At 41.8% G+C, this 72,089-nt stretch overlaps 1 protein-coding gene across 2 annotated transcripts; it reads right to left on the bottom strand.

The window, feature by feature from the left end:
- Window positions 1-12,969: 12,969 nt before the first annotated feature.
- LOC134540455 (uncharacterized) lies at window positions 12,970-61,303 on the bottom strand. Of its 2 annotated transcripts, XR_010076443.1 has the most exons (7): window positions 58,123-61,303; window positions 50,908-51,087; window positions 43,693-43,783; window positions 38,817-39,086; window positions 31,526-31,817; window positions 20,653-20,928; window positions 12,970-14,271 (listed from the first exon to the last, which is right to left on the bottom strand). XR_010076443.1 is itself a non-coding variant. In XM_063383217.1 (6 exons), exons 1-6 carry the CDS (start codon window positions 60,890-60,892, stop codon window positions 20,722-20,724), a joined length of 3,810 nt encoding a protein of 1,269 aa, XP_063239287.1. In that variant the 5' UTR covers window positions 60,893-61,303; the 3' UTR covers window positions 12,970-20,721. The 2 variants fall into 2 exon arrangements, 1 of the variants encoding a protein (XP_063239287.1); XM_063383217.1 differs by having other exon boundaries at window positions 12,970-20,928.
- Window positions 61,304-72,089: the final 10,786 nt, after the last annotated feature.

The following is a 72,089-nucleotide window of genomic DNA, read 5'->3' as shown; positions in this document are numbered from 1 at the left end:
GCCATGATCTGACCCAGGAAGTAGTCCCCTAAGTGTGTTGGTACTTGTGTAACCCGGTGTGAGACTCTGATAGGAAGTAACATTGGTGTTGCCTGTTCCTGTGGCCCCCCTTGGTGGGCGCTAGTCACCCCTTGGACACTTGCGTTTCCCTGTTTCTGGATGTTTCTGGTGATTGAATCCTGCAGATGGACCGGAGGGCGTCGCGCCCGCCTGGAAGGGACGGCGTTTTCACTAACATTAATATCTAAAATTGTCTGGCTCTTTCCCCCTCATCTCTGATCCTGTTAACAGCTGTGCGCCCTTTCCCAGAGCTTCTCGAGCCTCCAACTGTCGGTTGCGGTTGTGAGCAGCACGTGCGGGTCATTAACCGCCGCCGCCTCTGCGGATACCGCCTCTGCACAATCTCCCCCTCCCCCACTGACGTAGGCTCCTCAATGGACATGGTAAACGCGGACTCGCTCAAGCTGACGTCCAGCGGCCACCAGGGCTCGTCGACTTCGTCCTCCCCATCGTTCACGTCCCCATCGTCCGGTTGCCAGACAAGGGGAGTCGTCTCCTCCCCCTCCAGAGAGGTCGGGTCTAGGCTGGTATTGTCTGCCGCAAGAGGAAGGAGGTTGGGTGGAAGGCAGTTGGGGACCGGAGAGTCCATGATGTTTGTGGATTCGGCTAGAGTCCTTGGGGCGGAACTCCGCGCAAGAGGAAGGAGGTTGGGTGGAAGGCAGTTGGGGACCGGAGAGTCCATGATGTTTGTGGACTCGGCTGGAGTCCCTGGTGCGGAAATTCCCGCATCTGACATTTGTGTAGGTGCAGTGGAGGTTGCATGGACGTCGCGGTGTCTGTGTGGGCTAGCCACGTCCGGTTCGGGCGAGCCCGGAATCGGGCTCGGAGGTGTGTCTGGTGGCCTATCATTCGGGGGTCCCACCCCGGTTGGGGCCGGGTCGTGTACTGCGAGATGCAGGTCGTCTCGGTGCACTTTGGCTGGTCGCCCGCTGGGGGTGCGCACTGTGTATGTTGACGGCCCGGTTCGCCACAGAATTTGGCGGGGTTCTGACCACTTGGGGGCCAGCCCCGTGCAGAAGTTATTTTTTCCGGAGGACAAATGGTGTTGCCGCACATACACCCACTGACCGGGTTCAAGCTGAGTCGGAGGGCGGGTGGACTGCGGTGTCTTTTGGGCCAGGAACTGTGTCTGTTTTACGCGTGCCTGCTCCCTCATGGCTGCGATCTCCTCCCCCCATAGATCCTCGGTAGCTGCCGCGGCCACCCGACACTCCCCAGGGAGGGCCAGGTTCTGCCCCAGGAGTAGTTCGGCTGGAGAGTGGCCCGTGACCACATTGGTACGTCGGCGCAGACAATACAGCAGTTTTGGAAGGTGTATGTCCCACTTTGAGTGATCCTCCCCGAGGCGGAGGCAGAGCTTAACCTTTATCTCCTGGTTCCTCCGCTCGGTGGGATTCGCCTGAGGGTGGTATGTAGGAGTGGTATGGTGAAAAATCCCCCACCGGCGGCATTCGGCTCGCCAGCGGCCCCCGGTGAACTGGTACCCATTGTCTGTCAGAAGTACCTTCGGGAAGCCGAATCGTGGGTAAACCTCCGTTTCAAGGAGGGACAAGATGGTGCCCGACCTGACGTTGGAGACCGGGAAGGCTTCTACCCAGCGGGTGAAAAGATCGGTAATGACGACCAAAAATCTTTTCCCACGTGATGTGCGGGGGTATGGTCCCATGATGTCTAAGGCTAGTGTGTGAAAGGGTTCAGTCGGTCTGCGGGGCTGCTGCTGCTCTACCCCGTCGGCTCGCCGCGACTTGCGCTGTTGACACAGCTGGCACCTTCGCACGTAGTCGCGGATGTCCCCGGCAACACCGGACCAGTGGAATTCCCGACTTAGCGCCCCTCGCGTTTGCTCCGCGCCCGGGTGGCCGGCCAGGTCGTGATCGTGGTAGAAGTTGATGACAGCTGAACGAGCCGCTGCGGGTACGTACGTTCTCCAGGCCTCAGTGTTCCCTGGTACCCGTGTCAGCAGTGTCCCGTCCACACATCTGTGGTACGGCTGCACCTGTTCCCCGCACCTGGCCACCCACTTCCTTGTTGACTCGTCGTCGTGCTGTGCCTCCAGCACGACACGATGTAGGGCCGTGAGCGTGTCCGGGAGAGACGTGTCTGGATCTGTGTTGGAAACGGTGGCATACAGAACTGCAGGTTCGCCTGTCCCTGGGGTGTGCGCGGGTTGTCCCACGGGCGGTAGCAGCTCCTCCCAGCTACCCTCGTCGTGATACTCGGTGTTTGGATCGGGATGTCATGATAGCTCGTCCGCCAATTGGTTTTCGCGCCCTGGGACGTGTTTGACGTGGAAGTCAAAGTTTTGGAGTGTCAGGGCCCACCGCGTGAACTTTGACTTCCGGCCCTGTGCCGAGTCGAGCCACTTGAGACACTGGCTATCAGTACGCAGGGTGAATGGCCTACCCTCCAGGTGGTGTCGGTAGCGCCCTACCGCCCACACGCCCGCGAGGCACTCCTCATTGACGTGATAGCGGCGTGCCGCTGGGCTGAACATGGCGCTCGCGTATTCCACAACGCGCCGTTCCCCCTCCGGACCTACTTGGTACAGCACTGCCCCCATCCCCTCCTGACTAGCGTCCGTTTGCAGGAACACGTGCTCCTCGGGGTGGAGGCGGGCGAGGGTGTGGCACTCCCGGAACAAGCGCTTCAAGTCAGCCAGCGCGCGGTCCGCTTCGTCTGTCCACCTGAACCTGTTCTTGGGGGAGAGAAGGGCTGTCATTGGCGCTGTGACAGTGGCGAAGTGGGGGATGAAGCCCCTCAGCCAATTGAGTAGGCCAATGAGTTGCTGCAATTGTTTGCGGGTACGTGGTGCGGTCTTGGACTCAATTAGGTCGAGTTGCGCTGGCAGGGGTCGGCATCCGTCCGCGCTCACAATGTGGCCCAGGTACTCTAGTTCCATAGCGCCGACGTGACACTTGTGGGGCGCGCAGGTCAGCCCATGTCTGGCCAGCCGTTCGAGGACCATGGCAAGGTGCTGCGCATGCTCCTCCCACGTCCGCGACCAGACAATCACGTCGTCCAGGTAGGCCGCGGCAAACTTGCCCACGTACCCATCCAGGACGCGGACCATCATGGTCTGGAAGGTCGCGGGGGCGTCCATCAGCCCGAACGGCATGGCGCAGAACTGAAATCTGCGGCCATCGGGGGCGGTGAATGCTGTTTTGGGTCTGTCCTCCGGGCATACTGGGACTTGCCAATATCCCGACTTGAGGTCTAGAGAGGTGAAAACGCGGGCGTCCCCCAGTCCTGCCAGAGCATCCGTTATGTTAATGAGAGGTGGGGGTGCTGGTATGGTGACGGAATTGACGGGTTTGAAGTTAACACAAAACCTGAGCGAGCCATCCTTCTTTTTCGCCATCACCACTAGACAGTTGTAGGGCGACTCGCTCGGCTCAATTACCCCGTCACGTAGCATTTCTGCTATTTGTACCTGAATGGCCTCTCGTTCTTTGGGTCCGAAACTGAAAGGTTTTACAAATTTAGGTTCATGAGGACGTGTAGGAATCGTGTGCTGCGTCACCGTGGTGCGGCGTAACATGTCCGCGGCCGCGAACACCTGGGGGTGCTGTGCTAGGACCTCGTTGAACCGGTCCACGTGTTCCGCAGGTACATCATTGCGCAACTCCCCCACGGTGATGGCTGGCGCGGTCACGGGTGGCCTGTCCCCGCCGATACTGTACACCGTCCTGCGACTCGCACGTCCCACGTGCACCTTACCGTCTCTTACGTCGATGGACGCGTCCTCCTGGACGAGCCACGGGAGCCCCAGGATGAGGTCGTCCCTCAACTCACGTAGCACCAGGGCGGTGGTCTGACTGCTCATATCTCTTATGGTGATCGTTACCTGAGCGCACTAGACGTGAGCGCGCGGGTCCCACGAGTGACCAGGAGGATGTCCTCCTTCCCCGGCACCAGCTCCACCTCAGGTACCAGGTGGGCGGCGATGTAGGAGTGGCTCGCCGCAGTGTCCACCAGGGCGAGGACAGGTCGTCCGTTAACCATGACCGGCACACGGATCAGGCCCTCCGCGTTGTCGCCTGCTCGCCGCAGCCGGTTTGGTGTCGCCGTCCACGCTGCCAGGTGCGCTGACGAGTCAGCGTGGCGCGGCGGCGACCCGGGGCGGGGCGGCGACACGTGGTAAGTGGCACCACCGCCTGATGTGACAGGTGGCGGTGGTGCGTGGCCACGCCCCGCAGGTGGTGCCGGAGTCGCCGAGTGCGCTGACGAGTCAGTGTGGCGTGGCGGTGTCCCGGGGTGGGGCGGCGACACGTGGTGCGTGGCACCACCGCCTGGCGTGACAGGTGGCGGTGGTGCGTGGCCGCGCCCCGCAGGTGGTGCCGGAGTCGCCGAGTGCACTGACGAGTTAGCGTGGCGCGGCGGCGACCCGGAGCGGGGCGGCGACACGTGGTGCGTGGCACCACCGCCCGACTTGACAGGTGGCGGTGGTGCGTGGCCGCGCCCCGCAGGTGGTGCCGGAGTCGCCGAGTGCGCTGACGATTCAGCGTGGCGCGGCGGCGACCCGGAGCGGGGCGGCGACACGTGGTGCGTGGCACCACCGCCCGACGTGACAGGTGGCGGTGGTGCGTGGCCGCGCCCCGCAGGTGGTGCCGGAGTCGCCGAGTGCGCTGACGATTCAGCGTGGCGCGGCGGCGACCCGGGGCGGGGCGGCGACATGTGATATACCACCCCTTGGCAGTATCTGCACCTAGGTGGCTGTGTTTGCTGCTCGTCTGGGGGTCGGTTCTGTCGTGCTGCTTGCTTGGGCTGGCGTGCGGCCGTCGGAGGGGCGCGGCCCCACCTCTCGCCCGCCAGTGTGGTGTTTGAAAGTGCCGGGGTTCTGTAGGGCACTACTGCCAGTCGATCTTCCGGCGCTACGGGCTGTGGCCGCGCCGTCTCCTGTTGACCGGTCCTTGTCGTGAGTGCCTGTACATCCCGCTCGATCTCTCGGTCAGCTGCACGAAGTCCTCCAGGTCACGTCCGGTGGCCCCCCTCAGGTGGGGCCGCAGCTCCCGCCTCATCAGCTCGACCACTAGTCCTAGGGCCTCGCTCAAATAACCTCCCGTGGCTAGGCGGCGATGGAGCCGCACCTTGGCCCTTATGAACGCCTCCACGTCCTCGTCGTCGCCTTGCAGGGTGCAGAACAGGGAGCGTCGGCACTGTGCTCGTGCCCGCGCGTCGTCGAATCGGCTTTCCAGCCGAGAAATGAAGTCGTCCCAGGCCATTTCGCCTTCCCCGACCATGGTCCACCAGTCCCGGGCGGCTCCTCTAAGCTGGTCACTCACCCGCTCTGTCCACTCATTGAGTGGAACGCCGTAACGGGCCAGACGGTCTCGGCAGGTGCGGCCGAATGCTCCTGGGTCTTCGTGTTCCTGCCCGGCGAACTCGGAAAGCCTAATCCAGGCGCTTGCGCGGGCTGGGCCGGCCATGACCGCTACTTGCGTCGGCGCGGTCGCCTTACATTCGCACGCCTGGCACATGAATAGTCCGTCCCGGAAAACTAGGAATTCTCGCGCGACTGTACATGTTCGGTGGCGCAGCGTGCTGCACTGGTAACAAGTGGCTAACTCGTCTGACTGTCCGCGGCACTGTGCGGCCCCGCACTCGCCCCCTCGTATGTCCGGTTTCTGCGGCTCCTGTTTCGCGGGCTGGTCACTCTCGTCCCTGGGACATCCCGCGTCCTCTGTCTCCGCGGTGTGCTTTACCGCCCGCAAGCACGTCTCCCATGGGTCGCCCCCGTTCATGATGACATGTGACACGCGTTCGCGGCAGACTGTCCGGTCGACGGATCAGGACGCCGATGACAGGGCGCGAGCAGGTAGGGAGGGCCGCCTCCCCTCACCCCCGAGTCGGTGTCCCGTGCTCGCACGCCTCCTGTCCCGCGGAATCCCGGTGATGCGTGCGCAGCTGTGCACAGCTGTCCCTCTGTGACGTCACTCTGCGCCGCGCAGGTGTCCCGCAGTTGCGGCGCGCTGTTCCCGCGGTTCCGAGTCGTAACCTATCGCGGTGAGACGCCGTGTAACCGATCCCGGCCGTATCCCGCGGTGCCGGCGTTATCGCGTCGCGGCGAAACCGATCTTCTTGTCTCCCGTTACTATCTCGCCGCGCCGTCTCCCGTCGCTATCTCGCGGTGCCGTCTCCCGTGTCCTGGTGCGCCGGCTTCCGCTGTCGCCCTGGCGTGAGACCGTCGCGTCGGAGTAGTGAAAATAAAATTAAAAAATTTTTTAAATTACATATGTTCCTTATTGAATAGTCCCGAAATGATAAAATGTCACACAAACTGAATGTCACTTGCCGGCCTTAAACTCACTCTTGCTGAATTAATTTTTATGTACTTTATAAATTTTGAAAAATTTTCGAAAGTTCGTTTTTCGAAAGCCACACTAGTTGCGCGCCAAATGACGCCACTCCCGCTGCCTGTTTTTAGCTTTTAATTAATTATTAGCGTTGTAAAATATCTCAGGGGTTTTAACGGGAGTTAGGCCTCGTGGCTGCAGGCAGGAGTGCGTCTCGGAGTTTGAAAATCGTTCAGAAATTACCTGGGCTGTTTAGGCCACCCAGGACGCCTTGTAAATGAATGGTAAACGATTTACTGGACACTGCACTTTATTCAGTATCGATACACTCATTCGTCCCCGAGACTGGCCGCGTCCGTTGTCGGACCGCTATGACACGCGTATCTCTATACGTGACGGTTTGCGCGACCAAGATAGATTGTAAAGTTATATCGACAAGCTGAAACAGTGGCTTCTCGTCCCTATAAAAGGTTTAGCAGATAAACACTAAACTGTTATTGCCACAACTTAGGCTGGCATGTAATTACGTAGAAGAGATCCTATGTTCAGGATGGTTTGCAGTCTAGCCTGCTACTAAATGTTAACGTCTCTGAAATTACGTGGGCACGCCGGCTGGAGACGTACACGTAAAAGTCCCTTACGAATAAAAGTTAGTCACTTAAAATACACGTTACACTTTGCACTATAAAAACGGAGAAAGTTACAAGACTAAAGTTAGTCAGTGTTATTCTCAACACTTATTACGGAGGATCTACGACGATAACGATTAATTGGCTAATCAGCCGAAAATTGTGTACCACTACTACGCGGTCCTTAAACTGGACATGGATTTACGTATGAAAATAAAGTTCCCTTGTGGGAAGAATTTAATAGATTAAGAGTCGCACGAAATAACGTGCGACTGGGTTGGGGTCGGCGCCGAGTTGATTAAAAGATTTACAAAACTTACACTATTGCTGAAATGTTGAAGAGATGCTAAAGTTGATGACCCGACGTTCGCGGAGCGCCCGACCCCTTCGAGCTCCAAACGGTAACTGAGCGCGAGACCGCCCTGCGGCCTCGCGCCTAACCACGTGAAACGCGGGAAAACCGACCCGGCCAGTTTTGGACTTAAAGACAAGTTACAAAATATATGCTTATAAAACAATTAGACTTAATTTCCCTTACATGAATCCTCTTTTAAATTGTTATTAATTTAGTTGTTTTAATTTGACAAATAATCATATATAATTAGTTAGGCGCATTGCCACACCCAGCCGGGCGCTGACGTCGCTTCGGTGTTCGTCGCGGCGCACTTTCACACACTCACGCTCGGGCGTGTTCGATGCAGTTAGGGGCAAGTGTTGTTGTGGCATAACGACCTTTGCGGACCAGTGGGAGCACCGGTGGTTGGCGTCAACTTATGTCCAATACTGGTAGGAGCTGTTTTCCCGCGCTTCTCGTGTCTTGGCGCGAGGTCGCGTGGCGCCAGTTGCCGTCGGGAGCTCACAGGGGTCAGTCGCTCCGTGAACGCAGAGCCTACAGTTTTCGCACCATGTCCAGTTCACCGCAATAGTTGTAAGTTTATGAAATCTTTTTCATTTAGCTCTGCGCCTGACCCCACTCAGTCGTACATCTTTACGTGCGGCTCTTAGAATAATTCATTTTAATCCCAACAGGGATATTTCAACATTCTACGTAATTTTCACGTCTTAAGCATTAGGTCGGTGGACTTGGTTCATAGGCAGTTTCCAGGCTTCGACGCCAGTGAACTGTTATTTGTTTAGGGCTTCTAGCAGCCTCGATTGTCATGTACTAACTCTTTAATATACGTGTCTTTAATCTAGCTGATTTTAACTGTCATATTCGTATTTGCAATCTAACCAAATTATAACTTTGTTAATCGGTAAGAAGTGACTGTGACACTCATGTTTTCATCTAGTAGGGCTTACGCACATTTCGAAGCATTCACATTTGTAGTGGGTTAGATTGCAATCACCTCTAGTAACTTTAATTTTATATTACCGTTATTCTACGTTTACAGTCATTTACCACATATACAGTTGCAGTATATCAGTTCCGCATTAGTTTGCCGCAGCATTCATCTTAACCACGGTAACAGGATAAATCATTAGACACGAGTTTGCAACCTATCCTGTTTGCGCGCAACGTCAAGGTATCGAGCCTATCATGAAGCGACGGTCTGACAACAGACGCGGCCAGGCATTGGATAAGCAAGTGTAACAATCTTAATAAAGTGCAGTATCTTTCCAGTCGTTTTTCTCCGTTTATTTTCTAGGCGTCCCTGGTAGCCTGAACAGCCCAGGTAGTTTTAAAACCGCGACACACTCCTGCCTGCAGCCACTTGGTCGAATCCCCGTTTTGCCCCCGAGATCATTTTCAACTTAAAATTCACTCAAGACTTAATCAGGCAGCGGGAGTGGCGTCTACATAATGTGACAAGTGACTCACAAAATATACGGAAAAAAATTACAATATTTATATATAAATATTTCAGTCTAATGACCATTTAATCATGATAATTTTTACATATATTTAAAATACTTTTCCTAATCAGTAGGCATTCAACGTACGGCTTAATTTCTCATTAACTTTTTATTTTTGACTTCCTTGCATTAATTAATAAGTTTGATACGTTATTCTAAAATATAATATTAATTATTAATGACAACTTTAATACCACAAACCAAACATTATTGCTTCATGATGAGGTGTGCAAAAATTAATTTATTAATGTAATTGTATATGTAATGTGTAACTATGTGTATTGCATGTTATATTTGTGTGTCATTGTGTAAAATGCCAAAGGTTGTTGAATGTAATGAAAAACATATAAATAAATATCATTTTTTATCGCATAATGGTCGCACGCACGTAATCGTCGCAACCATATTTTAGGCTGTCAAAATTGGGATAAAAAAAACTTCTCGCGTAAACGTCGCATGATGTTTTTGGTCCCGCTAGCAGATGCCGAGCGCTTTGTGTAGGTATCTTTTCAGTATAAAACGATGTATTTTAAAGTAGAAATCTAATATTTATTCGGTCATTACCACTTACTTAATAAATTAACGTAAAAATACGAAGTATTTTGACGTGTAAATTTTTTTATAAAGACGTTTTTAAACGTTATTTCCTTCATCCGATTGTCTGCGTCACCGCGGTGTAGGTATAATCTAAAATTTAATTTTGGTCATTACCACTTACGTATTTATTTAATTAACGGAAATACAAAGATGTCTGACGTAAATTTTCTTTTAACGAAGTTTTTAAACGGTATTACCTTTATCTGATTACGTTGCCGCGGCGTATCACTTATAAAAATGTAGCCAGCGCATCATTCATGTTTGGTTATGTTGTTTCCCGCATACAGCGCGCACGTAGTCGAATATCAGTATCTCGCCTAGTGCATACAACGTGCACTCTCTGTCAGGTGCCGAGTTAACTACATTTGATAGCCCACATTCGCATTAGAATTTTGGTTTTTCTATTTAAAGTTGAAGAAAGGTTTTTGTTTAAGGAATTATTAGTATAGATTGTTTGGAGTGCTCTTGTATACTCCACCTTTTTTTAAATAAACGTACTTTCCATGAATAACTTAACCTAACAAATTTTTTTCCCCCGCATAATCGTCACACCCCTACTTTTAAAACTTGATTTTAGAATAAAATGTGAGATGATTATACGAGAAAACATGGTAAATAAATTTTACAAAAGAGTGGTGGACAGATGCGACGGATCGTTGCGAGTCCAGCTATAACCTTCGGTTTTCCATTAAATGAAACTTGTTTACAAACAACATGTATAGTTACTATATAATCAACCTGAATAAGTAGGGTTCTTAGTTGCTAAAGTATGTGTGAACTGTACACTAGTGAGGAATGAATAATCGCTGTGCATGCCCTCACAGCAGGAGTCACCAACTCTGCATGTATACAGTAGCCATGAAATGAAGTGTACTATCAGGTCACAGTTGGCAACACTGAACCAGGTAGCGCCTAACTCTCTTGGCAATGGCCGACATGCTAACATCTATTTATCGTACATGGTGGCAGCGGTAAACAGCGTTAATGTTTCCGTTGTGTTTCGAGGCGCTCGGGGTTTATTCATTGTACCTGTTACTACATAATAAATCAGTATGGATAGCGACGCGTCAGAGGCGGCCTCACCGCCTGGGCGAGTAAACAATCTTCAACCACCACAGCCAATGGACTTCACTCAGCCGGCAGCATGGCCAGCTTGGGAAAGAAGATTTTTGCGGTATATGTCCGTGTCGGGGCATGGTTCTAAACCGGGTAAAGATAAGGTTGATCTATTGCTGTACGTGTTGGGAGAACGTGCGGAGGAAATATGGACACAGTTTCACCCGACGCCGAACACATTGGAAAAAGCGTTGAAAGAGTTTCGTGAGTACTTCACACCCAGAACAAATACAATTTTTTAAAGATACAAATTTAATTCTCGAGTTCAGATTCAAGGTGAATCGGTTGGTGAATTCGTAACGGCGTTGCACACCTTGGCTGCAAGCTGTGATTATGGCGACCTTAAAAATGAACTTATTCGGGACAGGTTAGTGGTTGGCATGGCGGACAAGAAGACTAGCGAGCAGTTACAACTACGTTCAAAACTGACATTAGAAGAGTTTGCTAGCAAGAATGATCCAGAACTAACCCGGGAGGTTGAAGCCTTTGTGCATCAAACCCTAACATATCCTATTACAGATAAATTTCTTTCTCTCATACAGACCGAACAAGAGCAAGACCCTATTTGTAAAAAATTGAAAGAATTTTCCTTGGGGACTTGGCCTAAAAAGTGCGAGATTCCAGAAAACTTGCAGCCATATTATCAGTTCAGGTATGAAATTTCTTTTGGAGAGGGCCTTTTACTGAAAGGAACAAGAATTGTCATTCCACCCAGCCTACAACTGAAATGCATAAATTTCATTCACATGGGGCATCAAGGGATTGTGAAGTGTCGAGCAAGGGCCAAGCTTTCAGTCTGGTGGATAGGTTTGTCATCTCAGCTTGAAAACTTGATCCGCAATTGTCCACGCTGTGTTGAAGAAAGAGTAAATCACAAAGAGCCATTACTGAAAGAAAAATTTCCAAGGCGCCCTTGGGAAAAAGTAGGGGTAGATTTTTTCAAATATCAAACTTGGTATATTATCATAACGGATTACTACTCACGATTTTTTGAGGTCTTTCCCATAACATCTTTATCAGAGGAAGTGGTAATAAGAAAACTCAAAGAAGTCTTTGCGCGCTTCGGTACTCCTGAACAGTTGAGGGCAGACAGTGGCTCTCAATTTCTGTCACATCGCTTTAAGCAGTTTGCAGATGAAAATAACTTTCAAACAGTGACCTCCTCACCGCACTACCACCAGTCAAATGGAGGGGTTGAAGCAGCGGTCAAGGTAGCGAAACAACTCATTAAAAAAAACGAGGCTATATTTTCTGCACTCCTAGCTTATCGAAGTACTCCCTTGGAGAATGGGTTTAGTCCGGCAGAACTGCTCATGAATCGAAGGCTTCGATCCAACCTTCCTTTGCTACCATCCCAACTTTCTCAGCAGGTTAGTCCCCGGGAGGTTCAGAGAAGGGAGGAGCGAAGAGCAGACAAGCAGGCTAAGCAGTATGACAAAAGACATAATGTCAAAAACCTAGAAAATTTGAAGAAGGGTGATTCGGTATGGATAACTGATTTACGTAGATATGGTAGAATCCAACAGGTTGGGCCAGAGCCTAGATCATACATAATCGACACAGACAGGGGATGTTACAGGAGGAATCTGTGGTTCCTTATACCTCCAAAGATTTTAGATAAACCAGGTAATAACATTCAGCCTACAGAAAAAGTCTTGGAAAGTATCAGTGATGCAGAGGATAGTGAGAGTACAGAAGGGTTTAGGGGTTTTGATAACCAGGAAACAGAAATAGCCACTAATTCTAAGGGAGGGTCCAAAGAACTAGAGAGGCAGAGCTTAAAAAGGAACATTAACAGACCAAGGTGGTTGAAAGACTACATAGAGTAACCGTAGAGAATCTTGTATATCTGACTTTGTGTAAAATGTATGTTTATTGGGTAACGTAGTAATGTAATGCAAATGCAAAATCAGACAATATTCACTGCATTTGGGTCGCTGTATTTCTAACTTTAAGTTAAACCTGTGTTTCATGTAATAGTTATTTATGGTTCAAGACTGTTTCAATCAATTAACTTTAGATAACTGTTTGTAGTAATGAAAACTATGAAGTTCTTTGTAATCTGTGTTCGTTGCTTTGGTGGATTAACTAAGAAACGTCTCAACAGTATCAACTGTATGTAAATGTAGGAAGCTTCTTAAATGGATGTAAATTGATGTATACATTGATCAATAAATAAGGGAAGGAGGATGTACTATCAGGTCACAGTTGGCAACACTGAACCAGGTAGCGCCTAACTCTCTTGGCAATGGCCAACATGCTAACATCTATTTATCGTACATGAAGAGCATGAGGAATGAGCAGGCACTGGTTATTACATCCGCAACTGGAAAACATTCATCACCAACTAACTTTGTGTCATAAATATATTAAAAAAAAGATCTGTAAGGGAATGCAAAATAAATAAAAACGAGACATACGACTACATGACAATATTTATATACATAGTACATTTTCAAAGGACAGAACACATCTTAAAACCAACAAAACTCATTAACAGTATGAGAATTGCTTCTCTTTAGACAGATATGCAGAGGAAGAGATGCAACCCTCAGCTGGGGAAAAAAAAGGCACTAAATATGAAACAATTTTTCTTTACTATAAAAATACTTTGCATGAACACACACATATTACTTACATTGATTTCAAATACCCTCCAATTTACAGCTGTAACTGTGACCTTGGAGTGCAGTATTGACATTGCTACTGTCTTATTGCTGTTCCCTGAGATATAGCATTATCACACACACATTCTTTGGTCGATGCTGCTTAGTTCAGGACAATGCACTGCAGTGTAGCAGTGTTGTCAAGGTGATAAGATGGGACACACGAGACAAGTGGAAGGAACAAGGTCATCGTGACAGTGAAGACCTGGACAAACGAAGCTATGACGTGGATATTTGTGTAAAACTGCAAACAACTTTCAAAAGATGACATTACAGTGCAAATAACATCTTTAATGGCTCCAATACTTCCTATAATGTTTGTTCCCTAAATTTTAACTATAACATAATTATTTACATACTTCCTGCTAGACAAGCATGAGTTGACAGGAAATGGAACACAAAAAAACAATAACCTTAATCACTCTTTTGTTCTTGGACAAAAAATAAGTTTTAAAGAAAATATCTAATACCAAGGATGGAGTATAATTAATATATGTTATAAAGCTAAGTATGCAACCAAGTGAAATGATGTCCTAAGAAGATAAATTATGAAAGTACTAAACCACAAAGCAAATTTTAAATTACGATTTTACGAATGACTAGCTAATTCAATAGTATTAATAAAAATAAGAGCATTAGAACAATAAAATTGTTAAGAGAACAACATAATTAGGTAGGTTGTAAAAACAATATTCACACAAAATTATTTACTTATACATTACTATCTACACACAGTACTTACAATATAGTATCAACACTTTACATCTGAATGGTATCTAAGGATGTTTACTAAAACAGAGGTATTTCTTATAGAGTGCACTCAAGCCTCACAGTTCTATTCTTCGTCATGTTTGCCAGTGTCTCCGAACAGCGCACGGCCAAGATTATCTCAGCCATGCACCGTAAATTATAAATAAGTACCATAGCTACAGTGAATTACAACTAACCTGAAACCTTTGGAATCAATTTCCGGGAGTTGTATCTGTTGTAATCGCACACAGTTGAATCAGACTAGCATGCAGCTGATTGATGACATAACAGGCCACGCACTGGCTGAAATAAAATATGCTCCGATCAGCTGCAATTCACCATAGCTGATATGCCTGGCTTTACAGGAACCGAGGCTGGCTTTGATGAGTTTTACTGGCCCACCATGCCACGGTTTTACAGAGAATAACATGATACATACTAGTTGCTACCAACTACCTGCTAATGCACATATTAGATTATTAAAGCACTTCGGAAAATGATCGAGCACTGTAAAATGTAAAGGCAAACAAAAGGCAAATGGATAATATGCCTCCAATACACATCTCACTCTTCAGACAACAGTGAGCACCACACATTTATTGCAGTTGGCACAGTCCTTGTTTTGAAATTAAAGTTTTGGGCATATGAGTTTTTTATAAGTGAAACTTATTTACAGTCGGTAGGGTAAGTCAAGGTGATGATGTCAGAGTGCAACAAAAGTGTATGTTCAGAGGGCAACGAAAAGTGCAATGATTTGGAGTGGGGACCTTGATGGAGGGGAAGGGGGCTCAGGAGTGGGGCACTAGATGACATGTTTGCATTGTAGCAGACTTGCACACACTCACACTTGCATACTTCATGGTATTCACAAAAAAAAAAAAAAATCCCAGACTTTTCCAGTTGAAAATAAAAAGATCCAAAGAACTATGGATGAAAAAGAAGAAAGACTTTGGACATTTTCCTATACTGTACAGTATAACATATTACAAAAATTAAACTCACCACCAGATAATTAAGGTAAAGATGACAAATGTTTGAAGATATTTTAAAGTTATTTAATGCATTGTTCTTCGAGCTTAAGAGCTACTGTAGGCCAATATGCATGAATGACTAACAAGGTATTTCAAATTAGTAAATTACTATACTGTATAAATACATGATTAGTAATGATTGATTCATCATTGAATAAAAAATTGATTTTCTGGGGTTTTCACCCCTTATCAATGGATCCACTTTGATTCCTAAACAAGACACGCATACAAAAATGTTTAGATCGCATACAAAAATGTTTAGATCTCCTACAAAAAAACTTGATTCAAAATCTTCTGTAAATCAGGATGTTCCTAAAAATGATACTTTAATATTTAAACCAATCAACATGGATGATTTAATCTCTGTGACAAAAGTCGATGAATTAAAAAATGAGAATGAGGTTTTGAAGACATTGCGCTTAGTTTCGTGATCTGAAAATGCTGAAACTAAACAGAAACTTATTCATATAAAGCAATTTCTGTTAAGTAAAACTTTAAATGTTCAATCTTATAGTCAAGCTCTCAGCTCTGCATCCAGCGGCAAGAAGACCGAAGGTGTTGCAATTCCAGGGTCTCGAGTAATGGATTTCTGACATTATAGGTTATAAGGGGGCAGAAGTGTTTACTTAACGCATAACAAAATCATTTGAAAACATTTTTGTCTCTAACATAATTTATGTAAGTATTGTAGCTAAAATTTAAAAGAAACTTTCATTAGTTGATAGACATATATATTGATTTGATACAGTCCTAAAAATTAGAGATACTTAACTTAGAAATGTCAAAGACCCAAGGAATGGTTATTAATAATATTAAAATTGATCAGGAATGACACGGCCCGCTAGGTTGCAGCGATGAGGAAACACTGCCGCCAATAGAAACATACAAGGTCTCACAGGCGGGGGGCCGGGTAGTAATGTTTGCTCACGTAAGCAAAACACAGCCGCGATGACAACAAATATATTTGTCTTGTGCACCTCGCAGCGGGAGACCTTCAGAATCACTGAAGAGATGCTTTTTAAGCAGGGCAGATAAGCAGAGTGAGAGGAGGGAGTATTGTCATATGAGATACAAGACAGCTGTTAATGAGAAGGGGAAATGGGACAACGAATCTGTGAAAAATATTCGAAACCAAGGCACGGGAAGGATTCGTGCTGTTATGATAAACAATCCTCAACTCAGCCAGGTACGGCTTCTTAAGCCACAGAAATCGGTCTGAAGTCATCAGTCGCAGCCATACTAAATATCATTTGAAAGATGTGACAGTTGATATCGTGGACATGGGCCATCAGCTAGGATTTCACAAACGCCAGTCTCACAATTGAGGACCGCAGGAAGAAATAACTGAGACGAGAACAGTGATTTGTGTCGGATGAAGAAAATGCCAAACCCAAGAGAGAACTGAGTAACGAAGATGTTTCCAAATTTTTTGGTTTATTAACAAAGTATTCTCTGTCCTAGATGAAAATGAGCCACACGAAGAATGCAAAAGTGTTGCGATTAAAGGAATCAAACATGGACGTGACGTTTACAGTATATATATACTTTCATGTTATGTTTGTGCTGTGGAGGAAATCAAAATCTGCTTACTTGATACTAATTTGTTTAGCACACTATTATAACAGTTACAAGCTAGATGTTTACAGTGACCGTATGTTCTAAAGTTAGATAAAACTGGTTTTATTTTTTGAGTTTTGTGACAACGAGCAGGTGCACAGCTGTGCTGGAGGTCACGACGAGCTCTCAGCTATCTCCCGCCGCACGGTGTCGTACTTGTCATATAAAATATTCAACGATGGGCTTAAAAAGATAAAAGGTGTAATGCATTCACAGTTAAGTGCTATTCTACACATTTATATCATGTAAAGAATATTTCCCTACACATTTTGGAACACATTAAATAAATTAGCATTATATGCATTGAAAGTAATGCTTCAGAATAAATGATTTCGAATAACACAGATGTTTTTAGGACTGCAGTAGTCATGCTAAGTGAGGGATTGGTGTACTTGATTTAATCTTCATTGCACAGGTCAAATATGCATAGAGTTAAAAATTAAAAACTGTTGATCTCATCTGGTTGAGTAAAATGAACTCTACTTACTAGCTTTAACTAAGTTCCAGTTTTGGAGTCTCAGCCCATATATATATACTGTATTTACCAGCATATGGGTAGCACATTTTTATGCAGATTTTTAGTTTAAAAGTGTGTGAATTTATAACTTGGGATAAATTTTTTTTTTTATAATTGCGGTGTGTCTTGAGTATGTGTGTAAATAACTCTCCTATGTTGGTTTGTACTTAAGTATAAATTGTTTAGTTGAAATATCTGAGCAGTTTGTGAATGGCGCTGCAAGTGCTGGCTGGCACTCAGCCAGTTTGTGTGAGTGCATGTGGCCATGGAGCGGTGGTGATGATTCTCCCCCCCTCCCCACCAAGGTGAACTAGCACTATCTACAGGTGTCTATTTCAACAGGTTTTATGAAGCAACTGTAACCCAATATTATTGTTTTTTTGCGCTAGATTACTCAACTTTCAAATGCAACATTCCATGACAAAACTATAACCATCGTTGGTGTATCAGAGCCCGGCTTTTACGTTCTTCAGCTCCTGCATGGATTTCTGAATGTCTCGCTGACTGTAACGTGGGTGTTAGTTTTCATAAAAGAAACTGACAAGAAAGGGTAGCTTGCTTGCTCTCCCCCCCCCCCCCCCCCCAATACGGGAAAAGGACTGCTTAGAAAAAATTCTATAGCCGGGAAGGGATACACGACTCGTATTCAAGGGCAACCCTTACGGACAAAAAAAGTTGTACTTTATGACTCCAATTACAGGTGCGACCCATACGAAGGGGCAACTCTTCTACGGGTAAATACAGTAATAATGAGAATTTGCCTTCCTTAAATCATGGATCACACAAACCATACGAGATTTACAAATACTATAACAGTGTCTATTAACAGTATTATTACTAGGGCCTGGAATTTTTCGCGATCGTGAATTTTGCGAAAATTCGCATAAAAACGCGAAAAGTAAGTACATTCGCGAAAACCACAACATTTCTATATGACACTGCGAATATATCCCCGAAAAGTACCATTACAGTAGAATCCCGCCGATGCGACCCCCCTCTGATGCGTCCATCCCGTTTATACGACCGTTTTTTGAGAAACCGTGAAAATTTGAGCAGAGAAAGTCGAAAATTTGAGTAAAATCGGCTGAAAAACAAGTCTGTTACACTTTGTTGGGCGTTATGAGTTCACGTTTATCTTGGCGAGAGCTGTACTGTAAGCAGGCAGGCATACAAAAGACGTCTAAAAATAGATACCACCCCTCTAGACTGTCCATGCGGCAGTGTCTAGCCGAGCTCGGCGGGTCCACTATCGCACGAAAAGCCGTCTCAGCTGTCATGTTATCTTACCCGCCCACACGAAAAGCAGCTGAGGTAGCTTCTGCGCGAGCGTAAGAAACTCGTCCGGTCAGGCTGGCGGTAGCGGCGGCTTGACGTCATACTTGACGTGATGCGATGCTTACCTCTCCCATCCCCTGCTAATTCTTCAAGGCTCATCCCTCCCAGAGCCACAAACCATGTAAAAACACCCACCCCCCCCCCCCCTTTTACCATCTAACATTTCAACACATTCCCTTCCTTATTTCATCCTTCTGCGTGAGAAACTGTCAGCATCCTCCTCCCCTCCCACACCGCGTGCGACAAAAGCCAGGTTGTATAGTCCATTCTTGGTAAAATAAATATTTTTATGGGCTTATACGACTGTCCTTTGCCCCGTTAATAAATACTTTATAAGTTTAAGTTATTATGAAACAATTTGTTTATTAGTCACACAGCAGTTTCTGCTGAAAAATCACTAATACCTCCAATTTTATTGAATAGAAAAATTTAGCAGGGCTGTAAATACCTATATTCATTTTACTGCATAGTTACTTTTCCGTCTGCATTCCAACATGTTTTTTTTCTTCCTTTTTTACGCTGTAAAGGGCCGTGGAAAAGATAATTGCTTGAGCTGTCAAGATAAACATCGCTGATGGCAAGGGCGGGAGTGCATCCTGTCGGTCTGTCGCTGTGATTATCTACTCCAAAAACATGTCACAGCATTTCAGGATAGCATTGTTCTTATATCTTTCGTTTATAGCCGAATGTTTTCTACCTGATCCACACAAGTTCCTTCGCCACGTTTTGAACAAAAATAACCACCAGCCGGCTAGCATAGCCGAACTCGCGTGACACGAATTCACTTAGCGCGAGTATTTATCGGAACCCATTGTTCAGGGTATGCGAGTCCGAGGTGTAAAATGAATTTAAAAAAATTGTCTTTTTTACTCCATAGACTATTTGAATATGAAATCTATGCGAACAAAGGCGATTTTTTTTATGTATTTGGATATATTTGGGGGGGGGGGGGGGGGGGGGGGGGGGAAGAGAAAGATTGGCCCGAATTCTCTATTGCGACCATTCCGTTTATAAGTCAGTTTTTCTGGGAACCGTGAGGGGTCGCATCAGCGGGATTCTACGTATTTGCAGATCACTTATACTCACGTAAGGTTAAAGTATCATTTAACCCAAAAAATTCCATTGACAAACACCTAAATTCGGCTAAGCATGTGGCATCGGCAGCCGAAAAAAAAGAAGAAAATTTGTAGTTGCAAACATCTATAGCAACGTGTCTGTTTTGTGTAACTGTTTTGGATTTAATTGGCTGTTATTATGCATATTAGTCTATTCCTAGTATACATGGATTGTTTATTAAATATGTAAACTATTATATTCAATAACTGCACAATTTAGTCAACATTTAAAATACCGGTAAAATTTTCATTGCATAACGAAAATACCGACTTTAAACCACCGCTTTTCTAATTTGAAAGTACCGCTTTTTGCATACTGAAAACACCGAAATTTTCCAGGCCCTAATTATTACAGTTGGTCATTTCCAAAATAAATTTAATACTAAATGCTAACGACTTCACAGGAAAAAAATCTTTGCAGCAGCCTGTTATTAATTTTGGGCATTATATAAATAATATACTACGCTTTAACCCAATTTTAAAAATTATGCGATAAAAACTTGTTATGGCCTAAAAACTGCTCAATATGAATAGTGTCTTTATATTCACATCTGTCCCTTTAACCACTTATTATCAATCTGAACTAAAAATTATGATGAATGCAAGGAATATTAAATTATTTTTCTATCTTTACAGAAAATAATATTTTTAACAGTTCTGTGAATACATCTGTAAAATTGCTGCACTCAATAAATCTGTGATTCTTAAAGAGAGTATTAAACTAAACAAATAAATTTGTATAATACTACACAAATACACATTTGAATAATTTTTTTCAACTAGACAAAATAAATTATAAATTTCTAGGAACATTCACAAAATTACGTTATGGTGTCAATGCTATTATAACTTTACCACAGAAAGTGAGACTGCATCAGATTTTCTGCTGAAGAAAAATTAGAATCACTGCATAGAAATTTAAATTATTTAAAAAGAAACTGTAAATTTAAAAACATTGGAAAAACTTGTGTCAAACAATGTGACAAAACTGGAGCTATATATTACAGAAGAGCATTCACAATTATCAATCACATGGTCTTCTTGAACCAACGGTTCATTGCAAACCTACCCTGTCTGTCACCACCACATGTTGCACAGGCTAGCACTGAGTGGCCGTGCCAGAGGCGTGCCACGACGGTCACGCGGGCCGGCCGCGCACCACCTCGCGCACGTGCTCGCTGGCCAGGCGCAGCATGTGGTCGCTGGTGCTGCCCACGTGGGGCGGCTGTGCCAGCAGCAGGTCACGACAGAGGCGTGCCAGTGCCGCAGCGCACGAGCGGAACCGTGGGTGCTGCAGGCCGATGCCCACCGCGCGCAGACTCTCTGCCACCGCCCACAGCAGCTTCTGCAACACACCACTCTCGCCAGTCCTCACACCGACCACACCTGTCACTGGAGTAAAACCAACCACAGACAAGTTTCAATGTCACAACTGTGTTTATCATATCCCCTGTGAATGTAGATCCACATACATTAGAGACACTTTCAACAGGCATTAAAGAACACAAAAACAATATAAACATGCCTGGGACCAGTCTTAAAATGCTTTGGGACAATGTTTCTCCACTCATTCAGGAAGAACACCCAATAAAAAGGAAAATAAAAGTAACATAGTTTATTGTCAGCAATAGCAATATTATCAGTCAAGTACTAAATTAAAAAAATACATGGATACCTTTAACTACAACTGAAACTAAGGTACCTACCACAAAAAACTACAGCCAACCAAATACCCTTGCAGCGAGACACCACCCAAACACATCAGCTCTCAGGTGCAAAGCTAATCAGAGGACTGCTCGTCTGTCATTGGCCACGCAAGAGAGAGGTGTCCTCATCAGTCTGCCTGAGCCTGAGGACCGGAACAGATCTCAACTATTGTCTTAGGAAGCCAGTGTGTTTGTCTGTGCGGTGTCCAGAATATCTGTTTTTTTTTTTTCAAGTCACTGGGTTTGCCAGTGTGAATCTTGTGTTGCCAACATTATCTGTTAAGTATTGTCGTTGTGCTGTCCAAGGTTTTCTTCTGTCTTTATTCACTGTCCTTGTTGCTACTGTCTTCTCACTGTTAGCCCAATGTGTCCGTCTGTGCATTTTATATTTTTAATTTTTTTGACTGGGGCTGATTTCAGCTTATTTCCTGTATATTTGTATTTTCATCTTTTTTGAATATTAATTTTTTTGTCCGTTATTGAGATTCCTTCTGACATACAGTGTAACCAGCAATAGTGTAGGTTGAAAATAACATCTTGAATGTTACTTTTTAATGGACTAAAGTAAATTGATAATAAAGGATATTAATAGTTAGCAATAAAAAATAAAAGAATAAGTTATAGTTTCTTGGCTTATATCATTATTACTGATTTGTCGTATTGTGTTTAATGCTTCAAAGTGCCATTTCCTTTATGTATGCATGGAAATAAAAAAATTCACATAGCTGGAAAAAAAGTACTAATTCATAGTCTGCCCTACTTCTACTGATATTTGATAACTGGTATCGGTCATCAGTACTTTTTCCGATATCGGCTGTTAAATTAAACTGATATTATCGGTTACACAATTTCAAAGCTGCTTGTAAGACAACAAGGGGGAGTGTTTGTGTACCGTGTCTCAGGTTACTGGCACTGGTGCTGCCGTGCTGCCGATACTTCTCTGTCTGCTTCCTGACCTGAACAGCAATCCAACTTGCGTTCAGTTTGCTGCTGCTTTGAAAACTGCCATTGTTAATGGATTGGCATTCAAGAGTTTCTCAGGTAACTGCCAAAGGAATGATGTCAATATTTAAAATGATTTGCGGGCTTTCTTCGCAACTGAATGTCAAGAAAATGAACAATATTCAACTTGTGACTATACATATGTATCACCGTGCTGCAACTAGAATTGATCATGCAGTTGAAGCAGGAAATGATTCAAATATCATCACCATATGTCGCAGGTTTCAACACCCACAAGCTGATGGGAAAGTTAAGTGTGACAAGTGGAAAGTGTGTTTGTTAGGAAGTAAGTAACATTGACTTTTGTAATACTGGTGTAAGTTTCAAAGAGTACTCAAGTGTGTCAGACAGTCTGACACACCCATCTCAGAACTTAGTCACTTTTGTTACAAAGTTTGCAAATATATTTGAAGAATTAATGGTTGCCAACAGCGACATTGATAATCTTATGCTGTCGCTATCTCAGCATGTTCTGAATATTGTTGTATGCCATAGCCGGAAGAGACATATTGCAAACAAAATACAGATTATCTTCGAAATGGTATTGTAAAAGCAGCTGCAGAAATTTCAGTATGATGGTGGTGCAAACGCATTAATCGAAAACTGATTACAGCATTTCATTTTCGGCGGAGTGGGGAATATAACCTTTTGCCTGCTTTGTTTCAAACTCTTTCCTTTTGTTGGTCGTACTGATACATGTTAAAATTTCTTAGATACTTTAGGGGCTATTGACTAAGTAATTTTATTTTTACTAAGTTATTTTATTTTATTGTGGCAGTTGTTTAACTTGCTAATGTCTCCAACATTGTTCTTAATTTGTGTGTGGTATGCAGGATATGCTGCTAATGCACCTACTTAAGCTCTCTTAAGTTGTATCATTAGCTTTTTTTAAGGGCAGAATATTATTTAGGTTATCTTTCATTTCATCTTTGACTGATTCCAATTGAAAATAAGTCTTAGGACACAACTGTTTTCATCACTATCATACAAAAAGTAAACTTTCTGTTCAATGTCGGGTCCATATACACATGAAAAAGATCTAATTAATGCAATAAATAAACAGCAGTGATACTTACCACAAGCCAAAAGTATAATTTTATTACACCGGAATAAAATTTATTATTGGGCTGCAAAAATCAAAGAGTTTGGAAAAAATATTTCCAGAAATGTCATTAATAAAACCAAAAGTGAGAAAAAAGTGTGCAAAGATACACTAAAAAATAAATTTACAAGTAAAGCAGTATATTTAATGATTATAACTTAAATTTTCACTGACACAAGATAAATATTGACTAATCAAGAAGTGTTTAACATTCTTTTTTAAAAAAAAAGTTAAGAAAGCACATTTCCTTATTAAACCAAGGAGGCTTGCTTGTTGAGTAAAAATGCCTTTTTTTGTTATTAAATTTACTAATGGCATACAAAGAAGGTTTTATTTCCTGTACTATGCTTGTGAATTTTATTTGTAATAATAAGGCATTCTTGCCATACATAGGCATTTTACAATTACACTAGATTCCCGTTATAGCGAGGTGTCACGGTTCCGGGTTTGATCCTCGCTATAACCGAATTGGACAAATTTTGGCCCCCAAAAAATAAAAATTAACCGAAAATAGCATAAAAATTGTGTTTAAACCTGTATAATTGGAAAATAACAGGTAATATTAACGAAATCTTAATTTCTGTGAGCAGATGTGTGAATTCTCTTTAAAACGATACCCCATAAGTACGGATGTGATCACCGATTGCGTCAAAATAACCAGAATACCCTGCCACGCCACGTAAGTATAGCATCTTGGCCCGCGGCCGACACAGCATTGTCCTGCTATCTATTGACGCGGGCTGTCTGCTAGCGGCCATGTTGGTTCGGGATGTTGCTAACAGGTGGTGCTAGTGTAGCGCGACGATTTAATTCCTTACAAAAAAGCAGGAGTGCGGCTGCGGCAACGCACGTACGCCTCAAACGTAATAGTCGCTGGAAAACAATACTTTTTTCATTTAAAGAAACCTGTCAACTTTTTTAGAAAATAAATTTGGGATTAAACTCAAACCATCACCACCCCTTTCCCAGACAGATACCACAACAACTGACCGAACAAAAGTTACAAGAAAACTGCCCTAGCGATTCGGAAAGAAATACGGTAGTGCCTACTAGAGGTGTAAAAGTAACGAAAAAATGTGTACCCGTATGTATTCGTTACTATAACAATTAGTACTCGTTACTATCGTTACATTACTCGTTACTTCTGATACCGCATAACATGCTATGTTATGTTGCAGCAACGAATCCAGTCGTATTGCGTACGCGTACAGTATTACGTCGCGTAAATAATAATAAATAGAATATAAACAATTAACAATATTTGATAATTAATAGTTTTTGTTAGCCAAGAAACAATTAAATCTCATTAGAGCGGCTTTTTAATATTATCTCTTTTAAGATAACAACCAAAAAAACATGAAAATACGTGATTATAAAAACAAAATCATACATATTTCTAATTTGTGAATAATACTTTCTTACGTTGTTTCTGTTCCAATCTCAAACTTTGTCTACACACGGCACAGATAACTAACGGAAGTTTGATAAAAGAAAGAAAGGATGGGATTCTATTTTTAAAGCCACGCACTTAGGTGGCAACTGCACGGCTGAAGAATGTGACAGGCGTCAACGGCAAGATGTCTAGTGGCGAGCGAGAGGGGTGGAGATAAAGCAGACAAATAACAAAAGCGCGCTTCAAGCGACCACGCCGTAAATTCCTCAAAAATACCTCGTTATAGCCGTGTTCTCGCTATTACCGTGCTCGCTATAACGAGATTCTACTGTATAAATAAAAAAATGAATAAGTACAGAGCATCATAGTGTTGTGATTGTTACCTAGCTTTATCTGTTACATTCGTATCCCATTTTTCTGAGATAATTACTGATACTACTGGTGAATTTTGTCTACAGTTTCTATTCATCAGATATGCAATCTGCAGTTAAATTTTCAGTTAGAGAGCTTTTAATGGAAACTAGGGGTGTAAGCAATAGTAAATAAATCTATCACACCCACCAAGAAAAGAAAAGGATTTGAAATCAAACAGCAGGCCAAGAGTTTCTGTCCCCTTCCCAGCTTCCACACTCACATTTAATTCTGCGCACGTGCGCGTGCACACACACAGAGATATATATATAACATACCTGCCAACCTATGAAAATCTGAATTAGGAAGATTATTAAACACAAATAAAATTACCAATTTGACAAAAAAAATACCTATATGGCTACAATGCAGACTTGTACTGCTAAAATACAACTAAATTACACAAATCACACACTATCAAAATAAGCTATAGCCTATAGCTACATTAAAAAAATATTTGTGTGTTGCTACCTGTTGACTGTGATACTTGAAGATCAGCACAATATTTCACACAAGAATACAACTCACAGAATCTATCTTGGCTTCCGATAAGAATTTTGCCAGAAAATTAATATAACATAGTCAAACAATGTGGATTATAAGGAGAAAAAAATAAATAAATAAATGCTTAGCTAATTTGGAGCACTGGAGCACTGTGGCTTTAAAGAAGCAACTGTTGCCTTCTTTGCTCTCTTTAAGAACTCAGAACTAAAATTTTGTTCATAACACAAATTTGATTTTCTTATCTTCAATATTGAAAAGGATTCTAAAGTGTCACTGGACATGGAGGATCTGAACTGTGTTCTGTTCTTTTTCACCAAACTGAAAATCCTTTCACATTCTGCATTGCTGTGTGGAATGGAAAGTATTGACAGCATTATTCTACAAATTTTATCATATATCAAAATACCATCTACTCCACGAATTTTGGCTAACTTAGCCCACTTCACATCTTCACTCTCTTCCGTGGCAACAATGCCCGAAATATCATCAATCTGAAGAGCTGAGAATTGTTTTGTCACTTTATCCATAGCTGAATCTCTTGATTCGCCTTCTTGAACAGGAAGAATAAAAGGAAACAAATCCACAAAATAGTGAACGGATGAAAAGCTGGAATCCTGAATATTTTTCATTATTGCCAATTACTGCATTCTTCAACACTGCATTTCTGATGGGATTTATTAACAATGTAGTCACAAGCTGTAACAAAGTAGTTCCTAACAGCTGCAAAAAAAAAAAAAAAAAAAAAAAAAGCTGTTTTTCCTTTTCACTAAGTGTTTGTGCAATTCTAGATGCTTGACATCCAATAACTAAATCCACGTCATCTTTTTGATTCTGGACACTATGGTAGTCAAGTTCAAGTAAAGAGCAACTATTTAAAGTTCTTGGTTTTACAAAGTTTGAAATCAATTCTCTTAAAAAATCAAACAATTCTCTTAAAATGTGAATATGAGGTGACGATGATTGAAGAATGACATTCAGTTTTTCAAATGATGGCACACTTAGGAGAAATGCACACAGTGCTTTATTGAGATCAGAAGAAAGAAACATAAATAGTTTTTCTTCTCGATTCATAAAAGGACTTTCATTCTTCAGAATAGGAACATCATTTTTTGCCGAAGGTGAAGCTACTTTTTTATGGCTGGTAAAGGAAACAGAACTTGGTTTCCTTTTCTTATCTGTTTCTTTATCTAGGCCTTGATGGGCTCCACTTGAGATTGCACAGGACGAGTGTTGAAGCTTAGGAATTTTGTAAGAGGTTAGACACACAGATTGTTTCTGATTTAATACCTCTGCCTTAAAAAAGCTAAGTAATGGTTGCCATTGCTCAAAAACTCACAACAAACTTCTTCTAAGAGAAAGCCATCTTGAACACATATGTTTCAGAATTTTCTTGGCTTCTGTATCGTGCAGATCTTGAAACTTGTGTAACCTTTCTTTTCTCTTGGAACTCTTCTTCAAATAATAAAAACATGTCTACAAGAATGTCATCGACTTTTACTAGCAGAGAGATGCAGCTTTTTCTGCAGCTAAGTTTATTAGATGACAAACACAGCCTATCTCAATAAGCCCAGGGTGTTTTTCCTTCAACACTGCTGCGACACCATTTTTATGCCCTATCATAACATTCATATTGGGAAAGCACTAGAGATGTACGAACCTGCAAATTTTTAAGTTGAGTCGAGTCAAATTTTACAATAATTAGTTTGAGTCGATTCGAGTCGAGTTTGTAGATCATAAATTCAAGTCGAGTCGATTCGAGTCTGAATTTTTATTTGAATCTTTGACACTTAAGTCGAGCTTGAATATTTGCACTTTACTGCTAAAGAGTCCTTAGATGGTTGTCTTATTATATCATGGCCCACTTAATCAAATAAATTAAAAATACAAGTATTAATACAAATAATTCATCTAGAATAAATTCTTAACTGATATAATTATTATATATCAGTAAAAGTACGCCTAAATTAACACTAACGTGGCGGGGAAAAAAAATCACTGTTATTCTGCAACAAAATTTTAATCGCCGAAAGATCGGAGATTATGTACCGTTTAAGACAAAGGAACACGACTTTGTGCACAAAGGAACACGACTTTGTGCACAAACAGTTTGGTGGTTCCAATGCTTATTTTGGACAGAACGAGTTAGCTGCGGCCTGCAGCATTCACGAGTCAATAAAAAATAATGAATATAATTTAGGCTTGTAGGCGTGAAGGTTAGGTTAAGTTTCACACAATCATGAGAACATTTTTTGAAAACTTTCACTTATGGGAAGTGTAAGGCCGTGCTACAATTGGCGCAACATTACAATAAACGTTCCCATAACAAATATAATACATTTAAAGATTATTGCTACAACACTAACGCCGTTACGTTGCCGGCCAATCGCAAGCTGGCACTTCTAACCAATCCATGCTTTTGTATTTGTATTGAATAGTTACACTTTATAAAATACTTTATACTTCATAATTAATTTTAACTTGCCACTTAACTTGGATAGCAAACAATTATACAAAATGCAATCTCGCCGAATGTAATAATGTAAACACATGGAAAATAAAATTAATGTTCGCCAACCTACACTTACTAAAATTAGTGGAGCCATTAGACAAAGTTTTTTTAATGCCATTTCGTGATTGGTGGCGTATCAGTCGCAAACATGCGCTCTGTAACACAAATATAACGGTACCGTTAATTTATTATTGTAACGTTGCGCCGATTGTAGCACGGATTTACTAAAAAAGTAATATTTGTGCCGATATCATGATTATAAAATTTAATTCGTATTTTGTTTATTAAAAATGTGTTCGTCTTCTTTGCTATGTGGTCACACCTGTTAAGTTGGCAATATGTAAAACTAATATATAAATAATATGGCCGATTGTCATTATTGTTTGTAAGTACGTGTTTCGGTCTTACGTACGTAATTTTTAGTGTCGGCCGAAGTCACGTAAGGAGATATTAAGAATTGTAATTCAATTTTATTATATTTTATCGAGTTTTACCCGAATTTCCTTTTGAGTTTCGCCCCGTCGAGTAAAATAAACTCAAATGCCGAGCCAAGCCGAGCTGATGCTACTCGCTCGACTCGACTCGAATTTTCGAGTCTCGGCCCATCACTAGAAAGCACTAAATTACCAATATTCCGTCCGGTGCAGTCACCTTCCAGAACAGGAATGGAAAGAACAACATTTACAATTTTATGCTGTGCTTCATCATAAAACGTAACTACAATAGGATACAACTTAAAACTAGTATCGTTGCTACCATCAGTTGCAACTGAAAACGGCCCACTTTTTAAGTACGTACTGCACTACTCCGGATTTTGCATCCGAAGCCATCTCTTTCATAATAGCAGAAGTTTTGGTACGCCCACATCCATATTTCTTGGCAATTTTCGAGTATGGGAACATTTTTTTTTCAAGCAAACCTATGTCTAGATCTGCACCCCTAGATTTAACAAAGAACCTTGAAAGTTTGTGATTATCTTCTTGGCATTTTACGTTGGATAAATATTTCGCACTTTTGATGTGGACGCTGATGTCACTTTCACCGCCATGCGATATGTTGCTGTCGCATCTGCATATCTTACAAAAGCCAAACCTTTCCCTTTTTTGTCAGAATTTAAAATGCATGGAAACTCTGCACTATACGTATCACGGAATGTCTGTTAATAATATTGTTTATTCGTACTCATCTTTGAAAACATAATGCAGACAGTTTGTGCTTCATAACCTGTCACAAACGCCTAAACGAGGCAACGGCAATAGCCCGTAACAAAGTAAACAAATTCGTAAACAGTTATTTCACGTTGCACTCGTTGACCACAGCGTATTTTGCCAGTATAAATGTATTTGAAATTCAAATTTTAATACGTAATAGCAGCTCGTAAATTATAAATCAAAATCACCCATCTTAACTAACCGTCTAACAAACAAGCGATGACATACTCTGTAGAACTGTGCAATCGAGAAAAAAAAAACAATCGATACTCATGAGCACAACACGTGATACATGAATCGACATGAATGTTGAATCGATTTGGAAGACACCGACTATTTTTACCGCGAAGCTATTTTAATTACAAAAATAGGAAGAATTAGGACAATTTCGGAAAATCGTAAAGAGCAGTTATAATTCGGAAGACTTCCGGAAAAATCGGAAAGGTTGACAGGTATGATATAAATAAATTAAACCACCAGAGTTAAAAAATATTTGCTGACACTAGTTTATTCATTGCACTTGCAGACAGAATATTTTTTAAAACCATAAAATTGGTAATCTGTTATTGGATAACGAATCGTTAAAATATTAGTTATCGGAATCTGTATTGAAATTGGGTTTTTTCAATACTTCAAACCATGCCCTAACACATTGGTGCAGTTACTTCAAAACTGGGTTACTTCCATTGGCGAGTTTACTTTGTTTTTCTACAAACTTCAAAAATTTAAAAATATATAATTTGGTCAAGGTTTGGCAAAAAAAAAATGTGTTTTAGGTAGTGGTGTGCGGGATCCCGAATTTCGGGAAAAAATTCGGGAGGGCATTGCTTTTATTCCCTTCGGGAGGGAATAATATTTTTCCCGGTATTTTAGGGAATAAAATAGATGTTTTAAGTTACAACAAATTTGTGACAACGGCCCATTTGGCCTACAATAAAATGAAAAATAAAGAGATTGCTTTACGGTTTGATAAAGATAACACTTTTATTAATGAAAGTTATTTTTTAATGTCAACGATATCCATGGGGGAAAAAAATCCTGGAAAATGAAATACATCACGATCTTCTAAACTTACTTAAATAAGCAGTCTGACTGAAAATGCAACGCTGAACGAGACATTAATAGTTTGCCACATTATTGACAAATCCCGTGTATATTGCACATATCGTAATTTTATATTTGTATTAATGTTTCTGTTTATCGGAATGAAAGCGTATTACGTCTAAAATATTTTCATCAAAAAATCAAGACAAAAAACAGTGACGTAATTATCAGGGACAGCCGCGATTGGCCAGTGCGTCACTTAGAGGCGGGGTTACGCTACAGCCCACAGGAGATGGCAGCACCATCAGTTTTTTTTCCTGTGACACGTAAATGGTGAAAATAAGATTAAATTGAATAATTTACTTTTCTGATGTTTATTTGAGGTCCACAATATTAGGGGAATTTTATAAGGGCACGTATTAATACAAAATTATGTTAATATATTTTGTCATTTAGTTCACGTTACCATTACATGTTGGTTGTTTTGTTTAGTTGTTTAGTAAACATGGCTGAAGAAAAGACGCGTATTTGGAACTACTTTGCTAGAAGCAATGATAAACTTAGTGCTAAATGCAAGACATGCAATAAAACTCAGAAAAAAAGCTACGGCAGCACATCGGGTCTCATAAGGCACTTGACTCAACATCCAACTGTAAAGTTGGAATATGAGACATGGCAACAATTGTTAAGCTCACGACCCGTTACAGCAAATTCTTCACAACCAGGTCCATCAAAACAACAACGGATTGAAGATACCTTCCAGTGATACCATCTGCCGGAAACATAGTATCTGCAAAGAGAGAATCTTATCCACTCAACACGTGGAAGAAATGGTTTTCTTACATGAAAACAGAGCATTATACTAAGTCTGTTTTCTAATGGCACTATTGTGCTAAAATAACTCCAAAACTTATAAATATACCTACTGGCATCCTATATAGCTTATGATTCTCCCCCCCCCCCCCCCCCCCCCCGATTTTTCCCGATTTCCCTCCTGAAATTTTCCCGAGGCTAAATTTCCTTCCCCGCACAGCCCTAGTTAGAGGTGAATGCTGGTCACCTTGCGGTGTGGGCTGCTGAGGTCCGGCCGGCCGGCCCGCCCGCGGTTCTCGCTGCCCTCGGTGAGCGTGCGCGGCGCGCGGCGTGGGCACTTGGCGGCGGGCATGGCCGGCTCGCTCGCCTCCTGGGCACAGTTCTCGATGCCGTGCAGGGCGCGGCCCCCCTCCGCAGGCGGGCTCTTGAACAGCACGCGCCGCGTCGGCTTCGCAGAGCTCACCGACCCCGGGCCGGTCTTGGAGCCGTGTTCCCGCACCCCGTGCTTGCCCGCGTGGCTCTTGGCGCGCTCTTTCGGTCTGCAGCACCACAACACGACAAGCTACTCTCAACTGTGTAATGACATCAGGCACACTGAAATAATGAAAAAACTCAGTGAGCACGCATCACTAAGAATCACTCACAAATGAAGATATATCACACTTACTGATGTGATGTAACACCCTTACTAGAACTGTACATCAAATTACCCTGACATGCTGATTCATACTTAATCATATTCCTTTATTTCACAGTAATTAGAAACTGACACTGAAAGAAAAACTGTAACTGGCCAGAGGAATTTATTCCTACTGAACATGAACCAGTATTTATTTACTTATTTATTAAAAAAAAAAAGCAAGTTATCGCTAGAATAGAATTCCACAACTTTTTTTTGTTTCACTAGTTAAATATTACCATTGATAAGCAATTAGTAAATTTTAGGGCTGCATAGGATCCTGAAGCTCAGGAAAATTTTCGGGATGACAGGTTTCTTATCAGGTGGGAAAAAAAAAAACCTTTTGAAATTTTTAGGAATTTTTGTATAGTTATTTATGTGTAGTTTTATTTTCCACTATATCCGACGATGTATATATCAAGAATTTAAAACCACTGTTCATGATAACTAACACCATAAACTAACCAAAATTTATCAAGAGAACCATTCAGCTCATTACAATATATTAAAACTGGCAGCACATTGACATTTCAGTTTACAAGTTGACAATTTTCAGGAGTTCAGTAGAAACACTTATGTGCCTGCCCTATGTTTAGTTTAGTTCTTCAGTGGCAACGAGATGGAAAACTGTAGAGATCTGGTGGAAAACACTGGACCACATGCAACAAGGACTAGCAACCCTAACACACTCCTATGACCTGCTGCAAGGAGGTAAAAAAATGAAAAAAAGGTTAGCTGCTAAATTGTCAGAAAATAGAAATAGCGTAACTGTTTCTTCTTGGATAATTGCCTGATGTACTTGCTTAATTAATAACCTTCCCCCTTTTTTTCTTTTTATCAACTACAGAATAAGATTTGCAAAAACTGCGTGGCCAACTGCTTATCTCTACATCTGTTTTTGGCTTTACATTTTCTAGCTGGAGACTGCCTTAAATGTTTACGTATACAACCCCCAATAAACATTAAAATTCTTAAAATTTGGTATCAAGAATTTTGGTGTCTCATTCACACTTAATGAATGTACAGTTTAAATGACTCAATTTAAGATTTATGTGCAATAACTAGAGTCAAGATTTTGTGGTGTTATTTTAAGACAAATTTCGGTGTAAAGAAATAAAGATTTTGGTGTTATATGGTTTTATTTTTTTGCTCAAAATACCCACGGCAAAATTTTCTTGCTTTTCTGTATGACATGCAAATTTATTAAAACAAATATAAATAAACACTAAAACATCATGATCTAATTACAATTAAGTTCATTTGCAAATTCATAAATTCAAACTTTTAAATAACTACTAAAAATTTCACGACTAATTACAATCACATACACTACAAAATTACACACTTAAGCACTTCCAAAGTTACTATTAAGAAGATTTTATTGAAATGCTATCATAGTTAAATTTTCCGCATTTTCTGTAGTGAGACGTTGTCTTCTGTCACTAACTACCAGTGAGTACCTGGAAAATGAACGTTCTGCATCAACATTTGATGTTGGGAACCAGATTGCCCTTAAACTGGCTTGAGCAAATTCACTGTAGTCCCCTTTAAGGGAGCAAAGTACCTTTGCAACATCAATTTGGCTTGTTTCTGGCAATTAAAGTTCATCCTCAATTATTTTTTTTAAAGCAACATAGCCATGTATGAATGTATCAATGGGAAGATGGGAAACAGAAGGCAATGTTATCTTTAAAAGATTTGTGCAATGGGAGTGCATGACTTGATGTAAGTTTTTGGACATACGCCATTGCTAAGAACTTTTTCTGTTGAAGAAAAACTAATAAATAAAATAAATAAATAAAAATAAAAATAAAAATACTCAAAAAAAAGATACAAAAAACACACAAAATTAAGCAAACAATTGCTGTTGTCAACAAGGATATGAACACCACAAAATATTCCGAAACAGGAATATGGTCAGCAAACAAAGAAAAAACAAAGAAAAATGTACTAAGAGAACGAAAAAATCCCCACAAATGATGACAACACAAAAATATTGAAACTCAAAATAATTCAGCACAACAGTTGAAGCGAGACAAAAAACATGACAAAACGAAAAAACAAACAAATACTGTTTAGGTAAAACTATTGTATTTGTTTGTTTTTTCGTTTTGTCATGTTTTTTGTCTCGCTTCAACTGTTGTGCTGAATTATTTTGAGTTTCAATATTTTTGTGTTGTCATCATTTGTGGGGATTTTTTCGTTCTCTTAGTACATTTTTCTTTGTTTTTTCTTTGTTTGCTGACCATATTCCTGTTTCGGAATATTTTGTGGTGTTCATATCCTTGTTGACAACAGCAATTGTTTGCTTAATTTTGTGTGTTTTTTGTATCTTTTTTTTGAGTATTTTTATTTTTATTTTTATTTATTTATTTTATTTATTAGTTTTTCTTCAACAGAAAAAGTTCTTAGCAATGGCGTATGTCCAAAAACTTACATCAAGTCAAACAGAAGGCAAGTTATGCAGAGACTTCTGTAGGCTTGCATCTTCTATGCTAACCCTACTCACATTTCTTGGGTTGAACAGCAAATTAATGGCATTAAAGACTCTTAGACAAGGATGTCGTTTAACAGATGAGTTTTGCCTCAAACGCTTATGTTTCTCACTCGCGACATGTTTCACAAGCGTATCGCGTCTCTCGTAGTCTAGCCTGCAGTTACAGAATTTGCACATTAAAATTTTATCACTGATATAAAATCCTTCGCTGGAAAATTCTTTCGATCGGTCACTGGCAGAAACCTTCGTTTTAGGCATTATCAAAAAAATTTTAATCTCATAGGAAGAATTTAACCTCTCAATACGCAAAAACTTGCCGTGCTGGAAAGATCAAAACAATGGAGAATAGATGTGAATACAAACGCATACCAAATACCAACATATGTACGTGAAAATTAATACTGACATAAACATGTACTATTTATTATTTACAATCGTTACGTTAAGCAGGGTTAATTTTATTTTCGTAGTCTATGTACTTTATTTTAAATAAACAGTAAAAGCAATGCGGTTTAGTGTGTCATATTTTAATGATTAAAAACGTAATCGTAGAAAAACTAATTTTGGACGTTTGTTATTTTGGTATTTACAGAAAGTGAACGGCGGCCATTGTATCATAGTTATCAACATCTTAAATTATTATGGTACACAAGATTACCGTTTAAAGAAAATATTACGTTAATTCCGAGACTTCATTTTAAAATCTATTAAGAATCACCGTCGCATATAATATACACTAGAGTCCCGTTATAGCGAGGTGTCACGGTTCCGGGTTTGATCCTCGCTATAACCGTGTCCTCGCTATAACCGTATTGGACAAATTTTGGCCCCCAAAAAATAAAAATTAACCGAAAAAATTATAAAAATTGTGTTTAAACCTGTATAATTGGAAAATAACAGGTTATATTAACGAAATATTAATTTCTGTGAGCAGATGTGTGAATTCTCTTTAAAACGATACCCCATATGTACGGATGCGATCACCGATTGCGTCAAAATAACCAGAATACCCTACCAACTACCAAGCCACGTAAGTATAGCATCTCAGCCCGCGGCCGACGCAGCATTGTCCTGCTATCTATTGCCGACGCGGGCTGTCTGCTGGCGGCCATGTTGGTTCGGGATGTTGCTAGTGTAGCGCGACGATTTAATTCCTTACAAAAAAACAGGAGTGCGGCTGCGGCAACGCACGTACGCCTCAAACGTAATAGTTGCTGGAAAACTATACTTTTTTCATTTAAAGAAACCTGTCAACTTTTTTAGAAAATAAATTTGGGATTAATCTCAAGCCATCACCACCCCAACAACTGACCGAAACAAAAGTTACAAGAAAAGTGCCCTAGCGATTCGGAAATAAATACGGTAGTGCCGACTAGAGGTGTAAAAGTAACGAAAAAATGTGTAACCGTATGTATTCGTTACTATAACAATTAGTACTCGTTACTATCGTTACGTTACACTTTACTTCTGATACCACATAACATGCTATGTTATGTTGCTGCAACGAATCCAGTCGTATTGCGTACGCGTACAGTATGACGTCGTGTAAATAATAATAGAATATAAACAATTAACAATATATGATAATTAATAGTTTTTGTTAACCAAGAAACAATTAAATCTCATTAGAGCGGCTTTTTAATATTATCTCTTTTAAGATAACAAAAAAAAAAACGTGAAAATACTCGATTATAAAAACAAAAACATAGCCTACATATTTCTAATTTGTAAAAACTACTTTCTTACGTTGTTTCTGTTCCAACCTCAAACTTTGTCTACACACGGCACAGATAACTAACGGAAGTTTGATAAAAGAAAGAAAGGACGGGATTCTATTTTTAAAGCCACGCACTTAGGTGGCAACTGCACGGCTGAAGAATGTGACGTGTGAACGGCAAGATGTCTAGTGGCGAGCGAGAGGGGTGGAGATAAAGCAGACAAATAACAAAAGGTGCGTTACAAGCGATCACGCCGTAAATTCCTCAAAAATACCTCGTTATAGCCGTGTTCTCGCTATTACCGTGCTCGCTATAACGAGATTCTACTGTATATGGCTGCTAGTCACTGTAAAAAATATTTGATTGTGCTGAAGATGTGAATTGTCCTTACAGAATGGAAAAAAAAAAAAAACGTAAATAATCAGGATAGACGAACTTTTGTGTCATATCGCGGATTTCGCACAATTTCGTTTTATTTCGTGTTTTCAAGCGGTTTTCGGTGTTATTTCGTTTTATCGCGCATTACCATATAATCGTGGCTCTAGCAATAACTGGAGTCTTACTTTTCTAAACATACAATGTGCAACAGACCCTTAGTAATACGACTGAACAAATGGTTGTATTGCAAGAATTTTCTTTATTAATAGCGCTCTATCCCCCTGAGAAGACACATGGTTGGGAGAGAGAGACGGTAAACATAGCAGTGTTTATGGTTGGAAGGAACAGATGTCAATACTCATCTCCTTACCTTTTAGTGGGTCGCAAAATAATTCAATTAAAAAAAGGCGTGTGTACAACTAAAGTAAAGTTACAGGATGTCATGGCACTATACATATGTACAAGCTGTGAACAGTTTATAACCCAATTAATGTTGGTCTGAATTTTAAAAAAAAAAAACTAGTTTTTAAGATATAGGTTTTCTTTCAAAGTTTTAAAACATCCAACCTGTATCCAATTATTAGATACTATGATTACAATTTTCCATTTAGAAATCTTGTTCGAATGAGCCATCTTTGAAAATAACTGTCCAAGTAAGCAGGGTATATTTTTTTACAGTATAAATAGTCAAAGTTACCAGATTAAATTTTTCTGCCTCATATGAGTAACTTGTGCAAAGAAATTTTTTTCCCAAAATGTGTAGCATGTTTTATTTTCTTCTGAATTGTTATTAACAGTGGGGTTATTCAAGACTGCGTGACAAAAAAAAAAAGAAGTAAAAAATGGACATTTTTGGTCTCAGTATCTAATAATATACTGTAGAGTACAAAAGTCCAAACCCCCTTTTTTTAATAAGAAAAACACTCTCGAAAACTACTCTCTAGGTACTGCAATTTTTTTTAATACGAACCATCATTAGTTGGCCTGTTTGTCCTTGATGATGAGTTAAGGAACACTTTGTTTGGTAGAGTCGTGTGCTTCTAGATTGTTTGAGAAACTTCATAAATTTTTTATTGTAAATTTTATACATATTTTTAGTGTTATTATTATAGGTAGTATTTTTAATATGGTATTTACATGTGTGTTATTAGGACATATTTCACGTGTGGGATCATTATAAAATGTACCTCAATAACGTATTTGCGTGTGAATCGCGCGCCACCCCTCCAGGCAAGGTGAGAGAGGGGAAACGGTGAGCAAGTTGACAGTTGTTCCACTGCGATCGAGGAGAGAGAGTTATCGACGAGACGGCATGATGCGTGGGTACATTTCATAGCAGGGTATGAGAATTATGCATGAAATGAATGCTATAATTTAATGATGGCATCGGGACTCGCGAGATTGTTAGACGAGTCTGGTGTTCCGCATGTGTGCAAATCGGCGGCGAGAACTTAACGATGACCGAGGTACGGTCAATGGAGTGCGCCCGGAACTGGCATACGTTGCTCATGGTGGGCCGTGTTGAGAACCTGGAGTATGCAAGTACATGGACATTGAAGCTCTCCCTTTTCAATGAGATGTCAATCTTGTTGACAGAGCCTTGTTAAAAAACTCTCGGTGGAGTTCTCAATTCGCCAACGCACCAATTTCGAGATTGGTTTTTGCAAGTTCATGCCGTTAACAGTTTCCCGGTTGATTCACGTGGACAATGCTTAATTCTCTTGATTTGATTAACTGTTTAGGTGTACTGTGCATTTGTGAGAAGATAATATTTTTTAATAACCTCATGAACATTAGTAAGGAATGGCCATGACCCCCTTTTTTTAGACTTTAAAATAAGTACTTTTTTGTTTAAGTACATTTTTAATCAAAGTTTTTTTAAAATTTAGTAAGGTATAAGAATGAATTGTGAATCTACAGGTTACAGGCCCCTTTCTATGTCAATCATATAAATTTATATTTGTAACATGTGTAACATTTTCTTTAAGATTTTTAAAGTACAGTATAAACAAACTTATTTCCGGAGTTTTTGCTACTAACCTAGTTAAGCTCCCTTCATTACCTTTTGGTAATATTGCTTATAGTTGTCGTGATGCTTTACAGGAAATTCTATTGAGTGATTTTTTTCACAGCTGATCAATTATTTTACTGGAAGTAGGTTCTCCTGCATCGCACATATTATTTCTTCAAAACTAAAAAAATATATATGTTTAGGTCTGGTGTAATAGCCGCGGGCACGGTGGTGCAGCAGATGTCTAGCACGCACCTGGGCTCCACCAGGATGACGCGCCTGTCGGGGGCCGCGGCGGTCAGCAGGCTGGAGCTGGAGAAGGTCTGGCGGCGCCGTGCCAGGTGGCTGAGCCGGCGCCCGGGCGAGCGTCCCTCGTGCCGCGCACGGCGTCGGGCGCACGCCCCGGCCGTGCTGGGCACGGGTGGCACGCCCACCAGCGAGGAGCACGTCTCCGAGCCCACGTAGCGGTCGCACAGCCTCTGGCACAGCAGCTCCGCCTCCTCCGCCAGCGGGCCACTGTTGTAGCTGCAACCCGCATGCTCACTTGCTGTAGGGATACTTATTAAACACTTGTTTCAAATACCATTGTTCGGTATATAATTATTTATTGGTATTCCCATTAAAACTATAATTAGTTCGATAAAATAGCCAAATCTTTTATCGGGCAGGCTGTTGTCTTTAACAGGCCTGATGAAGGACCTTACACTATCATGTTTGAATATCAAGCTGGTAACCACTATATACTACATTTAACAGAATATAAAGCTATGATTTTTACCAAACATGTGGAAACTAAAAGTGGGGGTCAAATTATAACTGCAAGCTTGTATCTTGCCAACTGTCACTTATGCCACTTTAGACTGGGTCTTCCTGAACCACTGCACAGGAGTGACAGATCATAGAAACTCAATGAAGGAGAGGGTGCAAATGGAAATTTGTAACTGGGTTCTTTCTGCTTCTCTTCACACCCCTCCCCCTTCTCAATAATCGCACCCAGCCGACCATGACCACTGTATCTCTCCCCATTCTTTGCTTCCTGAACAGCTGCCCCTGAACTGTGCTACAAATTAGTTATTTTCTCAGCACCATAACATTTTTTTTATTTATTCATTTGCACTTTTGATAAGAGTTCATGGGCTCACATGAATTTTTTTTTTTTACCTTTTTCAATCCAATGGTGTCATTATTAAAGCTTTAGGCCTGTTGCTAGTGCTGCTAGGCTAAGCTGCCGGATGTGCCACACCCTCCCACGCCCTGTTAGCAGTATGTCAGATGTACCCCACCTGGCCATACGTACCGTCTTCAGTGCCCCGTATAGGGATCATGCTTTCTGGCACGGCTGACTAGACACCCGTGTCGCAGCGGCCAGCGCCAGCAGCACGGCAGGTAGTTCCTCATGCACCCCCCCCCCACCCCTTTTCGTGCTGCTGTTGTTCTCAGATCTCGGGGCTGGGCATCCACCCCCCCTGTCCATGTCTACACCCGTGGCACCACCTATAGGACTCAGTAGGAACTAATCCACGGCTTCTCTTGAAGCCCTTGAATGTACTGCTTGAGAGTGCCACCTCCCAAGGCATATCCCTTTAGGACCTTCTTCTTCAGGCCACCTCAGGGATGACCTAGATCCTCCCCTATGCTTAACTCGGTGCTCAGGTCCCCAAATATTACGCGAATATTCGCAAAACATAGTTATGCCAAACAATCGAAATAGATGAGAAATAACCATAAAACTTATTTTTTCCCTCAAATTAATTGCAAAAGATAATTCTGCGTAAAAACAGACACCGCTTCGAAAAATAACCTCACTTTTTTTCTCTCTCCAAAATAACGGTTTTCAACTGTTTTGATGTTACAATTAGTTGCAAACAATTTAAGTCTTTTATACAACTATATATAAATTTTACGTGCTAGAAATTAAATTTTGGTAATTTGGAAACTATAATTTATGGTTTCAACTTATTTTTTTACAGTTTTTAAAGTAGTAAAAACGTTTTACGAAGCCGTTAGAATGGCAGCATTTCGTACGGAAGTTAAGCTGGTACCACAACCAAAATGGCAGAGGCTAATGTTTGTAACAAAATCTCAACACCTACATCTTAATATTTACGGGCTAACGTACGATCCAACCTGGTTCCTTGTTGAATTTTTAGAGAAATAGAGGTACCTATTTATTCATTTAAACTCTGTAACAGTTCCTAACTTAATTGGTGTGAAATTAGTTAGGTACATACTAGGCCCGCGAATAACAAAACAAACTATGTTTACAGTGGTTTGCCAAATGTAATACGTATTTAATTTTGTTTTTACTGAAATGTAAAACACATAATAAATTCTAACTTATTTTTAAAATTGTATGTGTGTACTGGTATAACAAAATTTAAACACTGACGGTCTTATTTTGCTACATTAAAAACCGTTTGAGAAATAAATGATGGCGCTTATGTGCACTGCATGCAATGATAATAGTACAACTTAACCTTGGCGACGGTAAAGTTGCATTCAGGCAAGTGTTGGGGAAAGATTTTTTTTAGAAAAATTGAAGCATTGTGTGTTCTTTAGTGCTTATTAAGCGGGAAAATAAAAAAAAAACATAAAAACGTATTAAAAGAGCTATGTTAAGGTAAAGTTTATGAGAAAATTTTGGTTCCTTATTATCCTGACGTTTTAGGCAGAAAAACGTGTTAAGCCATGACGTCTTATACGGGTTTTACTGTATTTGCATCACTAACAAATAATCTTATAAAAATGCCAAAAAATCAATTTCACTTTATTCCCCAGTCACTCGGTTTTTACACACCGCACACCTTGCTGGGCCACACCTCTGGCACAACTCTCGCCGCAGCACTTCTCGTGGACCTCCGTCGCGGGACTCCATCGCCGCACTCCGCTGCCGCAGTCGCACTTCCCTTCACCCAGGATTCCACTCTACGCTTTGCTTGTAACTTCGCTCGGGACTCTCGCCGCACCCACGGCACTATCGCCCGGACTATCGCACCGGAACTGAACTCTCAACTCCACTCCGAGGCCGACGTCCTGGGCTTATATAGGCCCAGGCACCACTTCTAGAATTCGCGAGCGTGGCTGGGGCCACGCCGACCAGACGTCAGAATTATCAAGAAAGGTGCCGGCAGCTGGCCAGCTGCAAGGTGTCAGGTGGGGAGCAGAGGTAAGGAGGGGGTAATCCACCAGGCGCGCCGGCACGTCTCACGTGACGTCAGTGGCCGTGCAGGACCCACCTGCACGCGCTGCGGCCCTGCTTACGTTTCGTAACATTATACTAAATACACTGATAATATTGGTGTAGGTTTTATGGGTGGATGTCATTATTAGGGATGAATAAAGGAATCTGAATATTAATTTAATCATTTTGTAAAGTATTATAAAACAGACGTAACTATCTGCATAAGAACTAACGTGAGGTTAGTATTAAGGTAAGGAAAAAAAAAAATAGGAGTCAATTCATTTTGACAGATTTTATTTTCCCATTAAACTGGAATTGAGTGAAATAGATTTACACAAGGAGTCATTTACAGAGCATTTTAATCCTAGAATATTTAATAATGATAAGAAAGTGCATATAGTCCAACCATAGTTTTTGTGGTAAAAAGGTTTGTAAAATTTTTTTCCAATACAGTAGAACCTCGTTAATCCGTGACGCGCTAATTCGAGAATCGGATAATCCGGGACGATTTAAAAGTGCAGAAAAAAAAGAGAAGTAAAAATTGTCAGCGCTTAAAGCAAACACTGCAAGCCATCGCGTGGGCCGCCAAACTCTGCAACGCTGTTTGTACCGACCCTTTGTGTCGCCCCCCTTTCAGCTGTCACATTTGTCACTCTTTAAACTTGAGGGGGATGTCCTGACTTCTGCTTCCCGTCTCCCTTTGTTTCCACCCGCCAACGCACGGCGAGTGACTGGCTGGCATTCGGCTGGACGAAGGGGGATTGGGGGGGGGGGGGGGGGGGGGGAGAGCTACCCAAAATTTATGTGTGCAAGGTCGGCACGATCTTATCTTTCTCTCTTCGGCTGTTGTAAATGACTACAGGATTTTAATTATCCGGGCATCGGCAGGTCCCGATTAACACGAATAATGGGGAGTTTACTATTTTTATCCATCTGCTGCCAAGGTGCAGTAAGCCTCGGGAGATGTTACGTCACATGACCTTGGCCTTAACACAGCTGCACGCCGGTGTCTGAGAGGCTTGACAAGACCTTCCGGGCTTATAATCGCTAGTCCATGAAATTCGGTAATCCGTGATTATCTCGGTCCCGACCATCACGAATTAACGAGGTTCTACTGTATTTTGTATACAACACTTTTAAATAAAAGGGAAATAAATGATACTATAATAATCACACTACATGAATAACTAATACATGTCGAGTCCAATACAAAGAACTTTATGAAATTCTTCCCATTTTTTTAATGTAAAATGTCAAGTCAAATGACAAAAATTAGCCCATTTATCAATTTTAACGTTTGTGCTGGTGTTTTCAACTAACAGAAACAGACTAATAGTTCAAACTTATATACACAAATATACATTACTTTAAGTTATCCCACAAGCCAATACTGGACTAGTTTTTAAGCTGGAACAGCTCATATATCATTAACAGGTTTTAGACAGTTACATAAAAAATAAAATTCAATGGTACGACACAACTGTCAGGTAAAAAAGTAGCTGGTTGGCCAGGAGCATTGTAATACCAACAAAAATGCCAAAAGGGTTGTAAAACAGGGTAGCATATAAAATGTTAGCTATCAATGCAGGGTAGCAGACCAGGTAAGTAATACCAAGGTATAAGGGTGGAGCAGTAGAACAAGGTAGTATGATAGAGTATCAGAGCATAGAAGCTGGACCAGATAATAGTACAGGATAGTAGACTAGGGTAATAAAGACAGGGTGAGGTAGAACAGGGTAGCAGAACATGGTAGATGGACAGGGTAATAGGGCAGGGTGGTAAAACAGTGTATAAGCATAGTGTAGAATAACTAAGTACAAGGACAGAGTAGCAGAGCATAGCAGCTGGACAGGGTAGAAAGACAGTGTATAAGGGTGTTTTAGTGTAACAGGGTAAAGGTGTAAGGGTACTGGTGAAGTAGCAGATAACGTCAGCTGGATGCCACCTCACCTGATGCCGTGGTAGCAGCAGTCCTTGGCATCCGGCCACTGTGCCTGCTTGGCCACCTGCTCGCTGACGACTCTGCAGCCTCCCGCTCCGCCTGGAACACCACACCCTTACATCATCCAGGGAAACATTTACCAACAGTCACTCACAACACAACAATAACCACCAGAATTACAAAGATCACAGAAACAATTGTCACATCAAGTGATTCAAGCAGACTTCATTATAGATCAAACTACACTTAAAACTTATTGGGCTTAGCAGACAGTATATAAAAACTTCCAAATTTTGATGTTAGTTTTCACACACACAAAAATAAGGATAAATTTCTGACTGAAGAAAAAGCATATTAAAAGTTCTGAAATTTATTCTTCTCAAAAAACATACCCTCACATAGTTACAAAAATTTCTTCAGTCATATTGCAAACCAATTTGGTCACACTCGAAGCAACAATAATTTACAGTACATTGACACCAAACACAGATGTCATTAAATTCCTACAGCTACATCACAGCTGGGTGCACCAGGAAACAACCAATCATCAAGGACGACTGCTGCATGACAGATCCATGGTCGCCTGGAGCCGACAGCCAACGCCACTGGTCAAAATTAACTTTTAAAAAACAATGTAAAAATGTTTTGCTGCCCTGACTAGCAGATGCAAAGTTATCCTTCATAACTTCACGTACGTAATGAACTCTGAGCCGCCGAGAAATGCCACTTACCGGAACAATGGCTAAGTGATGAATATAAAATTGGCCTCTGCTTCTCAGCTGAGAGGCCTTCTAAGGCAAAACAAAACGGTTTGCAGTACAATGAAGGAAAGAATCACACATTCATTGTGAAGATTATAAATGGTATCACATTCATGAATTTACATATTATATAATAATTTGATTACCAAAAATTCAGCAGGGTCTTACTTATTTTTCTATACAATCGCCAAAACGAGTGAGGCCCCGTCTTCAAAGAAGCTAGCAGCCAGTGCCTTGCTCTCCCTCGTCCCTCACGACGCTGCTGTGAGGCGGACAGACTGTCGCGTGGCACATTGTGTCTTGAAGCAGGAGCCAGTGCGCCGCGCAATTAGTCTGTCCGCCTCACAGCTGCATCGTGAGGGAGAGGGAGGTCCGAGCGCTGCTCATTGGCGGCTGACTTCTTTGAAGACGGCATCGAGAATCTTGTGTTAAGACATGGCAAATGCCGCGATCGTTTGGGCGATTATGTAGACAAATAAGTAAGACCCTGCTGAACTTTTGGTAATCAAATTATTATGTCATATAAATTTGTCTTTCCTTTAATGCCCATCGGAGGTTCAATAAAAACAGCCCTCGCTTAACTGAATAGCTCATTATGTAAGAAGGCATCTATGAGTTTGAATATTAACTACATGTTGTAATATATTTTTTTATTTATTTATTTACATTGTGACATGTGTACCCACAACTTAATACCCAGGTGGTAGACATCATACATAGAAAAAAATACACAGACAAACAGAATGTATTGACAAAATATAGACAAACACAGAACATAACACATTAAAAAAAAAGTATAACTACATGAAATAAATTAAATTTAAACAAGCAAAAAATTAAACTACACCAATCTCTCACTTAGCACGTCTTCAGATTGAATGAATTCATTTAGCGTGATGATAATTTTACTGCTCCAGTCTTGAATAGCACGTCTGTAAATTTCAGCTAGCAACAAATCGCCACATGCAAAAAAAAGTCAGGCATGAAGCCACAAAGTCTGCTTTAACTCAGTTAACAACAGATGTGCAGTGGCATAGTTAGCTATACGAGGGGGGAAGAGATGCATGCACAGGTCTGACTACGCTATCAACTGTTGAACAAACATCAGCTATGGCAAGTTCAGTTGCGGCTATGGAGTGTAAAGGACCAGATGTTTTTTCGTCCGAGTGTATGCCGCCGGGCCGTACCGTTGTCGCCCGGCCTCAGACCAGGTCGTGATGAACTTCAGTCTAGCCAGTGGCAGGGAAGTCGCACACACAAACACAAAGCAACATCTGCCGTCTGCTGTAACTGTACGTGCGCAAGCAGCTGCAGTTGGAATCACAGTGGGGTCAATCCATACCAAGTGGTCCAGCACTGGTTGCTCGACCATTTTAAGAAAATTTGATAATTGTGCCTTGTTAGCATTATGTATTGACAGTTTAAAACTGGCACAATTAAATTTTTATTCTCACTGGTTTGATTATGGCAGCCATTTTGTTGCCATGGCGCGCGACAATTTTTACATTTACAAGAGTTTACCGACATTAATTTGGTAGGTCATAGCATGATGAAACCAAATCTGAGGTGTTAAGCACAATATATATTACAATTCTTATAATAAACCTTCTTTCTAAAATCACTCAATCTTACCAACTTTGAAGCTTGAACTTCTTCCTCACAATTGCAAAAATTTTCATTTTCATAATTTTTTTCCAGAATTATGGCAGTATATATTGGCTTCAAAATATTTTTGGAAGTACTAATGTAATAGTATTGTAAACACAAATTATTTGGAGTGTGAGACTTTGCTACTTTTTTTTACAAGCTTGTAAAAATGAGTTTTTTCATATTTTGCTTACTTTACGGCTTAATATCTCTGGTGGGCAGTTATCTAAAAATCTAAAATTTACAAACAATTAAGTACTCCATGGTACATAACTACTGTTAAAATTTTTACTTTGAGATTCAACTGGTTCATAAGTTACAGCCTTGCCAAACTTGTATAAAATTGAATTTTTCTTTTGCAACAATGAAAATATTAATAAACTGAAATAATTTTTTAAAATGCAAATATCTTAAAACTGGCATTTACTATGTAATTGAAAAGAGTTCCTGAACATTTAAACGTATGCCTGAGATGTTTGCCAAGTGTTTGAAGTGCGCAGGTCTCAACAGGCACGGACTTGCTCTGCTATGGTCTGCCAGCAGCTCTGGTATAGGAAAGGTAGTTTGTGTTTCCATGCATGGTTTTTGTTTTTCAGTATGGAGAAAGTGTGTTCAATAGGACATTTAACAAATAAACAATGCCACAAAAGTGTTTTATGATTCAGTGCAACAGGAATCAAAGAAAATCAGTGAGTTTAGTTTAGAACAGCAACAGCTAATATTTTGCAGAGTTTCTAGTGATGTTAAGTCTGTATGTAAGTGTCACGAGATTAAGTATCTTGTTAAATATCATCATATATTTGGCCGGTATTGCAGTGATCCTTTACAAATGCATAAAAAGGCAGTCACAAAAGGCTGAGGGAAATACTTTCTGAACATATGCATAAAGAAACAAACTATAATTTACTGTTTGTCCCTGGTAAGTCCTTATGTCCTACATGCTACAAAAAATTTTTTCTACCATAAGCAAATGATGGAACAGGGGACAAATGTGAACACTTTATTCCTACGAGTGAAAATTTGGAAAAAGTGGACAATGTATGTACTGAGTAAGGGGTTTCGCCAGCATCTAAAATAAGGAAATTGGGTTTACATAAAAGACCACAAGCAATGGCTGACAAGATTGGTAAAGTTTCAAATGTGTTGAAAAGAAATCTTGAGGAATCTTTTGATGAAGTGATGGAAAACAGAGTAGTAAGTTTAGAGCCTGTAGAAGAGTTTGAAGAATAAATCATGAATCTTAAGGAAAAATGTGCTGTTGCAGAAAAAGAAGTGCAAGTGAAAATAATTAGTTTACTTCCAAATTCATGGGGTTGACAAAGAATAGCTGAAGAGTTTAATGTATCAGAGTTTTTGGTAAAACTGACAAGAGACCTAGTGAAAGATCAGGGAAATCTACCCGAGTTGGGAAAGAAAAGGGTTTTGGCATTCAATCAGAGGTGGTTACTACAGTCCATGAATTCTATGAAAGTGATGAATACAGTCGTCTTTGTCCCACAAAAAAAGACTGTTTATCTGTAAAAATAAATAACATGAAATGTCAAAAGCAAAAGAGGCTGGTTCTGTAAATTTGAATGAATTGTTTGTGGAATTTAAAGATAAACATCAAAACTGCAAAATTGTAAGATCAAAATTCATAAAACTCAGACCTAAGTGGTGTGCACAGCCAGATCATCGGGAACACAAAATGTTTGTGTTTGTACTTATTATCAAAATGTTAAGCTAATGGTGGATGGTGCACAGCTTATGAAAGACTACAAAAGACCTTCTTACCATACTCGTTTGTGATATGAATAGTTACAACTGTATGATGGGTAAATACCGTATATACTCGTGTATAGCGCGCCCTTTTTTCCCCTCAAGTAAAGGAAAAAAATAAGGATGCGCGCTATACACGGGAAAAAAAAAAGTGAGGGGTGGAGGCGGGGAGGAGTGGAAGTCGTTAACTGACGGGTGACGTTTCTGGCCAGCCCCCACACATACGCACAAGCAACAAGGCCTCTCTTTCACACACACACACGCGCGCGCGCGCACACACACACGTTCACCACACACACACACGTGCGCGCGCAAGCTCGCAGGTCTCTTGTTTATTTTTAGACCTCCCCCTCTACAGAAAGCCATTGCAGCTAGTAAAATAAAAGAGAGAGAGAGAGAGAGAGAGAGAATGTTGTCCTTCGCTTCCTCGTCGCAGCTGCTACCGGTGAGTCATCTAGTCCTCCGCGTCACGTTCCCGCCTGCCTGCCTGCCTGCCTCCCTACCTCCCTCCCTCACGTACCACTTGTGACGATACAGCGCTTCATTATCTTCCGTCTACACAGCAGAGTTTAAGTATTTTCCTGACGCATCACCACACATCAATTTAAATTATCATTTGTTTCATACGTAATTACTAAGCAGGTACCACAAAATGTTAGTAAAATTTATTTATAGGAAAAATTTTTTTTTTTTCTTTGGAATTTGTTGCAAAAATCGTGGTGCGCGCTATACACGAGTAAATACGGTATGTTAAATGTCCAGGAAATGAAGCCCTAGTATCTCTGTTTGATTAATTTGAAGAAAATTATGCCATTCCAGACAACATAATTTTTCAACAATGGACCACAACAGATAAAGCTGAAATGATAACTGTTATTCAGCCAAACAAAGAATTATTTCAGTCCCTTATTGAAAAATTTGATTCACTTACAACTCATAATTTTATATCAAAGATTCAAAGTCAGTACCTGAGAGAGAAGAAGGAGAAACTTATGGAAACAGAGTGCATTGTTCTGGCAGACTTCGCAGAAAACTTTACATTCGCTATCCAAGACGAGATTCAGAGCTACCACTGGGTAAATCGCCGAGCAACTGTTCATCCCTTTGTATATTATTACAAAGAAAACGATAAGCTTCTAACCCAATGTGTTTGTGTAATCAGTGATCATTTGGACCATAACCCAACAACAGTGCATATATTTCAATTTCATCTAATGAAACACTGTTCCTTGGGTTCAACATATAATTTACTTCTCAAATGGATCATCAAGTCAGTATAAAAATAAAAAGGAATTTTATGAATGTCACCATAAGAATAATTTCGGCCTTAGTGCAGAGTGAAATTTCTTCGCAACATCTATTGAAAAAAATGACTGTGATGGTGTCGGAGGAACAACAAAAAGGGAAGTAACAAAGGCGAGTCTTCAAAGAACAGTCAAGGATCACATTCTTTCCCCTGAAGATATGTTTATGCACTGTACACAGACAATTAAAGGTATTATGTATATATAAATATATATATATATATATATGTGTGTGTGTGTGTGTGTGTGTGTGTGTGTGTATATATATATATATATATATATATATATATATATATATATATATATATATATATATATTAAAGAAGAGGAAATTACTGCTCGACAAGAAGAGCTCAAACCTAGGTTTAACAACTTCCAACGGCTCCCAGGAACATGGAAATTTCATACAGATGTTCCTTGATTTCTTAGCAAGGGACTTCCCCGTAGTAAAGTCTTTACCACTGTGGTTATTTTAATCTTGTTGGCTGCCAAAAATCTCCAGATAATTTATAAAACTGTAGCAGTGGGCCAACATACTCTCTGTTTTATCATGCTTCTATATTTATCAGAAAAGTTTATAATGTCCTATACATTAACATACAAAAAAAGTTACAAGCTATGAAATACAGTAAAATAAATTGATAAACAATATTTAACCTCCTTGTTAATGTAGCCAAAACACTAAAAATACACAATTACCAATAATATGTAATTATGAATTGAAAGGCTTTATAAGGAAAAAAAAAAAAACACCTTACAATTATGCCTTAAAAAACTATTACACTTAAAATTATTTAATTAATTCCTATAACCCTGAACATGTCCAGCATGTAAAATCAACAGACATTAATGAAATATAAAAACTTGGTAAAAGTATCAAATTTCTTTTCAAACATGTTAATTGTGCTTATACTTAGGATCTGAAATGTATATTTTCAACAAATGATTTCAGTAGATTGCAAACAAAATGGGCAACATCAACATAGGTTTTAAAGTATATCCACTACCTTCCATGTACTTTACAGGAGGAATGAAGGAAAGAGCAGTCTAACCCTCTGGACTTTCTGCATAACCCCAACAGTTTCATGTTCCCCCTTGCAACTAACACCCTGCCTGGGAAGCAACACTGGAAGCAAACACGTCACATGTCACCCACAAAGAGCAAAGCTAATTTAAGGGGCCCGCCTACCTGGGCACACATACGGTGTGCAGAGCTTCAGGAAAAACAACGCAATTTCAAAACTACTTAAGATATCCGAGTGGGGCCTATTTACGAATAGCATTTAAGAGTTCGCTGAGGACCGAAAAGTACTTTTAATTTCGGATTAAGTTTTTAAACTGTATTTTTAGAAGCGTTAAAATGCCTAAAACGCGTGTTTTCAGAGTAATTTTTAGGCATAAAACAATCAGTACAGATTCTTGAAAGCACTTAAGGGGCTTGCATAACACCTTTATCTTCATTTCTCCGCCATATAATGTTACGGTCACCGCTCAAATTTCACAGTTATCCTGTGATGACGAGACGAATGCGCACCAGTTCAGAGACTTGCGCTTAGAGGCTATACCGCGCTGGAAGCACCAGCGAGCGTCGCGCTTATCATCCCGCCTCACTAACACACATACACCCCTGACGAGGCGGGCCCCTTAATCTGTTGTAAAGGTAAGCGTCAAAGACATAAAAAGAAAGATACAGCAAAAAATCATTAAAAAGTATATAAATGTTAATGATTGGTATGGCTCTGTAAAGATGTACCTGCAGGAGTCGGGACGGAGAAGCCACGGAGCAGCCCGAGCATGGTGCCGACGCAGTGCTGAGGGAAGGTGACGGCGGGCGGCGGGGGAACGCCACTCACCAGCTCTTGCAGCCGGCCCAGGCGCTGCTTCCGGAGCGCCTGCCCCCGGGCTGCGGCGGCTCCCGCCGGCTCCTCCTCCCCTGGAACCACGCACCTCACAGCTCCCACCACTGGCTCGGACAGGACAGCTTCTACTCTCGTTCATTCCATGTCAATTATTTTCAACCTCACCATTTTAGATTTTTATAACACTTATAGGAATCATTCTCCTTAATTATACAAATAAGAAAATAATTTCATAACTTTTTTATCTCATTGTGATTTCGTGTGATTAATTTTCAAAATGTTGATATTTTTTTTTCTTTTTATGGTTCACCTATACATTTTCAATCTCAAATATCTCAAGTTGTATATGACTTAGAGAGCTGTTAGGCCCCTCTCTTTAATGAGCAACTTACAAAGTTTAATTTAATTTGCTACTTGCCTATGTTGGGTAAAAGCCATTTTTTTATATATATCAAAAAAACATTTTTTTAAGAAAAATTAAAGATAATTTTTTTTTTTTTTTTTAATTTTGAGAAAATCATACGTGTTTTGAGATATTATATAAAATGAATCCTGAAAATTTTATAGTGTGATGTCAAAAGGTTTAGGAGTTCATAAAACCTCAGTGGTTATGTTCAGGTAAAACTGGATCATAATTCTTGATTTGGTGTTATACAGGTAAATATGAGTAGGTTCTGAGTTGTAAGTACACTTATATATAAAAAAATATGATATGGTCAGAACAATAGAAGGAAAGATAAGCCTTGTCAATGTTTTTTATTACCGTGCACTTGTTTATTCGTGTTACTGCAGGAGTGTATGGTGTTACCCACACTGTTTTAGTTTCAGCTAAGTTTCCCATTAGCTCTCAGTGAGTGGACAGTTTAGTAGGCCTAGCTGTCAGTGAACTTGGGAGTTGTTTTGTATGACTGTGTAATTTTATAAAGATATTATTATTATTTTGTGGAAGTGAAATAAGTTTGTTAATTAATTAACATATTTAGACTTTAGCAATGAATATGGAATAATTCAAAATAAAAGCACTGATAACCTAGATAATTAGTAAAAGGACATATTATGTAGCCCATATTTATTAATTGTAATTATTTATACTAATTTTGATTTTAGTTATTAACCATTTAATTAGTACATGATTTAATACTATTGGACAAGTTACCTCATGAAGGTGTAGGGGGTCGTAATGGATAGGAGAACAGGATAGAGGATGAGTGTTACATCAGTCAAGGGGAAGGCATTACAGGGTGCATACTCTCCACTCTCCGACGACTGTGTGGTACGGAGATGCAGGGAGGGGAGTGGCAGGAGTGGGTAGGAAGACATGATATTAAGATAACAGTGGGCAAGACAAAGGTGGTTAGATTTGCAAGGGAAAAGAAAGATGAGAGGGTCTACAGCTGGAAGGGAGAACTGACAGGAGAAAAGCCTCCTCTTTGCAATGACATCGCACATGACTTCGTATCTTTGATAGATATCAAGATATTAAACAAAACATAAAGGCTTGGAAATGTAAATTTTGGTACACGGCAGCGGCCATTTTGGTCTGTAAAATAAAAATGGTGGCAGATAAAAATCAGCACCTTCAGGTTTGCACTGATGGAATATGTACTTTTTTGTGTGACAAAATTTCCAATTTTATCAAAATGGGTCAGCAACCACCCTTGGGTGATTTTCCATGGAATGACACGAGTGGGAGAAGATAGGGTGAATACTTGCCATCGGACTTGTGCCCAATTGCAGAAGTCTTCGAAATAAAATAATACTTTATGATTTTAACACAAATTGGATGAACCTGGCACTTCCCAACATTTGTCGGTTTATTGTTGTAATCCATTTAGGAATCCTCGTCATGATTACTATAAGAAAAGTTAAGATTTGTAAATGCAAACATTTTGAATTGTAATTACAGTTTCGCAAGGGTGACAAAGTATGTGATGGGTGTCGTAAAGCTGTACTAAAATTTCCAGAGATGTTAACTAATTCAGAAGACTGTGTTTCTGATAACTCTGTACCACAAGATGTTCTGTATGTTTCTGAGGAAATAGTTCAAATTACATTGTCAATTCCAGAGAAATTAGAGGTAATTAATGCTCTGAATAGAAGTCAGAAAGTTATAGAAAAAAATTCCTATTAAAAAAATGGTTATATGTATATATGAGAAAACAAATCCCAAAGAGAAAATTAAAAATGTGACAAGCGTTTCGAACCAAAGTATTTAATTTAAGTCCATGTAGCCTTGACTCTGTAAAAGATTATGACAGTGAAATAATTGAACAATTAAAAGAAAAGTTCAATGCTACTATAGACAGAAGTATTAAAATGCAGATTTTAACAACACTTTAAACGAATCTTTTATACATGGTGTTTTTCCAAATGACTTAAAAATTGCTAAAGTTATTCCATTGTTAAAAAAAGGTAATTCTACATTAACTGTGAACTATAGACCAATCTCACTTCTTAGTTCCTTTTCTAAAATATTTTGAGTCTACCATCAATAACAGATTGGTTAGCTATCTCACAAAATTTAACCTGCTATCTACATCCCAGCATGGTTTCTTAAAGGGAAAAAATACTGAGTCGGCTATTGGTGAGTTCGTTGATTTTGTCACAGAATGCAAGGACAGATCAGAGGATGTCGTTGGTATTTTTCTTGATCTGTCCAAAGCTTTCGACACAGTAGATCATAAATTACTCATTGATAAATTATATAATTTGGGAATTAGAGGTGTAGTCAATAAATTGTTAAAGTCTTATCTCACAAACAGAATGCAGATAGTTCAAGTTACTAGAGTCAATAATAATAATATTTTAGAGTCTTATAATTCCCTACCTAAATTTATGAATGTAGGAGTTCCTCAAGGTGGCGTTTTAGGGGCACTTCTTTTTCTGGTCTATGTAAATGATCTAAGTTATCATTTTACCGATATTCCTATCATTTATTTTGCAGATGATACTAATGTACTGGTTAAAGCCAATCCAGCTTCTAAACTTGATGTTCTGGTTATGAGTACACTACATACATTAAACTCTTGGTTTACAAATAGTAAACTGCTACTGAATTATGGTAAAACAAATTTTATTTTTTTTCCCCTCTAAATTAAAATCAAATAAACCAAATACTCTGTTAAAAAATACTAACTTAAATTTTGTGGCACATTCACGATTCCTTGGACTTGAAATTGATGAATTTTTATCATGGGACAAACATACGTTTGGTTTGCTAAAGAAATTAAACAGTATGTGTTATATGTTTAAAGTACTTTCTCATATAACTACCAAACAATGCCTATGGTCTGCCTACTTTGGCTATGTTTATTCTTTAATCAGCTATGGAATTATGTATTGGGGGAGTAATAGACATCATCTACAATCATTTTTTATAATACAAAAAAAAAATTATTCAGAATTATACTCCACATGAAACGTTTGGACAGTTGTCGTGAGATTTATAAATCTTTAGGTCTTCTTACTGTGCCCTGTATTTATATTTACAAAGTATTATTTTTTATTTATAAAAACAAATCAATTTATATAAACAATACTAATATTCATGAGCATTTCACACGAATGAATGCAAATTTTTCATCTGAAAAGGGTTCATAAGAAAAAACTTTACAGTCAGTTAGAAATGTTGGTATTAGATTATTTAATAAATTACCATCAGCTCTAAAAAATATGGAGCAATATAATTTATTTAAAACAGAATTATTTCTTTATTTATCACATAAGGCTTTTTATAATATAGATGATTATGAACAGGAGGTAGCTTCGTAACATTTTTACTGTTTTTGTTGTTGTTGTGAGTTTTACATATGATTATGATGAACTGTACTATGTGATATAGGTTAGATTGTGTTCTAATTGTTGATATCTATACTTAATTTTGTTTACTGTAATTATGTATTACTTTTCTTTTATATATAATATTATCTAAATAGGTGCTTATTCATGGAAGTGCAGCTGTTATATTATTTTAATTTTGTATGTTTTAATACTGTTTTTGTACCTGTTTATGTGTTTGTATTTTTTTATGACATATTCTATACCATTATGTATGGTCTATTGAATGCAATAAAAAATCAAATCAAATCAAATTTCCCAAAAGTTGTACTCTTAAAAAATTGAAATTCAATTTGGAACCTCAAACTTTATAGCAAGAAAAGCAAAAAAGCTATTGGCTGAAAAAGTTGTAATGATCCCCAGATCCAAGGCCTGGCAGAACATTAGACTCAATGTAAACTCAACAGTAGCCTTAATTAAAGTCATCAAATGCCTGATAAAAAAATTTTTCTTCTGTCAAAGTGGATGGTAAACGTATACACAAAATTCTGTGAGCTTCGCCCTAAGCATTGTGTTCTTCTGGGATTCTGTGGGACACAGCGTGTGTGTATGTACCAAACATCAAAATGTCAAATTAATCATGACCCAGTTCAAACTACCTGAATTGGCAAATTGCGAACTCTTGATTAAAACATATAAAGATGTAATAAACAATATAATTTGAAAATCCCCAACTGCTAATGTTTTTTCTCAGATTGGTTGCTTGCCCAGAAAGAGATGTTTTGAAGACTAAGTTTGAAGAAGCTTTTGAGTTAAATAGTACTGAAAATGTTACTTTCAAACTGAATGCAAATTGATAATAAATGTTACAAAATCCACAGAACAGTTTTTAGATTATTTTTTCCAGAGTTTGCCAAAATTTTAAGGCACTCTTTTATTGTAGTTGAACAGTCTTCCTACTTACGACATTTGAAAGAAACCCTTTCGGAAAACCAATGCATTGGTCTTTTAAATTTCGCAGAAAATTATTCACTTGCACTACAAGATGCTGTTTAGGGCTTCCACTAGAACAGTGCTTCAAGCAACAATTTGTTCATTTGTCATACACTATGTCAATGAGGAAAAGAAGTTGGAGCACCTTAGTTTTTCAGAAGAATAAAGTATAGAAATAGTTTCATCTGAGGACGCTGTTGAAGATCTGGACATCAATGACATTGTTGGCTTTGTTACATGCCAATACTCAGAGAAGTGGTGGTAGGCTGTGTGCAAGCAACAGAATAGGATCATGTGAAAATAAGCTTCTTGGAACCACACGGCCCTTCTCCATCATTCAAATATGTACCCCCAATTTCCAGAAGAATGTATCAGTTAATACATGATGAAACCAACAATGCCAATAAGAAATTATATATTAATATAGGTATTATTTCTGAATAAATATATTTTTAAATTCTTACTAAAAAAAGCTTTTTGATTTACAATGTAAAACATTAAGGCTTATCTTTCATTCTTTTACATTTTTGATATTCTATGCAAGTTGATTTACAACTCAGAACCTAATATTATTTACCCGTAAAAACACCAAATCAAGAATTATAATCCAGCATTACCTGAACATAACTTCTGAGGTTTTACTGTGACTCCAGATCCAATTGAGATCACACACTAAAATTTTCAATAATCCTTTTATATATCTTTAAAAAAAAAAAAAAAAATCACACACACCTCAAAATTTAAAAAAATAAATAAATAACACAACCTATCTCAAAGAGATTTTTTTGGTTTTAAAAAACAACATAAGCAAGTAGCAAATTAAACCTTGTTAAGCTGTTCTTTAAAATGAGGAGTCTAACAGCTCTCTAGTCATACACAACTTGACATATTGAGATTGAAAATGTATTTGAGTGACTGGTTGGTTTGACATGGAATGACCTTGATACTTTCAGTAGTACGTCTATGTGATCAACCACTAATTTATAAAGTATGGGTAAATATGTAGAGTCGCGGTATATGCGAAAACAAATGCTAAAAATCTGAAAATACTTTTATTCTATGCTCTTTCACTTCCTCTTTTCAATAAACCCGGCGGAGATAAGAAATTCCAAATACTTTAGGAGATATTGAATTTTTATTTTCCATCACAATACCGACCATTGTTGCTTGTTTACGTTTATGATTTTTTTATTTTCGCGACGTAGGTAGAACGACTACATCATTTTCTACTAATGGCAAAGAAATTGTACCCGCCTCTAACGTATGTGAGTTTTTAATGTTTCAAATTTTAATGTTTTATTTGTTGCGCAAGTAATAAGAGAAAAAAAATTACGTGAGTTCCTACCGTTCATCCTTTGTCCCGGTTTGTTAGGTCAGATCAGCTACATTATAAATACTTTAAAACTAAACAACCATTAAAATTAATTTATATTATTTTTAATGTCTGCTTAGTTTGAAAATATTAATAATGTAACTGACCTGACCTAATCGAGCATTTTAATTAATTAGGCATTCACGAACGGTAAATCAAGATGCACATAAAGTTCTGCAATTCCCGATTACACCCGAACAATTTACCTTCGGCCAACCTCAGGTTTATTTATTAATATTTATATTTCTCTGTTTATTTTAATGTAGCTATACTAACCTAACTAACCGTCCATAGTGTTTTAAAGTGTTTTAATGTAGCTAACCTAACATAACATAACTATAATAAAAGTATTTTCAGATTTTAATAAATACTCCTAAACAAGCAACAATGTAGTCGTTCACCTACGTCGCGGGAAAAAAAAAATCATACTCGTCTCGTAAACAAGAAACAATGGTGGCCGCCTGAATTCACAGGTATTGTGATGAAAATTTAAAAATTCTATATCTCCTAAAGTATTTGGAATTTCTTATCTCCGCCGGCTGATTTGCAAAGAGGAAGTGAAAGAGCATAGAATAAAAGTATTTTCAGATTTTTAGCATTTTTTTTCGCATATACCGTTACCCTACATATTTACCAAAGTATGTACTACCTATAAGGTACTGGGATTAACACATTTATCACTAACCCAAGTAGTGATTTAAATACCAGAAATATGCCTAATTCATAAAGAATTCTGTTTATCTTTGTCAAATAAGTCAGCAATTACTGATTGCAAACTAGGATACGACATTCATTGTGTTTATTTTCAGATATAATTTTTGTGCTAAATTATCTTAGTCATCCTTGTCACAGGTTAAAACTACCAACTTAGAGACTTATTTTACATAGAACAGTCATTAGAGAGATATATATCTCAACCTTCCATGCCATGATTTTATTTACATAATTAACACAATTTTCTACTCACCATCGCTAAGAAACTTTTCTTCATCAGACGAGAACAAGAGAGGCGACCGCTCCCTATAGACATCCCCGGAACCGTCATCGAAAATACCGTCCATCGTCTCTTCCGAGAAGCCGTAAACCTTGGAGCCATCGCGAGAGGAGCGCTTCTCGCCTCGACTCGGCCGGCTTGCGCCGTGCGAGGACCGGTGGTTCCCCTCGCCAGCGCTGCTCCCCTGCAGGGGGTCACGGGGCTTCACGAGCGCGCGCACATCACTCGTGTCGGCCGCAATGCCGATCACACCAAATGCCCTGTCGTCCTTCTCCTCCACCTCGCCAAAAGGAAGACCGCTGTTCACACCAACAGGACACAGGAGCTGGTTGTCGCCCGCGTCAGCACTGCAGTCCGACTTGACCTCGAAGAGGAAGTGGTCGCACGCACTCTCCGTGTCCTCCCCTCCCACCGCCGCGAACATCTGCGGTGAGAGCAGGCAGTCTGTGCTGGGGCTCTGTGCATCGTCACTGTCACGTGACAGGCCGCAGATGAAGGGGTCGTTGCTGAGGCCATGCTGGCTGCTGCCGGCAGACGGAGCCTCCGCAACGCAGCCTGCCCCCGAGCCATCCTCCTCCTTCAACTCGTCACTGGGGAAAACAAACGAACCATCTTTCTCCAGATCCCAAGGGAACAGGTTATGGCTAGCTGTCGCCACGTTGCCATAAGGGACCCTATTCTTCACCTCTAATATTTGCAGTTCATCGTCGAAATCAATGCGCTCTGGTGAAACATCAATGGGATTCCTTACATGTTCTATCATTTCGATGCTATCTGTTTCGTACAAATCATGTTTCATCATATCTGAACCAACTCCATTACCATGTTGGGCATCATTGTGACAAGTGTCTAACACCGCAGAACAGTGGTCCTCTCTACAAGTTACATCATCATGTGTGGCAACTACAGCCACTGCACAGTTCTCTGCTACAGTCATTCGAGGGCTCGCAGTCATGTTGCCAGCCTCCGAGGACTGACCCTCCACGTCTGGTGCAGCCAAGGACATCAGAGCACTGCCACCACAGACTGCTGCATCACTGTCCACAGCTTGTACACTGCCCGAGACACAGCTCAACCGGCTAAGACGAGGCTGAACACTGTCAGGTTCTCTCTGCGTTAAGGCACTTGCTTCAGTTTCAACGACACCTGGTTCTGACTTCTCTAGGACCACCTCTGGCGTACCTGGCGGGTAACTATATGCATTTCCTGCAGTATTTTCACTTGCTAGGCAACATTTTCCAGCCTTGTTTATCATAACGGTAACAGAATCACATTTTGACAACTGCGATTCAGACACTGTGTGTGATGATACATTATTTTGCAGCATAGAGCATTCACTGGTGTTTTTATCATTTACATGCCATGAAGAAAGTTTTTTCTGAGCAGAGGGCATTTCACTCACTGAGTCATTATGTATAACATTACAAGAAGTAACCTTACTTAGATCCACCTCAGTTTCAAGAGAGTAACCAAACAAAGGCACTGTAAGTAATTTATTTCCACATTCACTCACACATTTCACATCATTTGATGAAGACATCTGATCTTGAAACCTGCATGTATCATGGAAAGAAGCTTCAGAACTAACAGCTATAGATGAGGTCACATAATTTTGTATCACTTGCATTTCAGGAGACGTTTGGGAAACACCTACCATATCAACTTTGTTTTCACTGTGTATCTGGTTATCCAAAGTACTGTGCAAACTGTTTTCACTACGAATGCTGTACACTGTACATGAATCAGCTTCAATGACACAAGGCCTCCCATTTTCCTTGAGAGATGTTTTCAACATATCCACATCTTGCATTAACATTTTACTTTCAGCATTTCCATCACCCTCCCCACATGATAAAGAAATGTTTTTGAATAAACTGTTCTTAGTCGGTGATATTTTACTAATACCATTCCACCCAATCTTTTTATTTAACCCTATCTCAATCATATCTACATCCTGTGGTTTAATTTCTAAACAATTATCACTTTTACAATAAAGTGATTTAAGATCATCAGTTTTTACGTCAGCACATTCAGAAAAGGGCACAACAGTTTTGGAAAATGTTTTTTTTGAGTCAATTATGTTACCACCTGCGAGGTCTGAATAGGAATAAAATTTATTTTCCTTATCCTCAACCTGATAATTATCACTCTCTCTCTCTTCTCCGCTCCCTTTCACAGAATTCTTAACAGGACTAATCCTGTTACGGGCATAATGTTGCCCGTTTTCCATGTCACTGGTAGTGTCCCGTCGAGTATGCCTATTCGAAATGCAAGTATAACAAGCATCAATGTTATGGTCCAAAACTTTATGCTCTGCAAGATCCACGTTCATACCTGATATCAACTGCTCGGAGTCCGAAAATGATTTTCTGTCCACGAGTTTGCTGCTAGAAAACGGAGACTTGCACGACTTGGGTTTGAGGACGGGAGAATTAGACCTGGACCGTTTAAAAACCAATGACAAAGGTTTCTTACCAGCAACAACGAAATATTCGGCTGGTTCGTCTGAAAACCAACGTGTAGACGAGGAACAGGGAGAATAAACAGTATGTTCATAATCACTCTTATCGTAATCACAGGATGAAAATTCTCCTTCACACTCACTTTTATCACCTACCTTAAAACTACTAAAAACACTATCACTCATTTTCACCAAATTGAATAAATGTTCGTACTTTATCCAACAACTTTCTGCTTTTTTCGACAGTCTAACTATATCCAGAAGATCTGGGATCTTTGTCATCTCGAACTGCGTGCGTCAACAAAACATGAAACTATAAATTGTAACACTAATATATATTAAAAACATCACAATCACATCGCTTACACACTCCCCGTAATCAGCACATCCCAAAAACACATTTTTATTTTAAATAGTTTTAATACTCATTATCGTTGGTTACTAGATTTGGCATCGATCAAGTACACAAGTTTACTGAAATTTAGCTTCCAGGTTAAACATAATTCCATTTTTTTTCCTCAGAAATCGGTTACAAATAATAATCACTACCAACTACATGGCATAAAAACCAAATAAATTTAGTTTTGTCCCGAACTATATAAAGATCTAAATTAACCAGCTAACTTTAGAATCAGGAACTGGGAAAATATTCATTTATACTTATATTATTGTCTAATCTGCATTTTAGTGTCTTGATATTTAATGACATAAAAATAAGAGCGTTCATAGGATTTTAATAAGCCGATATTCCAAGATTTAAAAAAAATATTGTTTTGGTATTGAATATGCTACACCTGTACCCCAAGCTTATTTCATAGCCACGATATGAAACAGCTTGGTAGTCCCTTAATTTTTAGGCAACGAATTTTGGTTTCCTATTCGGTGCCCCAAAATACGCGTATGCACAGAGCTAACTTTTTCGTTGATTTTGTCCCGGTCGCTGAACAGTATCTGTCGCCAATTAACTCTTTTATATTTAGTAATTTTTGTGATAATCTGAGAAAGTACCAAGCGTGTTGGTGTACCGTATCCAATAAAATTTTATTATAAAGAAACTATCTTGTTATTATTTAATTTGCGAAGGTGCTAGTATCTATATGATTTTGGGCGTAGCAAAGGTATCGATGGTTGCCAAACGTCGGCTAGACTGCATTGAAATCAGTTTTTAGTCTCATGCAGATTACATTTTATTGAAAGGTAGGTTTTTTGTTACCTAACAGGGAATGGAATTAGACACATTCTGAAATATACAGTCTGCGTGTTAGGTCACAGTTGTATCACAACAAGGTAAGGCTTATTCATTACCTTACCCGAATGCCTTGGAATACCACCCTTAGAGATGGAAGGTGGTCTAAAACATTAGGTTAGCCAAATTATTTTACAATGCATAACCATATTTGACTTGTAAATTCTTGAAGTAATCATTTGTATAAAATTGGTGCATCACATGCCATATCTAGAAACAGCCTCGATCATACAGTAAATAAAAAATGTTCATTTGATAACTCTCTCTTCAGTCAATATCCAATACATTTTTTCTTAACCTAACTAAACATACTATTTAATTAGGAGGAGTTTAGCTAAGGGAAAACTCAATATGTGGCCCAGGTCAAAGCATTTACACCTATTCATGCTAGGTCTGAAGTTGCCGTCACCCGACCTATGTGAAAGGCCCGGGGGGTACCTGACGGGCGCTACGAGCATCGCGGTGCTCTTGTTGTCCGGAGGGGCGCCAGGCTAGCGGGCTGCTAGGCCGTTGGTGTTGGGTCGTGGGTACTCTGCCCCCGCGTGCCCCGCCAGGTACACGGCTTGAATCTACCCTGAATGGTTCTCCCTTGACTGTGAAGGCCGCTCGGCCGTGTGGAGGACGGGAGACTCCGGAAAATTCGTGTACACGAGTTGGTGAGAATTACCTTTAATCTAGTAACCCTACAAAACACTCTCGCCAACACTTGGCGACGTCTAGCCGTTACACAATTAACACAGAAAAAACATAACACTACGCGACACTAATGGTTACCGCGGCAGTCTCGCGGGACGCGGGTCGATGCTCGCTGGAGACGGCCAGCGCCGAACATTAACGGGTGCAGGGGTGGGGGGGGGGCTCTATGAGCGGGCTCCTAAATTCGGCGAAACACTTACGTAAGTGATACGATCTGCAGCGCGGTATCACGATGAAGACGGTCGGGATAGGCCCGGTTCCGTAAAATACGCGCCGAGTCGACGTGGGCAGCTATGAATTAATAAGAGATTTAAATTTAAATATTTATTACAGAATAAAATAATTACAGAAAGAAAACTTGGATGCTGCCCACGGACACACGTCTGTTCCCGGCACGGAGTGTTCGAGACTGCCGGACATGGCCGCTTCGCAAGGAAGAGAAACTTTCTCTTCTTTGTGAGTCGGCGTCAAAAAAGTTATATTAATTTAATTTACTATATTACCAGTTAAAACATGTTCCAGGTGCCCAATTAAAATGTAGCACCTGGTAATTGGGTGCTTAAGGCTTAACAATAGTTTTAATGTATTTAATTATTTAAATTGTGACATCAAGTTGGCGACTGTAAATTTACTAACATGTTGTCCCACTGTGAATTGTTGTAGAGAGACTTCTCCTATTCCGACTTGATCATAGTCACTGGCAAATTAATTAAGGCCAGTGGCCGCGGTGACTGTTATTGAGGTTTGTTGTCTATTGGGGTCACGCCCGAGGCGCTCGCCTGACTCAATCCGGCTGGGCAAGGGGCGCGCTCCGAAAACGGGATACGGTACTGGCGGTGCGGAGCACGGGCTTAAATGCCATGGTCGGTACAACGTCAAATGCCCCCCCCCCCCCCCAAGTGGAAGCCCGTCTCTGCCCCGTGTACCCGCTCCCGCGGTACGACGATCCCCTAGCTCAGCCGGCACCCTTCGACACGCGATCCCATAGCGCGTGACGCCTTAGCGCCGGCGGCGCGTGAGGTGCTGGAGCAGGCGGACGCCGCCTCGGTCGCTGCGTGGGCAGGGCCGGGAGGCGGCGCCGCGGCGCATGAGGTGCTGGCGCAGGCGGATGCCGCCTCGGTCGCTGCGTGGGCAGCTGGGCCGCGAGGCGGCGCCGCGGCGCATGAGGTGCTGGCACAGGCGGACGCCGCCTCGGTCGCTGCGTGGGCAGCTGGGCCGGGAGGCGGCGCCGCGGCCCATGAGGTGCTGGCGCAGGCGGATGCCGCCTCCGTCGCTGCGTGGGCAGCTGGGCCGGGAGGCGGCGCCGCGGCGCATGGAGAGTCGGTGCAGGTGGACGTTACCTTGGTCGCTGCGTGGGAGGCTGGGCCGGAAGGCGCCCCTGCGGCGCATGGAGTGTCGGTGCAGGCGGACGCCGCCTCGGTCGCTGCGTGGGCAGCTGAGCCGGGAGGCGGCGCTGCGGCGCAATAGGTGCTGGCGCAGGCGGATGCCGCCTCGGTCGCTGCGTGGGCAGCTGGGCCGCGGCGCATGGAGTGTTGACGCAGGCGAACTCCGCCTCGGTCGCTGCGTGGACAGCTGGGCCGGGAGGCGGCGCCGCGGCGAATGAGGTTCTGGCGCAGGCGGATGCCGCCTCAGTCGCTGCGTGGGCAGCTGGGCCGGGAGGCGGCGCCGCGGCGCATGGAGAGTCGGCGCAGGCGGACGCCGCCTCGGTCGCTGCGTGGGCAGCTGGGCCGGGAGGCGCCGCCGCGGCGCATGAGGTGCCGGCGCAGGCGGACGCCGCCCCGGTCGCTGCGTGGGCAGCTGGGCCGGGAGGCGCCGCCGCGGCGCATGGAGTGTCGGCGCAGGCAGACGCCGCCTCGGTCGCTGCGTGGGCAGCTGGGCCGGGAAACGGCGCCGCGGCTCATGGAGTGTCGGCGCAGGTGGACGCCGCCTCGGTTGCTGCGTGGGCAGCTGGGCCGGGAGGCGGCACCGCGGCGCATGAGGTGTGGGACGGCGTGACGAGACTGCCCAGGACGTACTCGGACAGGTGGGCCGGGGGTCGGCGCTGCCGTCGGGGGCGCTCTCGCGGGCTACTCCCCTCGGGGCACTCCCCCGCGACCTTCAATACCCGGTGCCGGGCAAGGCAGGGTCGGCCCCTTCTCTGCCGGCATGGCGGGGTGTATGTCCCCGCGGGCTCCTCTTTCCTCGGGGGGGGGGGGGGCCCTTGCTCTAGGGGGCTTCCCCCCGTGTCGGGGCAGCTGTGGAGCAGGGGACCTCGCGGGGGTCATGTTTGGTGTCCGTTTCCGGTCCTCCGGGCGGGTGTGCGTCGGGAGGAGTCTCAAGCCCGTCGGCAGCTGTGCTGGCATGTGTGGGAGGCAGGATCTTGTTTACCTCAGCCTGTTGAGCGGGGGGGACGTCGATGCGCATGTCCACTAGGGCCAGTACCGTGTCCTGGTGGAGGGACGTCTGACCTAGGGCGTACACTACACATCTCTCCGCCCGCCCCAGGTTGAGGCGGGGAGGTTCCAGTGCTAAGACTGCGTCTTGCTGGGCTATCCAGGAGAGTCCCAGCACCACCTCCTCGCGCAAATCCTACACCACCACCGCAGATACACAACTGTGTGATTCTCTGGTACTCACCGCGATCTTGGCGTGTCCCAGCATCCGCCCGTTGTGCATCGTGGTGGCCAGGCATAGCTCGCCGCCGCCCGGTCGTAACGCGCCTGCGGGCACGAACGAGGGCCGCACGAAGACGTCGCTCGCTCCGGTGTCGACGAGCGCGGCGGCCGGCCGTCCGTTGACCTCCACGGGGATGCGGAACAAGTTGTCCAGCGGGTGGTCCAGCTGTCCCAAGGTCGGGAGGGAGTGTCCCTCTCCGAGCGCCTGGCTGTGGGCGGGTGCAGGAGGAGGGCGCCCTATACCTGGTGCCGGCGGGCTGGCGTATTGCGGCGGGGCTGGTCTCAAGTGCGCCTCCTGGCACGGCGGCGTGGCGGGTCGCGTAGCCCGGAATCCCCGCGGGCACTCACTGTGCCAGTGATGTTCGCCACGCGGGCACCCCAAGAGACACAGCGGGACGTGTTCCCGTGCCGTGGCGTCCTGCGGCGGTCGCTCCGCCCGCCAAGATGGCGGCGCCTCAAAGGCTCGTGGTCCTGTGGGCTGGTATGGGGGCGTGTCCCATGGTGCGGTGTTCTGCCGGGCTTCCGGTGGGCTGTCATTTCCTCGGGCGTTCGCGGCGGGGCCGCGCTTGCAGGCCCGCTGAAAGTTGCGCTCTGTCTCGCGTGCTTCCTGCACGTAATCTGCTACGCCACCGGCGTGGTAGCGGCGCAGGAAGGGTTGCAGCTCGTCTCTCACCAAGCTCGTGATGACGGGCAGGACCCCGGACAGGTCGGTGCCGGGTGAGATGCGGCGGAACAGTCGTATTTTCGTGGCTATGAACGCCTCGACTGCTTCGTCGTCCCTCTGCCGTATCCCATAGAAGTGGGCGGAACACTCGACATGGGGCGATCCGGTGTCGAATCGGTGGCTGAACTCGTTCGCGAATTCGCTCCACGGCATTGCGAATCTGCCTCACATGCTCCACCAGCTCCGGGCGGTCCCTCGTAGCTGATCGCTAACCCGCTCTGTCCATTCGGACTGGTGCATCCGGCACCCTATTAGGCGCGCTTCGCACAGCCTCAGAAAATCCCTCGGATCCTCATGCGGGGCTCCGGTGAACTCCGGCAGTCACTCTGCTGGGTAGCAGGGCTCGTGCCAGGTCCTCCAGGGTGTGCCACGTGCATTTGGCCTCGGTCGTCCCCGGGGCGTGCGTCGCGTGGTCGGTGTGCGAGCTCCAGTCGCTGGCGCGGGTGGTCGTTGGTGCGGGGGTCGCCGGTGTGTGGTGGACCAGCAAGGGGGTGTTGTTCACTGGTGGTGTTCTCGCCTGTGCCTGCGTCTCCGTGCTGTTGTGCCACAGTTCCAGAAGCTCTTCGGTCTTGATCCTGTCCGCCATCGCGTTGCGCGGGGCTTTGATGTTGACAGTCGCTTCGTGCGCGCACGTGGCTCTGTTTACAAACAGACTCCCGGCGAATGTCGAGTGGTGAGGGGGGTTGGCGCGCGCGCTGATTCGGGCCGCTGGCCGAGATGCGCCCGGACAGCCGCACAAAAGGGAGAGCCGAGACTGGCCACTAGGAAGGGGAGATGCGGATAGCCGTGTGTAGCGGCGGCCGAGAGCGCCCGGACAGCCGCACAAAGCGGAGAGCGCGAGGATGTGAAGGTTGTTGAAAAGGAAGGGGGGGGTGCGGGCGAGGATGTTCGCTGAAGGCACAAAGGGGAGGGGTGGGGGTGAAAGTGAAAGTTGGCGAGGGTCGGCGCGGGCGGTGACGCGCTCTTCCGGGTGGTCCCTTTGTCGCTGCTCCTCTGTGCGCCAAATTCCACAGCGCGCGTCCAAAATGGCCGTCTTCTGTCCCTTAGGTCTGATTTTGCTGTGTTTTTTGTGATGTTTGGCTGTAGTTATGCCCAACGCAAGGGCGCCATTTGCCGTCACCCGACCTATGTGAAAGCCCTGGGGGGTACCTGACGGGCGCTACGGGCGTCGCGGTGCTCTTGTTGTCCGGAGGGGCGCCAGGCTAGCGGGCTGCTAGGCCGTTGGTGTTGGGTCGTGTGTACTCTGCCCCCACGTGCCCTGCCAGGTACACGGCTTGAATCTACCCTAAATGGTTCTCCCTTGACTGTGAAGGCCGCTCGGCCGTGTGGAGGACGGGAGACTCCGGAAAATTCGTGTACACGAGTTGGTGAGAATTACCTTTAATCTAGTCCCGCTACAAAACACTCTCGCCAACACTTGGCGACGTCTAGCCGTTACACAATTAACACAGAAAAAACATAACACTACGCGACACTAATGGTTACCGCGGCAGTCTCGCGGGACGCGGGTCGATGCTCGCTGGAGACGGCCAGCGCCGAACATTAACGGGTGCAGGGGGGGCTATATGAGCGGGCTCCTAAATTCGGCGAAACACTTACGTGAGTGATACGATCTGCAGCGCGGTATCATGATGAAGACGGTCGGGATATGCCCGGTTCCGTAAAATACGCGCCGAGTCGACGTGGGCAGCTATGAATTAATAAGAGTTTTAAATTTAAATATTTAGTACAGAATAAAATAATCACAGAAAGAAAACTTGGATGCTGCCCACGGACACACGTCTGTTCCCGGCGCGGAGTGGTTCGAGACTGCCGGACATGGCCGCTTCGCAAGGAAGAGAAACTTTCTCTTCTTTGTGAGTCGGCGTCAAAAAACTTATATTAATTTAATTTACTATATTACCAGTTAAAACATGTTCCAGGTGCCCAATTAAAATGTAGCACCTGGTAATTGGGTGCTTAAGGCTTAACAATAGTTTTAATGTATTTAATTATTTAAATTGTGACATCAAGTTGGCGACTGTAAATTTACTAACATGTTGTCCCACTGTGAATTGTTTTAGAGGGACTTCTCCTATTCCGACTTGATCATAGTCACGGGCATTTTAATTAAGGCCAGTGGCCGCGGTGACTGTTAATGAGGTTTGTTGTCTATTGGGGTCACGCCCGAGGCGCTCGCCTGACTCAATCCGGCTGGGCAAGGGGCGCGCTCCGAAAACGGGATACGGTACTGGCGGTGCGAAGCACGGGCTTAAATGCCATGGTCCGTACGACGTCAAAGTCATATCATGCAAAATATGCTTGGTTAGAGAATTTGCCAGCCATCGCAGCAATTGATGCCATTACTAACACCCCTATCTTAATTTCTAGACTATAACTAGTGAAGTTGGCTCAGTTAAAACCTGCATAGACACAGGGAAAATCATGGTCTCATTCATGCAGGGTTAAATAGTGCAAGAATTAAGCAGGCAGGATCAACACAAGACAAGAAGAATGTTCCAGGAAGAAGAGATGGTCGGGACAAAAAAGTTTCAACCATGTTGGTGTTGGGAGCTTGAGCATTTCAGCTCGAAGGACGCACGTCCCACGGGGAGCCAGCATCTCTTTGTTTCACCGAATGTCCATCTGGTAATTATAGTCATAACCAAAACCTTTTTTTTAAATACTCCCCGTGTGCGCCCGCTCCTTTTCCGGTGTGGGGCTTAACCCAGCCGCGTCAATTTAACACGCCCCACACAAAGCATTACGTGGGGCCGTGCAGTATACGGTACGGGCCGTCTCCCGCCACCCCAGAACTTTAGTTAAGCGCCCAGTGCACAGGCACAGGCTACATTCAAGCTTAAACGTGTTTTTAATTTAGTAGCGAGCCGCGGTCTGCACAGGTGGGCCCGCGCGTCGCAAGTTACAGATTACGAGGTTAGCCGATGCTAATCGAACACTCTCCCTCGACTGCGACTGGCGTGAGGACTTAATAAGTAAACACACGTAGAGGCACGCAGGTGTCCCTCTCAGATAACGTGTGGAGTGTAATCGTGTACGTAAAAGCACCACAGAGTGCCGTTTTATCAAGTGCAATTGTAATAATAGTGTAATCAAAACTTCTACATGTTCCGACGCCTCATTGGCAGTCATGTACCGCCGAGTAAACCTCGCGCCCAATGTAATGAACCAGTGTAAATCGTGAACAATAAAACGTCCACCCCGCACCTCCCGTGCGTGACGTGCGACTCGTAGAACAACCAGAACAGTGTATGTAAATTGACCTAAACAACCCAACCTAATCAGGAAACAAATTCCATCACCGCCGACGGTTCTAGCGGACCACGCTGGGGCAACGAACCCACGACCATCACACGGTTAGACACCGAGCTAGCCTGGCGCCCTCCCGGAACAGAAATCTCTAAGAAAGCCAGTTACCCCGCTAGGACCTGCGCCCGACCTCGAACACGAGACCGCGGCGGACGGAAATTACTAAATATAAAATGCTTCGCCGTATTCGTCAAAGTTTTATTAAAAAGTACATGGCATGAAAGTGTAGTCCCGCTTTTCTATTCTTCTCGAGTCGTGTATTATTATTTGACTTTAATTGATCTCCAAAGTACATAAACGTATGCAATTTATATATTTACTTAAATATTCCTCCTTAAGAATATGTGTAAATAAGTGAATTTTAAAATTGCAAAACGAGGGTTATTATTACTTATAAAATGTGTGTTTTCGTGGAAGTTGTATCTGTGAATTTTTATTCGTAATACAGTGCACATATGCCGGGAATGAAATGCACTTCATACGACTTCAGACGTGGTTCTAATTCAATGAATACAATTAAATGTGAAAATAAATGTTACTCAATTATCCCTTCCCTATCTTACAAACCTTTAGGTACTTATTATCTACCTGCCACGCAAGTGCAAAACGTAAACAGCACTGGAATTATTCTGTTTCCCGTATCCAAGTTTATCCCTTGATCCTATCGGCATGACCCTTTATATGTTGGTCTTGTTTTACATTATACTTGCTGTTTTAATTTAAAATGTTGAAAAATCCTGTAAATAACACAAAATACCTAACATATCACGATGCAAACAAATTATGTCAGGTCTTGTAAAAATGTATTTCTTTCGTATAAATTTTACAATCATAATTATTTCCCCAGTGAATACCTATGTCTAGGATCTCTCGACCTACTAAATTAAAACAGCAAGCATCCTATACCACAAACTAATTCCATCAGGATCGGATTAATTTGGATACTTGATACGAAAATATTAGTAAAAATGAAACCTACACCAGTGAAATCGACAAGTATTTTCCCGAAACAGGGTCTATATTATTTGATTATGAAATAAATTTATGAAAGAAATAAGTGTTCTCTAGCAAAAATGTCATCCCTATTTATTTGTTTGTATAGAATCACTTCGATAGTTTTGGCTTAATATATAACCTAACAAAATCATGAGTTTCAATACAAGAGTAAAGTTGAAAACACACGGTTTTGAATCGTAAATTTTATTTTTATGGTTTAATACAAAGCAGGTTTGACGTCGAAGTAGTTTTTGTTTGTAATTTAATTATATCTGTTACAAGATAAAGTTCGTGGCATATATCTTTACTGCAGCTGTAAACATTCCGAATCACAATACAAACAGCTGACTAACTTTCTACCAGAAAAAAAAACTGTCTTGCAACAAAAGTTACCAAATTCTGGTTTGTTTCATTACCAACACACCCATTATTACACCACACGCTTCGTCAGGTTCCGGTTAGCCAACTGCAGGCTAAGTATGGGTCATAATACACCCCTCGTTCGTTAACCGGAGGCTAGCCTAACCTGAGGGCTAGCTTACCTGAAGATTTAGCCGGAGGTCATAATACCGTTGGAGGGCGTTTGTGCAGGAGGTATAATTGTAAAGGCCAGTTTCCACGCTACTTCTTAACGGACGTTTAGTCGATCATGCAAAACAGAAGACAAAACATACGTTTTTTTCACTGTTTACACTTTAGAGGTACTTTGGAAAGCACCCATAGAAGTATAATATTGGTTTCACACAACGACGTGTCGTTGGTTTCACAGGATTTATTTTCACTCTCTATGTTAGATGTCTTTGCTTTATTATGAAAGTTAATTGCAACCTTTTTCTCTATGAGTATTTCAATTTGTGTTATACTTTAATTTTATTACTTTCCCGGAGTAAAATTTTATTAAGGCTTGTTTGGTAATGACCAATGAAAAATTACGTTACTACAATTCTGTATTGTCTTTACGATATAACACTTAATGGATCGCAATTCATTGGCAGCTAGATGTGGAATGACACAGAATATTGAACTGTTTGAAATTTGGAAAGGGAGTTTTCGTTCGACTTTCGTCCGAGCTAGACTCATTATAGCTAAGCTCCAGAAGATAGAGAAAGTTAAATGGAAAGATCGTCGTAAAACTTCAAGATTAAGGTAAAGGAGTTTCAATAGAGATTTAATATATTTTATATGATTTAATTTTTGTCGGCACTACGATGTTTGAGAAGAGGTAGTGACCGTCCTTGACGAATTATACTTCAAGATCGACGTGATACAGTCAATAGTAATTGGCCTTATACTTGAGAGTTTATTCAAATCCGACGAAGTAAAAGAAGAATATCAGTCCCACGACGCGGAAGGAAGGATGCATTGCGGATTAGGAGACCTGAGTTCAGCGCCCACATCACCCCAATGCTGAAGGAAGGATGCCGGTCTTCGAGAGGAGACAACGCGAACCCCGGACCCGGAGTGCCGCATCCACCACGACGACGCGGGTCGATCAACGTCCGTTACGAAAAGGAGAGAACCAGAGCCGTGACTAGGGAAATACCGCGGTGATTGCCGTACCAGTAAGACAGAAGGAAACCACCGATAAGTAATGAATTCTCGATCAGTTCCAAATCGAGACATGGATCACTGAGGTTTGTCTTCCAACCCCAAATTACTCGAAGTTGCCCAACAAGGATTCTGTGCTAATAATTGAGTAAAACTTACCACACTAAGTACCTTATTTCACTAACAAGCTAATCAAAAGGAAATTTTGCATAAGTAAATGATGATGTCTTAAGTGTTATGTCGTAGAAAGTCACCACAGTTTGTTTCATTGAGATATTTTCTTATTTAACTGATATTCAGTAAAAG

This window comes from Bacillus rossius, chromosome 16 (assembly GCF_032445375.1).
Source record: "Bacillus rossius redtenbacheri isolate Brsri chromosome 16, Brsri_v3, whole genome shotgun sequence".
In the NCBI taxonomy this organism is placed as follows: Eukaryota; Metazoa; Arthropoda; class Insecta; order Phasmatodea; family Bacillidae; genus Bacillus; species Bacillus rossius.
This window is presented reverse-complemented; position numbering and strand designations above follow the sequence as displayed.

What these genes read in the sequence shown, in the direction of transcription:
- LOC134540455 (XM_063383217.1), bottom strand. Translation starts at nt 60,892, where the DNA reads ATGACAAAGATCCCAGATCTTCTGGATATAGTTAGACTGTCGAAAAAA. An exon ending in AGAAAAGTTTCTTAGCGATG is followed by an intron (nt 51,088 to 58,122) that starts GTGAGTAGAAAA and finishes GCGTGGTTCCAG; the next exon opens with GGGAGGAGGAGCCGGCGGGA. An exon ending in TCAGCAGCCCACACCGCAAG is followed by an intron (nt 20,929 to 31,525) that starts GTGACCAGCATT and finishes GGTGTGTTGCAG; the next exon opens with AAGCTGCTGTGGGCGGTGGC.